This window comes from Argopecten irradians, chromosome 8 (genome assembly GCF_041381155.1).
Source record: "Argopecten irradians isolate NY chromosome 8, Ai_NY, whole genome shotgun sequence".
NCBI classification, from domain to species: Eukaryota; Metazoa; Mollusca; class Bivalvia; order Pectinida; family Pectinidae; genus Argopecten; species Argopecten irradians.
Window position 1 is genome coordinate 31,916,308 of NC_091141.1, and position 72,089 is coordinate 31,988,396.

At 35.5% G+C, this 72,089-nt stretch overlaps 1 long non-coding RNA gene across 1 annotated transcript; it reads left to right on the forward strand.

The window, feature by feature from the left end:
* Positions 1 to 6,568: 6,568 nt before the first annotated feature.
* Positions 6,569 to 29,635, forward strand: LOC138330104 (uncharacterized). Its single transcript, XR_011209529.1, has 5 exons — positions 6,569 to 6,669; positions 8,145 to 8,170; positions 23,595 to 23,719; positions 25,648 to 25,806; positions 29,266 to 29,635. It is a non-coding gene; the product is annotated as an uncharacterized lncRNA (long non-coding RNA).
* The last annotated feature ends 42,454 nt before the right edge of the window (positions 29,636 to 72,089 follow it).

Here is a 72,089-nt window from a genome sequence, read left to right on the forward strand (position 1 = left end):
GTACTCTGTTTGTCCCCATGCTCAAAATTTACACCATGCCCGCTGCACTAGTAGCGCTATCAGAAACGTCTTATTTGTCCATTTTCATTATTCAGGTCTAGCTTTAATGATTTCCTTTACACTGTCAACAGTTTTTGAGTGGTACATTTACAACCGTTATTTTATTTTTTCCTGAAGTTCCATCCGGATAACATACTGTTCAATTTCTCCACATTTTTTGGATGGCTCGGGCAAAAAAATTATATGTCTTTGAAATTGTTTTTGTTCTAACAGTTAACTTTGATGTGATGAAATAAAACAGATCATCCATCGGCAATGTACTTTTATATTTCTTAGTAAACAGTTTTAATATTTTCTCGGTCTGGTTTTTCCAATAATCATCAATAAAATTTTCATAACAAAATTCTTTCTAATCCTTTCCTCGCTGCTTCATTTGCAGTCGCGTCTGTTATTAACAGTATTGGACATTCTATCAGAGATCTCACTTCTTCTCTAGCCTTACTGTACCAAACTACGGAGACTGGCTTCTTCTGTTATCTAGTCTTTCCTCCCCTAAAAATATAAAAATGGAGTTATCTTAATTATCTACGGCTTTATAAATTATTAGTAGTAGGTTATCAAATAAAAACAAAAAACAAAAATAAAATCAGCTGGAAATCAAACTTCATTTCCTGTCATCGATCTTATACCCTTTAATGCTACTAATAACACCAAGAATCGAATGTCATGAAATAAAACCTTTAACTTTCCACTGTAAGACGGTTATGTGCTGTCATCGACGACGAGAACAAATTAAATTATTTTTTATCGTGAGTGTAAAAGCAATATTGTCTTCGCCATTTGTGGAAATAGAGTGAATCGATTTATGGAGATGGAAACAGAATACAGGGATTTTCCTGCCAAAATAGTCATTAATCTTCCTCGACGGTGTCCTTACAATTTGTAAAGTGGCCAGATAGCCACGAGATTCTAAATAGTCGCTCTTTTCTTTTCATTATTGTAAACAATTGGCGTTGAATATAACAAACACTGCAAAACCCAATGTTGAATCTCCGTCTTTCTTTTCCGTACATAAATGGTTGAAAGGCCTGATTAGCACAGGGATCTTACCACACCTGTCATTCAACGACAGATATAAAACATCTTTTCCTTCAAGAAAGCTACAAAACTTCTTCTTTTGAAATTCTTTTTTCGTTCAGGAATGGCAAAACCGTTCCAATACACTCGAAAACGGAAAGGGCGACGCCTCTTTATTTCTTGTATAACCTATTCGGTATTGATAAGTCTAACGTGATCTTAGTCAAATTCATCCGAGGGCTTGTGCAGTGACGGAACCATTGAAAGAATGCCTCAATTAATTTATTCAGGAGTTCGTGATGAAGGTCGCGGTTTGCTCCCAGGGGATATTTACGTTAGCTGAATTATTATAGGCACCTAGGGTTACCGCAGGATGGATAACCTTGGCACAGAGTCGCACACGTAAGTGTACATGTCAATGAATGAGAATACTAATGAAGGAACAAAAATTACGCCTTGATGGGCATCGTAGGACAAAATTTTGATTGTTTAGAATTTTTGGTTGGCTTGCTTGTTTGATTTGGGGTCCTGGATAACAATCAAGGACCTTGACCGGTATCGGACACCCTGTATGAAAAGTAGTATACGTGAAAGTTTGTATATTTTTGGAGAGGCTGCGGTACGGAAGATCTTTTTGTCTCTTTACAATGGTAGATAAAACACTCTTGTCCATTTGTCCACTTGTCGACAGCCGGGAAATGGGCGACGGTCAGACATATAATATTAGGGACCCGAAACGATGGCAAATTTCTTCTGATCTGTGTGCTGCTTGTGTTTAGTGTTTTCATTTCTTCACTTAAGTAAACATAATAATCGAAAACCCGAGAGAAACAATTCCGGAAAAATGGAGATTGTAAAATTAGAACCAAACATCAACATTTTTATATTCGAGATTCGAGTTGCATACACTTTTGAAATGACATGTCAAAGAAAATACTAATAAATACGGTTCAAAAACCATAGTTCAGGAATGCAAGTCATATATGTGTAATATTATACAGAAATAGAGTGATATCTGAATTTTAACATTTTTGCATATTATCAAAATGCACCAAACTATCACAAACTTCATCTTAAACAAAGGAGCACTCTAAATTAACCAGGAGAATATTGGAAACATCCTCAAATGTGACACATTTAACAAAGTGCAAGTAAGAGGAAAACAGAAAAAAGTGTTTATGAACCCTCAGAGTAATATCGTAAAAAAACATGACCTTGTCTGGTTACAAGATCTGCTAGCATGACTAAACCATGCCTACTGTTACAATAATACATTTGGAACAAACAAGATTTCCATTTAAAAAGTAATACATAACATGCACAAGAGAGTTTCTGGCCTGTATAATGTAACATGACACATAGCATTTCCTATTACATAGAACTAACTTTGCTTAAAATTTGGTTTTGAGTTCTAGGTTTTGTAAGGAAATTTTCCAGAAAATAAGAATAGAATAAGTTGTAATAACAACAGCGAAAAATACAGATATTTTGACTAGTATTAGGACATTGGCACACTGAAAATCTATTTCGCAAACAAGTAATATTGCAATACCTTTACAATAAAACAAAATCTCTGAACAATAAATGCATAAACATAACATGAACATATTTGAGTATGCATGGTCAATTATCAAACATCCACAACAAGTATGCATGGTCAATTATCAAAAATCCACAACATTTCAATGCAATAGCTATACAAGGGAGCTAATCATTTCACCATACATTGGAGAAATCCATATTAATGTCAAAGTTTAAATTCATATAATGAATATCATTGTAATATCCATTCCATTATCAGAATATATCAATTTATGATTATTGCATGCCAAATATCAAACTCAATCTAAAATTTTTCATATGCAAACCCATTCATGAAATACATACAATACAAAACTGTTGGGAAAATATATCATTCACATGAGAATAAGTTCACATATTATCTTTAATTCAGTGCATTTAATTATCAATAGTATATGTATTCATCATTTTGACTAGAATTTAAAAAGAGATATTTGGTCAAGGACTCTTTTATGTTGCATCAATAAATTTCCGATCAAGATGTCAACTTATCAAACATGGGGAAAGGCAAAAAATATACAAACAGATATAGAACATGAATTTTCTCAATCAGAGATCAACATTATGAAAATATCTATAGCATCAATACATCATTTGGAATATCGAGAAGTGGCACACTTCCAACATAGCAACTGTCTAATACATCATTGTATTCATTTGATTAAAAAAATCTCAAAAAAGGTGAGAAATGTTATGTTGTAAGGAAATCATCAATTCAAAATCAATCATAAAATATGAAAACCATACAAAAACACGAATGTCATCATTTTACAATACATTCCTTCAGTATAAAAACATCTAACTATGGCAAAAAGTACCAGCCTCATCTTAAACATCAAATAATGAAAACACTCAATACACTGCATTACATATGGATAATTGGATTTCATAAAATCAGTATTTGAGTCATTAATTCTATACAAAAAGTCAATAGAACAACAAGTACTGAACCTGTGCATAAGACAACAATTATGCACCCCTACATATAATACATTCTCTATACCACAGTTTTAGGTGGCTTCAAAAGGCATGTTTTCCGAGCATGAGTATTCAAGTCCTGTGGTTTCAGCCACATGGCATTTTGTGATGGTTCTCGGAATTGGACAAGATATTCAAGCGTTGCTCCAGATCCTCTTTGAGCCAGGACACGTTTGATTTTATATTATTTAACTTGTTTAGTTGACGAAGACATGTCGGAATCAGCTGTAAAGCTAGAATCACGGTTAGCGCACTGGCTTTTTTTTATTGTTTTCGTTTAGGTCTTTGAGGTAACACAGGTAATGGAGTAGATGATAATAAGAGGAATCACGTCATCGACTGACTCAGAAAACAACAGAATTAACAATATATTTACAGTATAACATGTCAAAAACGGCCCTTATTTGATCCTGATCCCTGTGTGTAAAGGCTTACTTGTATATGTTTAATCTGTACCAAAAACCTCTGTATAATACGAAAACCTGACTATACCGGTCAAATATGCTGGTCCCCATGACATCCTATTTAGACAGGTTGCACCGTACGATATGACAAACAGTAATGTGGTGTACTTACAAACACATCGAATGATTGAATTATATATTTTTATTCCAAGATTCAATACAGTGACGTGACATTTTTCATTTAACCAAAAAGAATTTCGATAATAGAATAATCAATGGATGTGTTACAATGACATTGTCACATATATCCAGCACAGTGTATATTTGTTAAAGATGCTCCACCGCTGACAAATAGTATTTTTTCACTATTAAAAACTGGAGCAAACGATTTAGTATTTTTCTTCAATTACAAAAGTTACTTGCTTTACACCATTACCACAATTGAAAATTTTGAGCTTCTAATTTTACTTTAAGTTTAAAATATAAAAAAAACTAATTGCATCCCGAAAAATACTAATTGCGCATGCACCAAAAGTAAAATAATATATATTTTTATATATTTTTTGTGTTAATTAGACATATACATACACGATTAAACACTAATTATTGTTCAAATGATGAAGATCATTTATGCTCTGTCGGCTGTGGAGCATCTTTAAATAAAATTACACCACATTATGTTATTTCAGGCTTTGTTTGACATCACAGGGATGATACATCATATATTACTGATTACCGAAATATTGACATTTATGGAAGTGCCAGTTTAAGTTCACAGGAGTTGTTCCTCTTCAGAAAGTATATTTAAGTTAGTTTTCTTAGAGTTATCTCGCCTGGCATAGGAAAGCTTTGTATGCAGTCATCGACAGGTCACCATGCTAATGGCCATTCGGCTGGAGATATCAGTCTCTCTTGTAGAGTTTCAGCTATATATGCTTATTATAGGTAATTGCAACATGTGAAACTGAACATTAGCACTCAGCGATCCAGCCTTTTTATCAGCTAGACCTGTTTTTAAGGTACCAGTATTTGATGTGGAAGTGAGTAGGAGTAGGAGTACCGTTACATAAATCACTGACCTACCCCAAACAGGTTCCACACTCACTACCAAGATACAACCTGCTGCAGGCGCATAGAGTAATTTGAGAATGCGTTTGGCTAAGAAATGTGAATAGGATGACAGAGTACACAGTGAATAAACCACCAACCAACGGTCCCAGTACACAGCAACTGTCCATATGGGATTCGAAGTTGAGACCCAGAGGTGGATATGTCGGGACATCTTAACCAAACCACTCGGTCTCTATCACCATGCCACACAACGGAGGTGGTATGTGATTAGCGGAATATTCATTAAACAAAAGAAACATTCCAGTTTACTTCTGGTGTTACACTGCTAATTGAAAAAATACACAATGTATCAATAAAATAAATAGTATTTCAATCAACAATTAAAAGACTTTGCAAAAATCGAATAAACCGCATGAAGCATGAATTATGATCAAACTACATTATATAATGGAGGAATGGTTCATAAAAATAATAACAAACCTGGATGGAATCAATTTTATTTGAAATAAACATTTTGTCAGCCATAAATCAAACAGGCATTGTGCCACACATAGATTTATAGTTTGCATTGTTTATGCTTAGGCATTGAATATGTGTACCTGTGTGTACGAGCACGGGGCGTGGTTAGATACCGTCTGGTGATCAGTCAATTTTATTGCTACGCCGCTTGATTGCTACACCGCTTGAGTCGTAGCAGTTAGTATCATAAGCAAATCACGCCATCTTGCATTTTAGTGCAGGATAGTCATATCGCAAGAACGCTTGGATCAGAAGCTTGATCCGTGTGTTACAAACATTGCCTGTTGAACTAATATTAAAACGAAATGCGGAAAACAGACTTGAATATGTCCGGATTCGGACGCCATCTTCCTGATAAGTGACGGTCACACAGCCCTTGCATCCGTTGAGATTACGTGTAGAACAAACATTCGTGGTGAAACTATTCTGAATTAGGATTTTCTAGAAATCAACAGCATTTTCAATGATATCTGTTTTCATTTACAGGTGGAACAATTATATCTGTAGTAGTATACTGTACCACATTAGAAAAACATTATTGTTATGCTATAAACACAAGGTTGCAAATTATAAAATGACTTCCAACAAAAACATTTGAAAATGCTAAGCAATATCATCATAACATTGTTTAACTTTCCATATTATTTCAAACAAATTTTTAAGCTTTCGCGCCCCCCCCCCCCCCCCCCCCCCACCCCCCAGCTTATTGGCAAACCAATACTTGTCCAGATTTAGATGCATACGTATCGATAAACTAGTTATACTTTCATATTACTTTTCTGTACATACTTTAACATACATTCGTAACATTTATATTTCATACAAATAAATATATATGGAGGACAAAGGACAACACTGAAATTTTAACTCTATAACGTAAATTCCGATCATCTGTGTTTGTTAAGAATCATAAGCGGCGTCTCTTGATTTACCGAAATTGACCGAGGATTGCCGAATATCATTCATCGTTAGGTCACGGAGACAGTCACACCGTTCTATATCACCCGACATGAAGTTGAAGTTTTGGCCAATATTGACGGTAAGTTATGTTAGATAAGTTTATGATATAACTCTTCAACATTATCTCACTTACATAACTCGATATATAAGGTTTGTGTTAACAACAAAAACGTAAATTTCATTTTATATCCTATAATAGGTCTGTTATTGTGGTTATATTATGGCTGTGTTAGATATATACAAACCGAAAGAGGATGTAATACACAGTGCTGATATTTATCGGGTAGGCCTATAATTACAATGCACACTGTCCTATATTCTGACACAGTTTATGTCTTTGTCAACATTGACGGTAAACGCTTAAATTACCGGGTAGACTGATTAAGTATGTGTTAATGCTTGCATAATGGAACGGGGAAGATGAATTAGATGAATTCATGTGTCAGCATTGTAGTAAACTTATTAATTAAAGGGGAGCTATAGACCTTACATTTATAAATTTTGAGTCCCCTTAACTGCATTTGAATATGATATAATATGTTATAAGATTCTCTGTTGATTAATGGTGGTCACTGTAAATGTGTGATCCAGTGTTAATTACGCATGAAATCGTACCACACATTATATTATCGTTTCGTATTTATTATTCCTTTTAAATATCCGAGAAAAGCAATTAATCATCAATAGTTATCAGTTAAAGATGCTCCACCGCCGACAGAGCATAAATGATGTTCATCATTAGAACAATAATTGGGGTTTAATCGTGTATATATATGACTAATTAACACAAAATATAAGATAAAATAATTTATTTTGCCTTCTTTTGCCTTCTGTGCATGCGCAATCATTACTTCATTCCATATAAGATATAGTGCTAAGGAATTTTTTCGGGATGCAATTAATTATTTTTCATATTTTTAACTTGAAGTAAAATTATAAGCTCAACCTTTTCAATGGTAGTAATGGTGCAAAGTAAGTAACTTGTGTAACTGGAGAAAAATACTAAATCGTCTGCTCCTGTTTTTGATAGTGAAAAAATACCATTTGTCAGCGGTGGAGCATTTTTAAGGTAGTTGTTATTTCAAACTTATCACTTTGAAATGACAAAACTTTTTTGAGTTAGGATCGGCCCATTCATGACGGCGGTAGCCGACTACTCATCCTCAGTCTCTGGGTCGTGGGTTTGAATCCCATGTGAGGCAGTTGTCAGGTACTGTCCATAGGCCGGTGTTTATCCCCCTGGTACTCTGGATAGGTTTACTTCATCTATAAACCTGACATATCCTTAGATGGCGCTTCATGTTTTGCTTGGAAGTTTGTCACCCATCTATCAAACAGGCATGATACCACACATATACTTTATACTTTACATTGTGTATACTCCAATATTGAATAGGTGCTCTTGTGTTAAAAGCACGGGACGGGGATATATCAAGAATTAGATGCATAGAATTGAATCAGATAAACTATATGAAATATGCATTGTCCTTTTATATAACTTAACATACCTTAACCCCCATTGAAACTGTATTCATAACATTTATATATACACAGACAAAGGACAACATTTAGAATCCCAGGTGGCATCTATTGATCACCTGACATGAAGTTGAAGTTTTGGCCTATTGACGGTAAGTTATGTTAGATAAGTTATTAGGATACAACTCTTCAACAACATCTCATTGACATACCTCGATATATAAGGTTTTTGTTAACACCAAAAATGTACATATCATTTAAAATCCTGTAATCGTAGGTCGGTTGTATTATGGCTGTGTTAGATATATGCAAACCGAAAGTGGATATAATACAAAGCGCTTATAAGGCACGCCGTCCTTGTGTATCCTGACATGAAGTTTACGTCCTTGTTAATACTGACAATAAGCTATTTTATTACTGGGTAGGTATACAATTATAATAGGATTGATTACTTCCTCAATGCCTGCATTTCGCGCTTCGCTTAACGTGTTGGTTATACACTGAATGTAGTACTTGAAAACGTTTTTTATTAATAGGGTAGCAATGACATGTCTATTTAGAAATAATAATTTATGTTTGTATCTAGATATATGTTGACTACCACAGACGCTTGACATTCTCTATGTATAAAGATATATCACCTATATATGCTATATACAAACACCACAAACAAAATGCACCGGTAGCCAAATTTGTATATACATGTAGTTAATAGATATTTGGAATATAGGAAATATTTAATATATATAGTTATGCTATACTATTGACAGATTGTCAAGCTTCTGTGATGTTATAAAGATCTTCTGTCAGACAGGAAACCTTATCTCCACGTGACTACCACTGTTTGTTTATTTAGGTCTGTGCTATAGACTTGTTTTTATTGATTTATAAAAAAACATATTCGGTAAGACAGGAGGTTATTTAGTTTATTACTGTCGTAATTTGTAGTTGGGAACTCGAACATCCATCGAGTTGTGGTCTTTGCTTCTTTCCGCCTACCGTCATTTTTCTCTTGCACAAAATACACTTCCTCAACAAACACAATAATCAGATATGTAGTTTGAAATTATCGGTAAAGTTCTACCAAGTCTACTCAAATCACAGGGCCATGTCAAATGTATTATATAAATTATAATAATACACAGATATATATATTTGACGATGGTTGGAAAATGCCAAGTCCCAGTTGTTAAATGAAAAAAAGTTCTTTTCGCCTACCGTCATTTTTCTCTTGCACAAAATACATTTCCTCAACAAACACAATAATCAGATATGTAGTTTGAAATTATCGGTAAAGTTCTACCAAGTCTACTCAAATCACAGGGCCATGTCAAATATATTATATATAAATTATAATAATACACAGATATATATATTTGACGATGGTTGGAAAATGCCAAGTCCCAGTTGTTAAATGAAAAAAAGTTCTTTTCGCCTAACGTCATTTTTCTCTTGCACAAAATACATTTCCTCAACAAACACAATAATCAGATATGTAGTTTGAAATTATCGGTAAAAGTTCTACCAAGTACTACTACAAATCACAGGGCCATGTCAAATATATTATATAAATTATAATAATACACACAGATATATATATTTGACGATGGTTGGAAAATGCCAAGTCACCAGTCTTGTTACAATGAAAAAAAAAAAGATCAAGCAGAATCAAAGTAACAATTATATAAGTATGTGGTGGCTCTAGGCATCCACACCTATGTACGAGCCAACACAAAGTTAACGTTATATGGTCTATTATTTATGCTGTGTACTCGAGTTGATTATTGTCCATGATGCGTCCTTATATTAAAGGTCATAATGCTTGTATATACAAACAACATAAATACACATAAAGCCAGTTACCACGCATAAAGTCATGCCGTCAATGATTAGTTAGTGTTGTGTTGAAAGCATCTTGTTTTAAAGGGTTTTAAAAGACGCGGTTGGTCGACTGCTAACAAAGTGAAGTTTCTTTACTTCCCCTCTTCCACTCATTTAAGAATCTTGATAGTAGTGTCTCCCATCAGAGAAATACACAAATATGTTAATTTTTCTGGTGTGTTATTTGATCTCGTCCTGTACTCCTGACGCTGTCCGCCGTCCGTCACTGAAAAGACATCTACATTGTATCTTCAAAAATAGAAGAACACTAGCATTTTCCTGGGGCCAGCAATTATAAATATTACTAATATGTGTACATTTATAATTTAAACAAGTATTTAGTTTGAAGTATTTAACCATATACCTAAAGTATCACTTAAAGATAGTGGATATTTCCCAAAATTTACACTCTAAGGCCTATAGCAAATCACGATAATGTTTAGGTTTTGGCAAAAGTCTAAAGTGAACCATCAGGAACCGATTGATTCTAGCTCAACAGGAAAAAATACAAGTGTATTTCAATGCTCCTATTCATGACAAGAACATTTGAGTTAATCCAATATTGTACTGCCTATCCTGAATTAGGATTTGTTCCATCCATGGCCGCGATGGGTGAATGGTTCAGATGTCTCGACATCATTTACCACAAATCGTCTGAGTATCGAGATTGTTTATTTTCCCGGTACTCCGGTTTTCCTCTACCTACATAACCGGTACGTCCTTTAATGATCCTGTCCTGTTAATTTGACGCTTATTACACAAACCACACTAATCAAATCATGCATGTAACAGTTGTCCAGTTAAAACATGTAATTTCCCCGTTGCTTCCAATCACACTGGTACTGGGCTAGCGACAAGCGGAACCACAAGAACATTAATTATCTATCTTATTAGAGTAAGAAAGCAGTATATTTCACACAAAGACCACAACGTATGAAAATAAAAAAAGTTTGATATAATTCCTATCGGTATCCCTTTGAATTTCCGATTGTTTATATATCGGCCAGTAGATCAAATATATGATTAAAGTCTTGATAAATGTTTCATTCATAGTTCATCAAAGTAAAGTTAGAAAAGGATAATAGTGTACTTGTATGGTTGTCACGGAGTATTGGACAACCACACACGCGCAATCTCTTACTATAATGGGACGGTCTAGTCATTGATTTTAGAAGAAGTTAACAATGGCACTTCAGGGGTGGCTGATGGAGTGTCCTTCATTCTAACCATCCTCTTTACTACCACCCACCTCCAACCCAGTAACATTAATCTTAACATGCAAGCAGCGATTTGCGTTATATAAACTTCAAACAGTACTCTGTACAAGGACTCGTAATAAACTGGAATTCCCATGATATTCATAATATTGTACATGACTCAATCTCTAACTCGCGAGATCAAATTACACATTGCATAAAGTTATTATGGTCTTAAATATATAATGTCTATATATATAACAACAGTTACGTACAAAAAGAACCGTACCGCCAATCAGTATATGTTGAAATGAAACCCGATAATGACTATCATATGAACACAACTTATATATAAATCGACATTGTTACAGAGGACAAAATAATATCAAATTTGACAATACCAAATACTTCATGAGTTATTGTGTTATATAGCTACATCATCAAATAAAGAATATATTTTATGTACCAAAACGTAAAAAGCTGTATCGTTGTTTTCAGAATACATGATCATCGACTGAAAAAGTCATGGCAGAAGGTGGTCCTGATCAGGTCCCTAAAGATAGGTACTCAGTCGGACTCACACCTCCTGGAGTGTCCGATCTGTCTGGAACAGCTTCACCAGCCAAGATGTCTACCATGTCACCATTCTCTTTGTCAGAAATGTCTGAATACTTACATCACCGGTGAGGTGTCGGGGAAGAGGGATACGGCGACTACCTTTACTTGTCCGGTATGTAGAACACTTACTCACCCTATTGATAAGGACTGAGGATAAGGACAAATGGGCCGAGCATTTTCCTGTAGACAAAGTTGTCATGGAGTTGATACAAATAAAGATCGGTTCAACAGATAGTCACTACTGTATGTTTTGCGAAAAAAACTAAAGCCAAGAAAGTTCTGGCTCAGTTCTGGTGTAAACATACCCAGTGTTTGTTTTGCGAGTCTTGTAAACTAAATTACCATGACATCATACATACCAACTGTGATGGTATAGATATAAGAACTTCTGCTGGTAAACTCCTACCAAGAACAGAAACACTGACCAAGAATTGCGACAAACACAATGAGAAGATCTTCTACTTTTGCGTCGACCACAAAGTTTTTGGCTGCAGCAAATGTATAATTGTAGGTCACAGGAAAACTGAAGACTACTGTAGTGCATTGGACAGAAACTCAACACTCAAAGATACGACTACCTATCTACAAAGAGGCTACTGACTCCCTGGAATCGGCGGTAAAGAGCTTCCAGCAATACTTACAGAGCATTACAGACGACAAGGAGTCGGCATTACAGAGCATCGACGATATGGAAGAACGGTTTATTCAACGAATGAAAGAAATGAAGAAAGAAATCACAGATGATTTGATGGCTAAGTACAAAGTGGAGAGTGACAATCTCAATGCGACAAGTCAAACGTGTGAACGACTGAAGATCGCGATGCAGAATACAATGGAATCGACTGCTGTATAGCCAGGCAGCAGAACGACCACATGGGTACGATTCTATTGTACCAGAGAGGACAAACAGAGCTGGATGCTTGGAAAGATTTAGTCAAAGAGATGAGGATGACGAGCTCTATTGTCAGTCTTAAGCACGAAACGGAATTTGATGGAACAAGTCTGAACTTTGGTAAAATTGTCGTCCAGAAGTCGCGAGAGACAATTTACACATGCCCCAAGCCTAACCAAACCTTTATCAGAATGTGAACTAAAGGAGGTAAATAAAGTGAACATAAAATTGAAATCAGATCAGTCCGATTGTATTGCTCGTGGAGTTGTTTATCACTCCTGACGACAGTATTGTTGTAGGAGATGAAAGCAATCAGAAGTTGAAATTAATCAACACTGACGGAGATGTTGTGGATGAGTTGAAGTTAGATGGAAACCTTGGGATTTGTGTTTGGTAGACAACACTACTGTTGCAGCTGTGGTAGGTTATGGTATACATGTGGTGAAAGTTACATCCTCTAAACTTACATTATCGAATGTAATAAACATTGGGAAAACATGTCGCGGTATAACGTACAGAAATGAAGAGTTTGTCGTGAGTTTAGATACAGGAGTGTACCGGGTGACAAAGGACGGTAGGACACAGATGCTACACAGTGGTGCTAGCACTATATACACGTTAACCCAGGACCACCGTACCGGGACTCTCTTCATTCCTTATTACAACTACACTGATGGCAGTACGGCCATCGGTAGTCTGTCTACTGACAATCTACAGAAGGACGTGATGAAGGTCGGAGTAGTAAGAGACGCGTATATGGAGTGGACATGGACGGGGAGGGGTAACGTCTATGTATGTGGACATGGATCACACAACGTGGTACAGGTGTCTGGGGACGGAACAAACGTCAGAGAACTTGTTAACGGCAGCGGACGGTATCGAACAACCAGAAGCTATATCCGTGTATGGTGATAAACTTGTTTTGACTCGATTAGGTCCTGATTGCAATTCTATTCGCTTATTTCAGTTTATTTGATCGCTTTAATATAACAACTTTTGTGATGACAGTTTCCCTTTGTAGTTACATATCACCGTCAGGACTGTTAGAGGTTTATACCTTTCTTTGGATCAAAAATGTAATTCCATCAGGATAAAACAATCTATCTTACAAGAAGCATCAAGATAAACTTTTATAATATTTTCAGTGGAGTTGAGTTCAGCAACGTTTCGTTAAGACATATTCCTTTATTTATTAATTTGTGTTTTTGCTGAAGGTTTGTACCGTCCTTTTATTACAGGAAACTGTGAATGTATTGACTTTAGCTTTGATTTCATTTTCATCGATGTAACATAGTAATGAATTGCTTAAGTGAAAGCGGATATAACATAATATCAGGACTAAGGTGGATATCCAATGTATGACAATTTAACAAAATATCCATTATTTTCTTTTTTTAAGTTAAATGTAGAACAGAAACTCCTTGTCTTACAACACATTTAGAGATTACATATAACTGATCCCCGTTGTTACACACAAGTTGCAAAATGATTGTTTTGAAAGCTTTTTGATATGTTATAAAAAAGTCAAATTTAAAAACATTTTAATTAGATTAATCTTAATCAAAACATATAACTTAATTAAATCCTTCTCTGTTTTTTTTATATATTATGATTTATCGTAATATATGCAAATATAGTGTTAGTACTCTCTCATTAATGATATCAACAGGTGTCTGTTCCTTCACATGATTTCCAACCCCAAAAGACCGCTACCGATGCAACATGTTTAGAGTTCATAGAAGAAGTCGTTTATTTGCAAATAGCAAAATTGACCCCTTTTGACCCTGCTCCTCAGCCCTCAGAGGGTCAGTCCGACGTTTTGTATAATTTTGAGTCATAAGGATGAGACAGTGAAATTTTGTAAATTTCCGACCTGCGGTTTCGATGAAGTCGATTATTGACGAACGGACGATTGGAAGACGGACACCGGACCCCATGGTATCGATCGCATAAACTCCTCTTGGTCTTTTGTCTTGAATGAGGGGGCTAGATATTACCTAAATGATATAGAGTAATTTACCATAAATCCACATGTTTTACTTTAAATGTATTATCTAAACAACTTCTTTCAAAAACTATCTTTTTTATGTTCAGCCGAGCGATCACGAAGCTCACCAATTTACGTAGCGGAGGGAGGGTCCTTTTAATTCAGCAATTTATATTACGCTATTGTAATAAATGTACATTTTAATCACGATAATTTGTCTGTTATATTGTACATACAAGAATGTTACTATGTATAATGATTTGATTCACTCTATGTTATAAACCTGGAAGCGATTTGTCATTGGCTGTGTCGAGCAGATCCATTATGACGTCATTGACAGTAGCTTATGGACGTAAGAGAGATTTCGAGGACGGCCGTGAGAAAAAATGCGTGCTTCAAGGCATAATGAACTCTCTAATGATGAGATAAGTACCTTAACAGATTGTGTTTCAATTTCATATAATAATTTAATGAAAACACAGTCACGAAAGGTTATCTAATTTTTAGAGCGTCGCCAAGGCTTTGTAAATATCTTAAGACTCATTTCATAAAACTTCAAATGAAATGAACTGCTCATGTTAAGATTATTAGATATATTTTCATTGTATATATTGTATTTCATTTAAGGATTGATTGTCAATTTTGTTGCTTGCATTGACTGATGAAGAAAGTTAATCTCGTGCAAATGAAGTGAACTGCGAAGCAGTTCATGTAACATTTGCACGAGATTAACTTTCTTCATCAGTCAATGCAAGCAACAAAATTGATAATCAATCCTTATATTTACATTAACCAATTTTAAAATTTCCGCTGTTGAAAAAAATCAAATTATATGTGTTAGGTATAAGATTATTATACAATTTTGCAACATTGTACCAGTTATCGTACATGTATGTACAGCTACGGAACAGCCGCCAGTCAGTTCTTCTCGTCACCAAGGCAAACACAAAATGTAGTTCCGAAAATAACTTCATTCTTTGTGCGTTGTTACGATAAAAAAAACGGCGATTTTAGTAATATTCTGTTTTTATATTCAAGAATTAATGTGCTTAAAATTTTATCATAAAACATTATAGCGATGTAGCTCTCAAATACAAAAATTGCTGCGCAATACTAGCAGTGCAGTCAATGTGTAATCCGGTCGCTCGATTGAGCAGGGGTCCCGGTTTCGAAAGAAAAACGACGATTTGTGGTGGAAAATGCTGAATAGTTGGTATCTAACATAATCTATAATGCAAACCTTTTTAAAACTCAATTATATTTGTTATGGAAAATTTACAGAATGCTCGTATTCCCGGTCTGAAAATTATTTTGTAGCTGACATTGAATATGTATATATTTAACATTTTCACTTCGCACCGCCTCTCAATGTAACTAGTAAACTCCGATCATCACTCTCATTTCCCAATGAAGATGCTTGGTCACGCGCTGACCTCTGACTCGGCGTGAGAATACTTTTTGGACATAGTTACTACATTTTGGGGGGGGATCCTAAAAAACATTCGTAGTTTTTCACGCCGCTTTCAGTTATTTGAACATTCTGCGATGATGGCCTAACGTTGTACATAAGAAGAACACACAGACAGGATTGCTTGATTAAAGTGTGAGTTATTATAAATTGTCAGTAATATAATAAGTAATTAGCCGCCAAGATGATAGTGTTAACACTTATTTTTGATGAAACGACTGAATTACGGTCAAGCCCATGGTAAAAAAAAATGCAGAGATAGCCTGGAACCGGGGATGCTACAAATTCAAGCACTCTATTTATTAGGCCAATACATATAGTGCAACTTGCAGACAAGTAAAACACAGCATGAAAATAAAACTAAAAGCATCTAATTTTGTTTAATTGTTGAGAGAAATATCTTAATTCTCAAGCATCACGTAAGAAAAATTTTAACAATGTTATCTTCAAAAAGTGTAATTTGGGTTAGCGTCACGTTAGGACCGAACGCAGTGAGGTCCACCACTCATCGCATAGCCTAGTACAGCATAATCGAACGCACCAAATAGTTCTAATGTGTTACTAATATATGTGAAACGGTGCTCATGTCTTCACGAAAGCTTAGAAACGATAGATTCCATGAAAATACTGCCTCAAAACAGCAAACCGGCCCTAATTTCAGTGACCATTAAACGAAACGGATTCTGTGAGTGTCAAAATCCACGGCAATTGGAGGGTCGTTGGAAAACCAGCCAACATTTCAATCGATGTTTTTCTCTACTTACTTTAAACCGAAATTTTAGAATCCCCAACACATCACAGTAAGACATGAGAGAAGATTATCACATACATCATTCAAGAATTGAACACAGAAAAGAAGTCTTCCAGTGATCTGCGACTAAAGTCCCACATTTTAACGGACTGTATTATATTCAGCCCCGGAAGCATGGTTTTATTAGGACTGCATTCACATACCAATATACAACAGGGGTTGGATTTCACAAACGCGATATAGTTAATACTAAATTTAAATTGTCAGCTAGCAAATTAATTAATCAGACGGGAATACTGCATTACTGTTAATTCCATAACAATTAATAATTGAGTTTTAAAAGGTATTGATTATGTATTAGATACCAAACTAAATCAGCAATTTTCACCACATATCGTCATTTTCTTCGAAAACCGGAACCCTGCTCAAATCGAAGCGACCGGATTACACATTGACTGCACTGCTAGTTAAATGCGCAGCAATTTTTTGTATTTGAAGCTACATAATAATGTTTTATGATAAAATTTAAGCCTCTTAATTCTTGAATATAAAAACAATATTTCAAAATCGCCGTTTATTTATCGTAACAACGCACAAAGAATGAATTTATTTTCGGAACTCCACATTTTGTGTTGCCTTGGTGAACGAGAAGAAGTGACTGGCGGCTGTTCCGTAGCTGTACATACATGTACGATAACTGGTACAAATGTTGCAAAAATTGTATAATAAATCTTATACCTAACACATATAATTTGATTTTTTTTTTCAACAGCGGAAATTTTAATTGGTTAATGTAAATATAAGGATTGATTATCAATTTTGTTGCTTGCATTGACTGATGACAGAAAGTTAATCTCGTGCAAATGTTACATGAACTGCTTCGCAGTTCACTTCATTTGCACGAGATTAACTTTCTTCATCAGTCAATGCAAGCAACAAAATTGACAATCAATCCTTAATTAACTATATCTGTTGTGAAATCCAACCCTGTGTCTATGGTATGTGATGCAGTCCAATAACCATGCTTCCGGGCTGAATAAAACGTGTTAAATAAAATGTGGGACTTAGTCGCAGATCACTGGAAGACTTCTGTGTTATTCTTGAAATGTGATAACTTCTCTGTCTACTGGAGTTTGGGGATTAAAATTCGGGTATAAAGTAAGTAGAGAAACATCGATTTGAAATGTTGGCGGTTTTCCAACGACCCTCCAATGCCGTGGATTTTGACAGTCACAGAATCGTTTTCGTCAGGGCTTAATGTCACTGAAACTTAGCCTGTTTGCTGGTTTTGAGCGTATTTTCATGGGAATCTAATCGTTTTCTAAAGCTTTTCGTGTATGACACCGTTTCACATATATTGTACACATTATTTAAACTATTTGCGTTCGATTATGCCTACTGAGGCTATGCGATTAGTGGGTGAACCTCACTGCGTTCGGTCCTAACGTGATCCGCGTAAACCCAAATTACACTTTTTGAAGATAACATTGTTAAAATTTTCTTACGTGTGCTTGAATTAAGATATTCCTCTAAAACATTAAAACAATAGATGCTTTTAGTTTTGTAATTCTCATGCTTTGTTTACTTGTCAGCAGTGCATATATTTACTGCCTAATAAAAAACGCAGTAGTGCTTTGCTCATCATTTTTTTGTACCTGGGCCTTGAGCCACAATCAGTTGTTTCATCTAAATTACGTGTAAAATTTCTTTCTGAGGCGGCTATAATATAAAATTACTGACACATTACCAATATCAACAATTTTTATCACACATTCCAGTCAGTGTATACATAACGTAGGGTCCCAACCGATAGAGCCACATCGTCGAGAAAGTTCAAAAACTGAAGCGGCGGTAAAACCAACAAATGTAAGGTCAAAATGTAAACAAGTGCAGTCAAAATTGACTTCTCTCACTCACTCCGGGCTGGAGGTCAGGACGCTGGTCACGTGGACCCAAGCATCATTCATTTGGCGCAAATGACAGAGGCATCGCGCAGCGACTTTAACAAGATTACCATTGAGGCGGAGCGAAGTAAAATTGTAAAAATGTAGAAAAAATAAATTGAAATATTAAAAAATAATAAAGATGCATGGACGGATATTTGTAGTTCGGTAACACCACACTTCCCCGTCTCAAGGTTTTGACCACAGGACACACCCAACGAAGACGCTTCTGCTCACCTTTTAGAGATGCAGTATTTTAATGCGCTACAAGCTTAGAATATTTCTAGCAAACTAACACCTAACAGATTACCTTTTGCAATCCCATATCCTTTTATCTGGCTGGTCGATTGGCTGGTCAATGGTTCAGATGTTTTCCGCTGAGTCGCCTTCAATTTTATCTTGTGATGATGAGTCCACGGTTATAGAGATCTTATGTGAATCGGAATCACCTGGAGTCTCGAGGAAGGGTATAATCGGATGAAAGATAAATAATATTAAAATTTGGGCCAGAACACAGACTCATTCGAGACACATACATCCGTCAGGAATACTTGTATCTCTATTGTTACGTGAACAAAGAAATGTAAATATTCATTGATTGGAAAGATACTTAATGTGAAATTTGATATTTGACAAAGATTGAAAACGCAGAGAAAAAATCGTCATCGACTGACTCAGAAAAACCTCCAGAATTATCAATATATTTACAGTATAACATGTCAAAAAACGGCCCTTATTTGATCCTGATCCCTGTGTGTAAAGGCTTACTTGTATATGTTTAATCTGTACCAAAAACCTCTGTATAATACGAAAACCTGACTATACCGGTCAAATATGCTGGTCCCCATGATATCCTATTTAGACAGGTTGCACCGTACGATATATGACACAAACAGTAATGTGGTGTACTTACAAACACATCGAATGATTGAATTATATATTTTTATTCCAAGATTCAATACAGTGACGTGACATTTTTCATTTAACCAAAAAGAATTTCGATAATAAAATAATCAATGGATGCGTTACAATGACATTGTCACATATATCCAGCACAGTGTATATTTGTTAAAGATGCTCCACCGCTGACAAATAATATTTTTTCACTATTAAAAACTGGAGCACACGATTAGGTATTTTTCTTCAGTTACAAAAATTACTTACTTTACACCATTACCACAATTGAAAATCTTGAGCTTCTATTTTTTTTAAGTTAAAGATATAAAAAAACTAATTGCATCCCGAAAAATACTAATTGCGCATGCACCAAAAGCAAAATAATATATATTTTTTTAATATTTTTTGTTTTAATTAGACATATACATACACGATTAAACACTAATTATTGTTCAAATGATGAAGATCATTTATGCTCTGTCGGCGGTGGAGCATCTTTAAATGAAAAAAAATACACCACATTATGTTATTTCAGGCTTTGTTTGACATCACAGGGATGATACATCATATGTTACTGATTACCGAAATATTGACATTTATGGAAGTATAATATGTGCCAGTTTAAGTTCACAGGAGTTGTTCCTCTTCAGAAAGTATATTTAAGTAAGTTTTCTTAGAGTTATCTCGCCTGGCATAGGAAAGCTTTGTAATGGCCATCCGGCTGGAGATATCAAGTCTCTTGTAGAGTTTCAGGTATATATGCTTATTAAAGGTAATTGCAACATGTGAAACTGAACATTAGCACTCAGCGATCCAGCCTTTTTATCAGCTAGACCTGTTTAAGGTGCCAGTATTTGATGGTGGAAGTGAGTAGGAGTATGAGTACTTTTAGATAAATCACCAACCTACCCCAAACAGGTTCCACACTCACTACCAAGTTACAACCTGCTGCAGGCGCATAGAATAATTTGAAGATGCGTTTGGCTAAGAATGTGAATGAATGACAGAGTACACAGTGAATAAACCACACAACCAGCGGTCAGTACACAGCAACTGTTCCATATGGGATTCGAAGTTGAGGACCCAGAGGTGGATATGTCGGGACATCTTAACCACTCGGTCTCAATCACCATGACACAACGGAGGTGGTATGTGATTGGTGGAATATTAATTAAACAAAAGAAACATTCCAGTTACGTCTGATGTTACATTGCTTATTGAAAAAAAGACACAATGTATCAATAAATAAATAGTATCTCAATCAAGAATTAAAAGATAACAAACCTGGATGGAATCAATTTTATTTTAAATAAGCATTTTGTCAGCCATAAATCAAACAGGCATTGTGCCACACATAGATATATAGTTTGCAATGTTTATGTTTAGGCATTGAATATGTGTACCTCTGTGTAGAGCACGGGGCGTGGTTAGATACCGTCTGGTGATCAGTCAATTATATTGCTAGTAACTACGCCGCTTGATTGCTACACCGCTTGAGGCGTAGCAGTTAGTATCATAAGCAAATCACGCCATCTTGCATTTTAGTGCAGGATAGTCATATAGCAAGAACGCTTGGATCAGAAGCTTGATCCGTGTGTTACAAGCATTGCCTGTTGAACTAATATTAAAACGAAATGCGGAAAACAGACTTGAATATGTCCGGATTCCGACGCCATCATCCTGATAAATCACGGTTACACAGCTCTTGCATCCGTTGAGATTACGTGTAGAACAAGCATTCGTGGTGAAACTATTCTGAATTAGGATTTTCTAGAAATCAATCAGGCATTTTCAATGATATCTGTTTTCATTTACAGGTGGAACAATTATATCTGTAGTAGTATACTGTACCACCTTAGAAACATTATTGTTGTGCTAATATTGACGGAACACGGAACGCATACTATAATACGGAATACGTAATAACAGAACATACTAAAAGTGGAAAAAAAAACATTGGTAAAACAGAAACATATGAGATAATCTTCAATATTTTTTCTGAGTCTTTTTTTCTTTGCATAAAATCCTATTTATTTTGTTGGTATAATTAAAACTGTTCAATGACACAAGCTTGCAAATTATAAAATGACTTCCAACAAAACATTTGAAAATGCTAAGCAATATCATCATATCATTGTTTATTTTCCATATGCTCTCCGGACAAATGCTTAAGCTTCCTTCCGCGTATCCCCCTTAGCTTTTTAGGAAACCAATACTTGTCAAGACTAAGATGCATAATTATCGATAAACTAGTTATACTTTCATATTACTTTTCTTTACATACATTCGTAACATTTATATTACATACAAATAAATATACATGGCGAAAAAGGACAACACTGAAATTTTAACTCTATATATCAATTATTAAAACATGGCTATGATGTCATCTTTTGTTACCCCAGTACTTTATTTCGACTATTGTTCAAGTACTTGTTCTGTCTGTAGATTAGTACACCTTTCACTGTATATTAGTTTACCTGTGTCTAATCTACTGTCTGTAGATTAGTTTCAACTAATCTACAGTTCCAGGCAAACTAATGTACAATGAAAGGTAGAGAGTGACACTACATGCAGCATTGTAAAATTTGACAGATAAATAATAAATAAATGTAATCAAATTCAACATAAATGTAATAGAAAACTTCAATAATACATATTATTACATATTTTCTGTTTTATATATTGATTCGTGGACATCGGCTTAAATCAAATCACATCAACCACAAAGCATAAAATTACTCCTTGTGTTGAAAATCAAGACTCTTTAGTATTTCGACAGCACAGGCATTCCTACAATGATGTTTTAATTTTAGATAGATATGTGTACTTTCTTTCTTTGAAAATTGAATGAATAATTTCGGTATATTTCCCAATAATTTCACTGTCAATTGCTTCATTTCTTGAATACATACACGTAACACATAAATCCACGTTTCCCAAATTGAATAATTTCGGTATAATTCCTTATCCAAGAAATCACACAAAGCCTACTGAACAAATTTGAAATTTTAAGCTTTCTTTTCATCACTTTTCCGTTTTCACTGAATTTCAATGTAGTTTCCTTTAGAATCCACTAAATCTTGATATTATGTTTTAGGACCAATCATATTCTTCATTTCATAACGTAGAGCGGTATATCCAAAATTAATCCGTTTCCATGGTAATCCTCCATATCTTGTGAATTTCCGACAAGTTATATCCAAGTGAATGGTCTGCCTCTGACATAAAGAGCAGTTAAATATACATATCACAAAATAAACTCTGTTATTGGAAATTTGATAATCATTTTAGATTAGACTTCGTAAAGATCTAATCTGTACTGTCTGCAATGTTGCCTCTTGTACTGCTCCACTCAGAATGAAGAGAACTCAAACTCACAAAAAAATCTCTGGTAATAACATTGGTATGGAATTTCATGAAAAATTCATGCAATGCATGCACGACCAGAGTAGACATATTACAACAATTACTTTGCTGACATGTTCAGTGTCAATGATGGTTGAAGGCCTTACGTGTAGCTGTAGATTAGTTACACAATAGCCATAGTTAGCATTGTACATCAGAGTGCCATGTTTTAAGTAAGAGAAACACCTCAAACTGTAGATTAGTTACACAATAGCCATAGTTAGCATTGTGCATCAGAGTGCCATGTTTTAAGTAAGAGAAACACCTCAAACTGTAGATTAGTTACACAATAGCCATAGTTAGCATTGTACATCAGAGTGCCATGTTTTAAGTAAGAGAAACACCTCAAACTGTAGATTAGTCAAGATAATGAACAATGCTCGGCCCTTCGGGCCTCGCATTGTCCATTATCTTGACTAATCTACAGTTTTCGGTGTTTCTCCTATACGTAAATTCCGATCTTCCGTGTTTGTTAGAATCATAGGTGGCGTCTATTGATTACCGGAATTGACCGAGGATTGCCGAATATCACTCAACTTTAGGTCACGGAGACAGACACACCGTTCTATATCACCTGACACGAAGTTGAAGTTTTGGCCAATATTGACGGTAAGTTATGTTAGATAAGTTAATGATATAACTATTCAACATCACCTCACTTACATACCTCGATATATAAGGTTTGTGTTGACAACAAAAACGTAAATTTCATTTTATATCCTATAATAGGTCTGTTATTGTTATTATATTATGGCTGTGCTAGATATATACAAACCGAAAGAGGATGTAATACACAGCGCTTATATCTATCAGGTAGGTCTATAATTACAATGTACACCGTCCTATATTCTGACACAGTTTATGTCTTTGATAACATTGACGGTAAACGCTTAAATTACCGGGTAGACTGATTAAGTATGTGTAAATGCTTGCATAATGGAGCGGGGAAGATGAAATAGATGAATTCATGTGTCAGCATTGTAGTAAACCTATTAATTAAAGGGGAGCTATAGACCTTACATTAACAAATTTTGAGTCCCTTTAAAGCTGTCAATGCAAGTTAAAAATTATCAAAATGATTTTTTTTTATAAATAAGTATACTTGTATTTCAAGAATAGTTTATGAGATATTTCCCTGTTGGGGACAGCCATTTTTGTTTTACATTCTGACGACTCAATGACCCCTATATAAAGCGCGTGAATCAACACACGTGCGCTCAATCATCTACATATACACTTAGCAGTCCGCTGTATATCACCTACAAATAGGTAAACAAAGCCAAGTTACCTGTAAAACTGTATGGGGCTTGTTTTAACTAGAAAACTTGTCAACTCCTCTTAGCTGTCATTTCGATGTTTGTCGAAATAAAATTTCAACCCAATTAAAGTGAATAGAAATGCAAACGATAATCCGTCCACATATCTCTATGTATATCATCGTACTCGTCCCGAACGAGCGACAACTTTCACGGCCACACACGTGTCGATGTACGTGTAAAACCTAGTGTATATTGAAGTGTTTTATTAGTTCGTATGGGACATATTTTGGGATACAGCTGACAACATATTCATGTATTACTTCAATGAAACCTTGTCAGGTGAGTGCAGTATTTATTTTCAATTTGACATTGTTATTTACAATATCGGGACATGTGTATCTGAGACAAGATATGTTTATAATGACGCACGTGTGTCAGGTTCCGTGCTTTATATAGGGGGTTGGCCAGTGAAGGTTACTAAGCAGAGCAAAAGAAAAATGGCTGCCACTTCCTTGGATACTACACTGTCATAACTAGGGGATGTCTCAGAAACAATTTTCATTTTTTTTTTTTTTTTTAATTTCAAATGCATGTTTTTTTAACTTGCATTGTCAGCTTTAACTGCATTGGAATGTGATATAATATGTTATAAGATTCTCTGTTGGTTAATGGTGGTCACTGTAAATGTGTGATCCGGTGTTCATTTCGCATAAAATCGTACCACACATTATATTATCGTTTCGTATTTATTATTCCTTTCAAATATCCGAGAAAAGCAATTAATCATCAATAGTTATCAGTTAAGGTAGTTGTTATTTCAAAGTACTTTGAAATCAAAAAACCTTTTTGAGGTAGGATTGGCCCATCCATGGCCTCGTTAGCCGACTACTCACCCTCAGTCTCTGGGTCGTGGGTTTGAATCACATGTGAGGCAGTTGCCAGGTACTGTCCATAGGCCGGTGTTTATCCCCCTGGTACTCTAGATAGGTTTACCCCACCTATAAACCCGACATGTCCTTAGATGGCGCTTCATGTTTTGCTTGGAAGTTTGTCACCCATCTATCAAACATGCATGATACCACACATATACTTTATACTTTACATTGTGTATACTCCAATATTGAATAGGTGTTCTTGTGTTAAAAGCACGGGACGGGGATAGATCAAGAATTAGATGCATAGAATTGAATCAGATAAACTATATGAAATATGCATTATACAACTTAACATACCTTAACCCCCATTGAAACTGTATTCGTAACATTTATATATACACAGACAAAGGATAACATTTAGAATCCCAGGTGGCATCTATTGATTACCGGAATTGACCGAGGATTGCCGAATATCACTCAACTTTAGGTCACGGAGACAGACACACCGTTCTACATGTATATATCACCTGACATGAAGTTGAAGTTTTGGCCAATATTGACGGTAAGTTATGTTAGATAAGTTAGGATACAACTCTTCAACAACATCTCATTGACATACCTTGATATATAAGGTTTTTGTTAACACCAAAAATGTACTATCATTTAAAATCCTGTAATCGTAGATCGGTTGTATTATGGCTGTGTTAGATATATGCAAACCGAAAGTGGATATAATGCAAAGCGCTTATAAGGCACGCCTTCCTTTATCCTGACATGAAGTTTACGTCCTTGTTAATACTGACAATAAGCTATTTTATTACTGGGTAGGTATACAATTATATTAGGATTGATTACTTCCTCAATGCCTGCATTTCGCGCTTCGCTTAACATGTTGGTTATACACTGAATGTAGTACTTGAAAGCGTTGTTTATTAATAGGGTAGCAATGATATGTCTATTTAGAAATTATAATTTATGTTTGTATCTAGATATATGTTGAATACCACAGACGCTTGACATTCTGTATATATAAAGACATATCACCTATATATACTATATACAAACACCACAAAGAAAATGCATCGGTAGCCAAATTTGTATACACATGTAGTTAATAGATATTTGGAATAAAGGAAACATTTAATATATAGTTATGCTATACTATTGACAGATTGTCAAGCTTCTGTGATGTTATAAAGATCTTCTGTCAGACAGGAAACCTTATCTCCACGTGACTACCACTGTTTGTTTATTTAGGTCTGTGCTATAGACTTGTTTTTATTGATTTATAAAAAAACATATTCGGTAAGACAGGAGGTTATTTAGTTTATTAATGTCGTAATTTGTAGTTGGGAACTCGAACATCCATCGAGTTGTGGTCTTTGCTTCTTTCCGCCTACCGTCATTTTTCTCTTGCACAAAATACACTTCCTCAACAAACACAATAATCAGATATGTAGTTCGAAATTATCTACTAAGTTCTACCAAGTCTACTAAAATCATAGGGCCGTGGCACGAATTACCAATCAACGGTCAATACATTTAATGTCAAATGTATTATATAAGTTATAATTATACACCGATATAAATATTTGACGATGGTTGGAAAATGTCAAGTCCCAGTTGTTAAATGAAAAAACAAAGTTCTAGCAGAATCGATGAACAATTATATAAGTATGTGGTGTTAGGCTTCCACCTTGTAGACTACACAAAGTTTACTAAAATGGACTAATCATATATCTGGGTATTGTCCCTGATGTCTTGATTTAATTTCATAATGCTGTCTATCAAACAACATAAATACATAAAGCAGAGACCCGATAAAGTCTTAGGATGATTAGTTAATTCAAGCGTAACGCGTTTTAAAGGGTTCAAACGGGTGTCGATGCTACAAGTGAGTTCTGTACTCCCCTCTTCCCCTCCATTAAGAAATACATGTTTTGTATATTGTCTCCTATCAGAAAACGACAAAACATGTTAATTTTCTGGTGTGTTATTTGATCTCGTCTGTCTCCTGACCTGTCGCCGTCACCCCTGAACGTTATCTACATACATGTATTTTTCAAAAATAGAAGAACACAGCATTTCCCTGGCCAGCAATTTTAAGATATTACTAATATGTGTACTTTATAATTTAACAAGTATTTAGTTTTAAGTTTTTAACCATATACTAAAGTATCACTTAAAGCTAGTGGATATTTAAAATTTACCTCTAGGCCTACGAAATCACATAATGTTAAGTTTTGGCAAAAGTCTAAAGTGAACCGTCAGGAACCGATGATTCTAGCTCAACAGGAAAATACAAGTGTATTTCAATACTCCATTCATGACAGGAACATTTGAGTAATCCAATATTGTACTGCCTATCTGAATTAGGATTGTTCCATCCATGGCCGCGATGGGTGAATGGTTCAGATGTCTCGACATCTTACCACAAATCGTCTGAGTATCGAGATTGTTTATTTTCCCGGTACTCCGGTTTTCCTCTACCTACATAACCGGTACGTCCTTTAATGACCCTGTCTATTAATTTGACGTCCACACAAACCACACTAATCAAATCATCCATGACAGTTGTCATATTAAAACATGTAATTCCCCGTTGCTTCCTTTCACACTGGTACTGCGCTAGCGACAGCGGAACCACAAGAACATTTATTTCTATCTATCTTATTAGAGTAAGAAAGCAGTATATTTAAAACAGAGACCACAACGTATGAAATAAAAAAAAAAAGTTTAATATATTCCTATCGGCATCCCTTTTAATTTCGATTGTTTTATATATCGGGCAGTAGATCAAATATATGATTAAAGTCTTGATAAATAGTTCATTCATAAAGTTACCAAGTATCCTATGAATAGCATAATGTAGACTTCAATGTTCACATACTATTGGACTAATTCACCCCTGAACTTTCATAATGGACTGGTCTAGTCTTTTATTTAGAAGAGTCTAAATACAACTTCAGGGGTGGATGAGTTAACCATCCTCATTCTTACAATCCTCTCTCCTACCACCACGCTCCATTTATTGTCATGCAGAACAGATGATCACCGATATCGGCCATTTTTGTCTGTCGTCTCCGATATTATACAAGCTCTCTGATTGACTCCTAGGAGCGAGTGGACCAATCAGATAGCTTATAACAAATCGGAGACGACAGACACAAAATGACCGAGATCGGTGATCATCTGTTCTGCATGACAATAAATGGAGCGTGGGGATCGCTAAGGGATATTATGTGCAATATTTTTAAGTAAGTGAGTTTATATTGAGGATCTGCACTTCAGGGATGCATTCGTTGAATAGATGGCGATTTTATTCGGTCTGCGCTCATTAGGGAATCGTGACCTGGGGATGTAGCGTGTACTTTTCCGACTAACGATTTTTACACGAATCCTCGTAATTCAACTTTCGATATGAAATAAAATTCGCCCATAATCCCATCATATCAGATAGCCAGTGACCAGTAAGGAATTGTCTTCAATGTAAGCTAAAAATATTCAGATCGGATGATTTTTGTGGTGTTTCAGAGCATTTTAGAATTAATTACCCCAGTTTCTGGAATGAGTTAACCATCCTTATTCTAAAAAATCTCGTAGTCCTTTACCACCTCAACTTAGTATCATTTATTATTATCAGATTTGTTATTTAACTCAACCGTCTCTGGACAAGGACTCGTAATTATTGACATTCCATGATATTCAGAATATGTACATGTACAATTATCGGAGAATCAAATTTCACATTGCATGAAGTTATTATGTCTTAAATATTAAGTCTTAATATCGACAATTACGTACAACCGTAGCGCCATTCAGTATCTGTTGAAATGAAACCCGATAATAACTATCATATGAAACACAACTTCTATATATAAATCGACATTATTACAGAGGACAATAATATCAAATACAATACCAAAACACTTCATGTCTTATTGTGTTCTATATAGCTACATCATCAAATAAAGAATATATTTTATGTACCGAAACGTAAAAAGCTGTATCGTTGTTTCAGAATACCTGATCATCAACTGAAAAAGTCATGGCAGAAGGTGGTCCCAATCAGGTCCTAAAAACGATACACAGTCGAACTCCCACCTCCTGGAGTGTCCGATCTGTCTTGAACAGCTTCACCAGCCAAGATGTCTACCATGTCACCATTCTCTTTGTCAAGAATGTCTGAGTACTTACATAACCAGTGAGGTGTCGGGGAAGAGGGATACGGCGACTAGCTTTACTTGTCCGGTATGTAGAACACTTACTCACCCTATTGATAAGACTGAGGATAAGGACAAATGGGCCGAGCAGTTTCCTGTAGACAAAGTTGTCATGGAGTTGATACAAATGAAGAGAGGTACAACAGACATCCACTACTGTATGTTTTGCGAAAAAAAACTAAAGACAAAGAAGGTTTCTGGCTCAGTTCTGGTGTAAACATACCCAATGTTTGTTTTGCGAGTCTTGTAAACTAAATTACCATGACATCATACACACCAACTGTGATGGTATAGATATACGAACTTCCGCTGGTAAATTCCTACCAAGAACAGAAACACGGACCAAGAATTGCGACAAACACAATAAGAAAATGCGACTACTTTTGCGTCGACCACAAAGTTTTTGGCTGCAGCAAATGTATAATTGTCGGTCACAGGAAATGCAACGATGTAGCAACCACTGAAGATTACTGTAGTACATTGGACAGGAACTCAACAATCAAAGAAACGACGACCTTTCTACAAGAGGCTACTGACTCCCTGGAATCGGCAGTAAAGAACCTCCAGCAATATTTACAGTGTATTACAGACGACAAGGAGTCGGCATTTCAGAGCATCGACGATATGGAAGAACGGTTTCATTCAACGAATGAAAGAATTTGAAGAAGGAAATCACAGATGATGACCTGATAGCTAAGTACAAAGTGGAAAGTGACAATCTGAAGGCGACAAGTCAAACGTAGTCGTGAACGACTGAAGATCGCGATGCAGAATACAATTCAAGTCAACTGCTACAGCCCGGCAGAGGAACGACCAACATGGGAACAATTCTATTGTACCAGAGAGGACAAACAGAGCTGAATGCTTGGAAAGATTTAGTCAAAGATATGAAAATTACGAGCTCTACCGTCAGTCTTAAGCACGAAGCGGAATTTGATGGAACAAGTCTGAACTTTGGTAAAATCGTCGCCAGAAGCAACAAGAGACACAATTTACAGATGTCCAAGCCTTAACCAAACCTTTATCAGAATGTGAACTAAAGGAGGTAAATAAAGTGAACATAAAAATGAAATCAGATCAGTCCGATTGCGTATGCTCATGGAGTTGTTATCACTCCTGACGGCAGTATTGTTGTAGGAGATAATAGCAATAAGAAGCTGAAATTAATCAACACTGACGGAGATGTTGTGGTTGAGTTGAAGGTGAATGGAGAAAACCTTGGGATTTGTGTTTGGTAGACAACACTACTGTTGCAGCTGCGATTGGTAATGGTATACATGTGGTGACAGTTACATCCTCTAAACTTACATTATCGAATGTAATAAACATTGGGAAAACATGTCGCGGTATAACGTACAGGAATGGAGAGTTCATTGTGAGTACAGGTTACAGAAGTGTACCGGGTTACAAAGGACGGTAAGACACAGATGTTACACAGAAGGTACTAACACTATATACACGTTATCCCAGGACCACCGTACCGGGACTCTCTTCATCCCCTACTACATCAAGAGTGCTGGTAGTACGGCTATCGGTAGTCTGTCTACTGACAAACTACACAAGACGATGTGATGAAGGTCGGTTTGTAGTAAGTGAGGCGAATGGAGTGTGGACGTGGACGGGGAGGGTAACGTCTATGTCTGTGGATATACGTCACACAACGTGGTACAGATGTCTGGGGACGGGAAAAACGTCAGGGAACTGTTAACGGCAGCGGACGGTATCGAACAACCAGAAGCTATATCCGTGTATGGTGATAAGCTTGTTGTGACTCGATTAGGTCCAGATTTGCAATTCTATTCGCTTATTTCAGTTTATTTGATCGCTTTAATATAACAACTTTGTGATGACATTTTCCCTATGTAGTTACATATCAAAATGTAATTTTATCAGGATAAAACAATCCTATCTTACAAGAAGCATCAAGATAAACTTTTAAAAATTTTTCAGTAGAGTTGAGTTCAGCAACGTTCGTAAAGGCAAATTCCTTTTATTTATTAATTTGTGTTTTTTGCTGAGGTTTGTACCGTCCATTTATTACTTTGGTTTGTTTTATTTTTGTTACGTCCTATTAACAGCCAGGGTCATGTAAGGACGTCTGCCAGGTTTGTTGGTGGAGGAAAGATAAAAAAGTACACCGGAGAACCCGGAGAAAAACCACCGGCCAACGGTCAGTACCTGGCAACTGCCCCACATGGATTCGAACCCGCTTCACCAGATGGTGGAGGGCGCTATCATTGTGGTAATATGTCGGGACTTCTTAACAATCCACGGCACCGCGCCACCGCGCGGCCCCCCATTTTTTAACAGAGAAACTGTGTGAACAGTGATTGACTTTAGCTTTTGATTTCATTTTCATCGATGTCAACATAGATAGAAATTAATTGGTTTAAGGTGAAACGGGCCCATATATTTCTTATAATCAGGACCTTTAGGTGAATATCTCCAAGTCTTTGACTATTTTAAACTATAATATTCAATATAATATCATTTGACCCATATTCTGAGTCAATTGTAGAACTGTAGTGTTAGAATTTAGAACAGACATAAAATCTTGTCTTACAAGAAAACTTTTAGAGATTACATAAACTGATCCCCGTATATTACACCACAAGTTGACGCATAATGATTGTTTTTTGAGGAAAGCTTTTTAGATATGTTATAAAAAGTTTCTTATTTACAATTATTTTAAATTAGAATTATCATTTTATTCTTAAAACATAGTACTTAATTAATTCTATTCCCTGGGTTTTTTTAATATTATCGCTTTACCCTTAGGTATGCAATTAAAACGAGTTAGTACTCAATCAATATCGATTATTGTAAAACGGATTTGCATGTATATCCATTCAACAATCGGTTTGCAAAGAAGGGGATTGGGGGGGGGAGACCATGGGAAAATGCTCCTCCGTATTTGTTTGCTCCTGTATTTTTGAAACGAACCGTAGAAACGCTTTTTTATTGAATATAAAATATAAATCGTTCAATTGGTTGTCAATTAAACTGTGTCACGGACCAATATTTGATATTCGTAATTGTTAAGCTGGTTATATTATTCTATACGCTGAACGACCGACACTGTTTTAATGTCCGAAACAGCGACTGGTTTACAAAATATGTTAAATATGTTTGAAGAATATTGTAAAAATGGAATTCTTGAGGTTAACACAAGAAAGAAAACAAAAATTGTAATTTTGCAAAACGAAAACCTACAGGAAGAAACCGATTTTTGGTGTTCAAAAAGCAACTAGATATTCAAGATACTTTCTCAAACTTAGGTGTACTATTTAACTACAATGGAAGCTTCACAGCTGCCAAAACAATTGAGTATTTAAGTTATTCGATTCATTAGTTTCTCCAATATTATTATATTCATGGTGAAATATGGGGGTACGAAAATACAAGTATGTTTGAAAAAAATACATCTACAGTTCTGTAAAAGAATTCCTTTGGGTCTACGGACACAAATACTTCTAATTTTAAGTATGTTACGGAGAAAAACGCGAAAGTAGAAAGTATAAAAGGTAGGAGAGGAGGTGAGGGAGGAGAAGCCAAGGAATACTGCAGGTATCCTTATTACTGTAATTATTAAAATCTAATAATAATAAAATTTTGGTTTTACGCTTCGCGAATCAAAGTTTATGATGAGCACAACATTTTTGTGGTTTATCTGCATTTAAAAATTTATGTACCCTTATCATATTCTGGAAGTAATAAAAGACAATCTCCATTACTAAAATTCATGGTATCAGATTCATTACGCCGTCATTAAATCGAAGAAAAATGTTAAAACATATTTTTAGGACAGTATAATGTTGTGCAAATTGATTATACTCATTTTATCCAATGTATGGCTAAACTCAGTTTTTTTGTTTCAAATTGTGTTACCCATGTTAATATTAAATATCTACATTCAATTATTACTCTAACTAAAACTATGCAAGACCAATTTATACACAAACATGGCTTTTTTTAACCAATTAGAAATAAACACGCCGAGAGGGACGGGACATTACTCTATATTTAAATACCCATTTTGGATATATTCTCTTTGAAGATTATCTCAATGCAGGTTTATTTTAAAATGTTAAAAGACAGGGGGAGGAAAAACAATATGTAAATTTGGAACTCAAATATAAAATGTCCCGGTTGGTTGATGAAACTGGGGAAGATAGGAAGATGGGATATGGGAAATACAACGTCAAGATTAGTATGTTCCCCCTTTGTTAGCGAGAGAATACTGGAGACGAGTTCCATTTTTTTTTATTGTGTGTGTAAACAACCATATGCTAGGCCCATTTTAAGTTTCAGCTAAATCGCACTGGTAGAAGAAGTTCAAAATGTGAAAAGTTAACGCACGGCGCACGGCGGACGGTGCATGGCGCACGGCGGACGAAACATGACGACTATAGGTCATCCGGGTCAGATGACCTAAAAAGTCTAAATTACCGGTATTCAGATATCAGTTGGCCTAAAACATATTTGATGAAGCGCTCTTTCAAGGCCATATTGGTGAAATATCTGAAACTTACAACTTCTAGTAAATATTTCATCTTCTTTGATAACTTACTAGTTATTAATTAAAATGAATAACTTCTAAGTATTTCATCTTCTTTGATTTGGTCAACAAATTACTAGTTATCTCCCTTTGCATATAAATATACTATGACATCCTGCTTTAGATATCAGCAATAATAGAGTCTAATAGACTTAATGTCACTAGATCAAGAACTTTAGTTATTGTCAAATGTGTTAACAATGAATAGAGTTTGTATCACACACGATATCTGTAAATCATATAAATATCATGGGCCTGTATGTCTACGCCCTCATTATAATTTTTAAATTCTACAAGGACGATATAACACCATATTAACCGAAACAAAGTTCCTTAATTTTTATATTAGATATGACGTTTCTTTATCAAATGTCAAAAGCAATTTCTAATGTGGATATTAATTACAATAAAAGCATTGGTCAAAGAACGCCACACTGAAGAATGCAGCGTTTGGGCAATGATGTTTGCAAAGAAATATTGACTCGTTGTTTCTAAAAATGGAAACACCGAGTCAAAATACTATATATTGATTGTCACGTGACCAGGTATTACCAATGAATATAGGGGAAATCAGAGCATGTTAGATATGTGGTGATTATTGTACATTACAAACAGATAACCAATTTTGTATATAAATCAAGATTAAATTTATAATTTTTAGAAGAAATATGCATTTACATAGGTAAACATCTTATGGTTATTAAAACTACACTGTAATATCACGTCACTGGGACATTTTGATTATACCAAAAATTCAGAATTCACTAGTTTGAGGTGGAGGGGGTAAATATTACTTAAATTTGTGATGATAAAAATTACTGTCTTACACTTCATCCGTCATTATAGCACAATCGAAAGGGGTGATAACTGATTAACTGTGTTGCTACGAACATATGAACACGATGGAATTGCGTAACTTACTTAAGCACAGAACTACCTCTCATTACGGAACTAACGTGTCTGTCATGGTTACGGAACAATTGATGGTTAATTATGACGTCATAGTTAGTTGTTTGTATATAATATCAATGATGGCCCAAGTAATGGTGGATAATGTAGGAGATAGAACTGAAAAAACGACTCTGTTGGCTAACGAAGTATTAGCTTTATTCCAGAACGGTAACAAAACATCGCCAACTTCGTCCTATAGGTTGCAACTATTAGAATCTTAAATGGGTCTGCCAAATGGGCAGGGATATCTCTACCCGAGTGAAATATTTTGGCTTGTCAACCCGAGGCTTGCCGAGGGAATGAAGAGCCAAAATCATTCATTCGGGTTGAGATATTCCTGCCCACTTGACAGATCCATATTTGATTCTTTCTCTTCAATACTGATTACAAAAAAAAGCCATTTCAGTGGCTTTCCAGTTTTATCATCGCGCCATTATCACACGAACGTCGTATATGTGTCAAAATTGATGACGTCATGGACAGTGCACGACACGGTTACACAGCATGTATTGATGACGTCACGTTATTGTATAGTGCGTATGAGATGCTTTACACCACTGTGTAAGATGAGTTTTCACTGATTTGTCATCGGTTTTAGCATGACTTCATGCGGTGTAAAGGTGGCGTACATTGTTGATGACGTCATCAATATTTACGTGCATTTGACGGAACCATGTTCATGTCGCGGTGAAAATGCTTGTTGTTTGGCTATTATCTCATCTTTTTCTTTTGTATATGGGAGAAAGCGAATCAATCTCTACCTATGAGGGTGTGGCAATGAAATCACAACTCTCAGTCTGGAATAATGGCAAATATTTCTCCCATACTTCATATAGCAGACGAAACCACTCCATTCCCAGCAGGGTATGAATTCCACCCCATTGCCGACAGTGTTGCAAGCCCCGATGTGATCCACATCGGACACTTTGATACGGAGGCTGATAAAAATATATTTTTCGGATAATATTCATACGTAACTGTATTGTTCTGACAACTATGATCAATATTCAATTCACAACTATTAGTGGTAAAATCCATGGCAAACAAAACACACATATAATTCTGTTCAAATATGCCGCCATGTTTGATTTACCGGAAACCGTGACGAAATGAAACGCTCAACAGGTAAAATGTTTTGAAGTTTTGAAAAAAAAAGTTTTAAAAAAAAGTTTGATATAGTAGAATATAACAAATTTACATGACACACGTGAAATGTAACATTTTCACCGCTGGATGTTTTGCAACACTATGGTCAATGGGACGGAATCGTAGCTCTGACGACGACCATCTGTCAGAAATCGTCCGTCCATCGTTCAGAGCTACGTCATCGCAGCTAACCGCGCCCGCTCTGTACTGACACAACATGCTAACTACATGTGTGTACATGTATGTACCAAGCTGAAAGTCCCATAACATGAGAGTCGACTGGTCAGCCGTTTTTTTTATCGGACATTATTTTACGGCTGATTTTGTCAAAAAACTTGTTGATTTATGAAAAAGAGGTAGGTATTTGACATTGATGACGATTTAAATATGATTTAAACGTTTTATATTGTCACAATCCAAACTTTGAAAATGTTACCCTCAGCATCGGGTAAATGGCCTATCGGAAGTTAGAGGTTAGACACGACGTAATGTTCCAAAAGTGTCTCGTCGTGCTATACCTCTAACATTGTTGGAGTAGTATGTACCAAGCTGAAAGTCGGCCATGTGCCAAAAATACCTACTGACAGGACCCAAGATATTGATTGTGCAGCTGCTGTTGATTGTCATTCATTATCCAATTGTAATGCCTTGTTGGCGTACCTCGGTTAGTTTACCCACAGGGCCTCGTTACTAATGATTATAGAGAGCGCAGCGAACGGGCCGAAGGCCCGTTCGCGAAGCGAACTCTTGTGATAGAGGTGTCTCCCTAACGTTATTCTATGTAAATCATCCAATATATGTAGAGTTGGAAAACTTTCTCACCAACCGGAAACAGGAAGTCAACACAAGATCCAGCATCGCGCAAGACAGTATCCAAAGTCACACTCTCGCGTGATTACAAAATCACACTCTCGTGTGATTACAAACAAGTAACGCTTGGAAAAATTCAAAATGAAAAGATTATTGAAAGATAAACCTTCCAATTTATTCTTACCTGAATTCTATATAATTTACATTTTGTCCTGAGTCTTAACTTAAAAGCCGTTTTACGTGACAGCAGTTGCTTCGGAATTTTCCGCCTGGCAACGGAGAATGACGTTGAGATATAATTTGCAGCCGCAGTCACGTATTTTTGCAGAAAGTGGAAAGTAGAAGTAAATCTATGTTCAATATTGTTTTTCTTGTTATAAACTCAATGCCCAGTAATTCAACAAAGCTATTATTCCAATAATTAATAATTCTATAAATGGTTTCTAGCAGTACAGTTATTCAGCGCACCCAATAAGCTATAAAAACAAAAACACATGTCAACATCGATAAGACTGATGGGTCAGGGGAGACTACTCTTTCGCCGTTGGAAATCCTTTATTTACATGTCAACGAAAGAATGGATTAACTGCTGCGCTCTCAGATAGGCTTTGCCTAAAATTATATTATATATAAGATAGGTCACGTCTATTTACATACATTACTGTATGTAAATAGACGTGACCTATCTTATATATATATAATCATTAGTAACGAGGCCCTGTGGTTTACCTGTGTTCTCGGGCAGCGACTCACCTGTCAAGGCCTCCATTTTTCGGGTGCATTCGATTGCAAATTTTCGGGTGCGTTCGATTAAGAAGTCCCAAAAATTGTGGGATTTCGCCACTGAAATCGGGACGCGTTCACGGACGCAAACTAGTTATAAAATGACGCGTCCTTACGCGTCCCGTAAATTGCTACCTGTCAATTAGAAACAAAAATAATTGGAAGGCAGATGGACATTGATGGAACAATGCTCTAAATATTCTCTTACCACGAAAGGGTCCTTTATTCCGGAATGCAGAATGCATACTTTGATGTAAAAGGAGAAGACCAGAAGTCTATAAAAAGGATTCCACAAAGAAGTTTACTTTCCTGTTGAAAAATGGAAAATGTTAATCCTGGTTGCATTGATCATGAGTGGTGATGAGAAATTTGTCTACGAGTACCTTGCACGACAAACTGCCGAAAGCAAACAAAACTGTTGTTTTTTTTTTCTACAAAGCCTTCTGTTATGCAGAAGATTTGCAGCTGAAATAGAGAAAAGTTTCGTCGAAATAGGCTCTCCGTTATTCATATATTCATATTTATTTATATATAAATACTATTGCTTAGAAATTCATGCCAGGTCCCTGTGGACAGTAGTGTCCGGCAGAAATAGATTATCCTAGGATTCAATAATAATCCTACATTGAAATGACCACCCATGTCAAATACTCCAACATTGTTAGAGGTTGATATAGTTCGACGAGGGACACTTTTGATCATTACGCCGTGTTAAACTGTCCTTCAGAAGTTTTCTAAATATCCGACGTCCTTAATATTATTGCATTACACAGTTGACATGTAAAGAAAGTATGCTCTTTTAGGCATATTATTTGCTATATTTGGTAGGCTAGGTCAGCACGTCCAATTTTAACTTCATGTCACTGAATAAACTGCTATATATTTTCACCATACATGCTTTGAAAACTGCTTAGTTTAAATCTGTAATACCAATTGTTACCTGCAAGTGTTCAGTAATGTTTACTGCTGAGTATATTAACATAACGTAGATTGAATTTGAACTGTTTGTCATGTGACAGGACAAGATCTTATTTATTTATCCAGAGCAGTGCACATATCCAAATTTTTATTTTTATAAAAATACTTAGTTCAACTTCATGTACCTTCATTTTTTTCAGTTTGACAAAACGACGACTGTTTTAAAATTTGATGTCTGTTCATTCGATGTAATCAGTCGTCTGCTTTTGCGTGCTAGATGTGATCCGAAACTCAGTATACGAGCACTCGGAACTCCTCGGATGTAACAAAGGGCGTGCTCGTTTCACCCGTTTATGCCGATTCTGTACATCAATTTAACGATTTACTTATAAACGGCCACTACCTTTCCGGAACGGCTTTTAATGTTAACAAATGGGAACGTAAAACGAGATCGATAATTTTGTAGAGTTGCAAAAGTTATTAATTTACCGTTAATACTACATGTATCATCACCTTCTGAACAATTTGATTTGAATACATAAAATGTTAATTTTCATAACGCGGGTCGCCAAGTATGTTTCCCGCCGTCTATGCTAAATACCGCGCAGTAGTTGACTATCACTGCGCCAGGCGGCAAAACAGTGTAATGACTTTCCACTGTTATCATATATTACGAAGGAAAATCTAGCATATGTTTGGTGTTGTAACCTCAGCTTAGGTCATCGGTAAATATTTTCTGGTGTTTATTAATTTTTTAAGAAACATTTATGTTTTGCTCCGGAAAGCTAGCGGGCCTTTAAATAGATCGTTTATGTTATGGAGATTTAAACACAGAAATATAAGTGTAAACTAAATAAATCGCAAAACGGCTTATGGTGAGAGTACACTCAGATTTTTTAAATGAATGCATCAAATTCAATTTAACTAATTTAAAAAAAGATAATCGAAATTCCAAATTCATTTTGGGACTATTTTGCCAATGAAATTGTTACTCCATTGTCACCGTGTTTTTTTTTTTTTTTTTTTTTTTTTCGTTATGACGTGATGAAGTATTTTTTGAAGCCAATGAACATGCTTGCCACAAGCAAAAATGAATGATTTGGGCTGGTGTCGTCTTCCGTACGGTCATCATGCATTTGAAGTTTTCCTCTATTCATTTCGACCTACATGTACCTCCTGTTCTATTCCTTTCTTTGAGGTTCAGAGGTCTTACAACTTCCTTATATTTCCTCTTTATGAAACTAATATCCGTTTTGAATGTCTGATTTGCGAAAAACCAGGTAAAATGCTGATTTTCATGCTTTCAAAAATCATATTAAATCATATTAAGCGTTACAATTGGTCATATCAAACCATGATATAATGTTTAAAATTTGTGTTAATCCAGAAGTAACACAATAAAATTATACACTTAAAATTACATGTAGTTAGCTAAGTGAACCGGATGTCTCTCTGTCTGTCAACAAAGACAAAGAAGGAGTTTCCATTCTCTATATATATATATTTCTGATATTGAATACTGGTATTTTGTATGATTACATAATTGCCACTTACCTATCATGTTGATCTCACAGTTGTCTTTAAATGTTCGGTTAGTTAGACCTCAACGTCGATGCTTCAATCAAGCACCATCTATATTATTATTGTCAGTATTCATAGTTGTAAAGATCTCAGGTTCGATTTATATAACACAGCACGTTTTGGTGACCTTACAGTTTCATAAAAATGTCAGTTTAGATCTAACGCTGGGTACCAAAAGTCATTATTCACAGGTTGTAGAGATCCCAGGTTCGATTTACATATATATATATGATACACAGGTAGATGTAGGTAACTTTACACAGGTAACTGTTATATGACATACAAGACCTTTCTCCGACACAGGTAAAGTACGTCTAACTTACTTTCATGTACATGTAGCTGTATACACTGGAACTATGGAGACAGCGGGAATTTCCAGTGACGTACTGCTTTAAAAATAGGAACAGCTAATCAATATCCACGTGACACATCTTCTCAAATCATTCAATTAACTTGTACATGCTCGTATACATATGTTTTGTTGTACTGCCGTTATATGTAACTCTACAGTGAATTCGTGACGAAATATTTCAAAGGACACATAGCATATAAAGCATTGAATATAAATCATTGAAGGGGTGATTGTAAACGGTATGCATGGTAAATCGACAAAAGATTTACAATAAGCTACAGATATTTTCTAACGGAACCTTTAAAACTTGATTGTACATGTATATACTTAGTTAGATCAATCAACCAATTTCCAAAATATTTTTTTTTTAAATCAATATCATAAGACATTCTATATATGGGATCTAGATGAAGTTACAAAACCTAAGATAAAGGTCTTTCTATACACAGACAGCTGTGGTCAATGTACACAGGTTTCTGTTTGTAGAACACAGGTCTTTCTATACACAGACAGCTGTAGTCAATGTACACAGGTTACTGTTTGTTTGACACAGGTCTTTCTATACACAGACAGCTGTGGTCAATGTACACAGGTTACTGTTTGTAAGACACAGGTCTTTCTATACACAGACAGCTGTGGTGAATGTACACAGGTTACTGTTTGTAGGACACAGGTCTTTCTATACACAGACAGCTGTGGTCAATGTACACAGGTTACTGTTTGTAAGACATATGTCTTTCTATACACAGGCAGCTGTGGTCAATGTACACAGGTTACTGTTTGAAGGACACAGGTCTTTCTATACACAGGCAGCTGTGGTCAATGTACACAGGTTACTGTTTGTAAGACATATGTCTTTCTATACACAGGCAAATGTGGTCAATGTACACAGGTTACTGTTTGTAAGACATATGTCTTTCTATACACAGACAGCTGTGGTCAATGTACACAGGTTACTGTTTGTAGGACACAGGTCTTTCTATACACAGACAGCTGTGGTCAATGTACACATGTTACTGTTTGTAAGACGCAGGTCTTTCTATACTCAGGCAGCTGTGGTCAATGTACAAAGGTTACTGTTTGTAAGACACAGGTCTTTCTATACACAGGCAGCTGTGGTCAATGCACACAGGTTACTGTTTGTAGGACACAGGTCTTTCTATACACAGGCAGCTGTGGTGAATGCACACAGGTTACTGTTTGTAAGACACAGGTCTTTCTATACACAGGCAGCTGTGGTCAATGTACACAGGTTGCTGTTTGTAGGACACAGGTCTTTCTATACACAGACAGATGTGGTCAATGTTACACATGTGACTGTTTGTAAGACACAGGTCTTTCTAAGGTGACCTTCTAGCGCGTGGTTACTTGTGGATTCTGAATTGAAGGACAGTTGGGCTTTCCTATCTTTATTTTGTAACACATTTGACATGACAAACGAGGACACTTTCATTCTTCACATACACACACACCTTATACTATCAAATATACACACAGAGAGACGAAAAACAAAAAAAACAAAAAACAGAAAAGAAAAACAAAGAGAAAGGAAAGAGAAGAGAGAGAGAGAGAGAGAGAGAGAGAGAGAGAGAGAGAGAGAGAGAGAGAGAGAGAGAGAGAGAGAGAGAGAGAGAGAGAGAGAGAGAGAGAGAAAAGAGATAAAGGGGAGGGGTAGACAGAGAGATGGTATTTAGAGTGGCATGTACAGTAAGCGAAGATCGAAGAAATGAGAAGTTATATCGGCAAAAACAAAAAAATGATAATAATGAATAAATAAATAATAATAATAATAATAATAAAAAATCTAAATATATATATAAAAAAATTGTATACACTTAAGATTATCATATTGCGAATACTTCAGGGTGAAGTGTACGAATAAAAGGTTAAAGTTTAGCTATTTTTTTCCCATTTTTCCAGTCTTTCTCAAATTTAATTTTTGCTCTTTCTCCTTGTCTGTAAGCTATATATTTCTGAGTATTATAATAATCTTTTAAAGAATTGACAAGACCATTAGTACTGAGAGACTTATGGAGACATCTCATTCTATAAATATACTGTTTTTATAACTAGCAGAATATCATTGTCAGCTTTGAAGGAAATGGAGTTGGAGGAATGTAGACCAAAAATAAAAGTTTATTTATTGAAACCAAAAGGAATGAATAAAACATCAAGTAGAGCTGTGAAACAATCTAAAAGATTTTGTACTTCTTTACACTCCCATAAAAATATGAGTTATTGTTTCATTTTCGGAATTACATATATAACAATAAGGAGAAACAGAAAGATGTGCTTTAAAAAGAAAAGTGTTTGTTGTTAAGATGTGGTGATTTATAGCCACTGTAACTTTGTGTTCTTAGTAATATGGAATGGAATTTTGTAAATTTGAGACCAAGTTGCATCATCAGGATCAAAGTCTTTGTTCCACTTAACTTTACCAGAAGGCACAGCTTCGTTATGTATTGAAATATTGTAAAAATCTTTAGTACCTTTTCTTTCCTTTAGAAAAATATTCAACGCTAATTGGTACATATGGATACGGAAGTTTTGATTGAGGAATTACAGCCGATGATAAGAACTTTTTAACAGCCGATATTATACTATGATAATGAAGAAAGTTGGTATTTGCATTGTACCTGTGAAGAAACTCATTGAAAGTGTAAAAACTCTTTGTAGTACTGTCTCTTAATAGATCATTGATTGTAATAACATTTTTTTTCAAAAAGATTTTTATCATAAATTTACTTCTTATCAACAGTTATATTTTTATTAAACCAAATAGGGCTTTCCTATCTTAGCTTTTGGTAATAAATCATGAATATGTTTACGCCAAGCTGATTTGTGTTTACAAGTAAACATCGGAGCTATGGAGACAGCTAAAATTTCCACTGACGTAATGACTTAAAATTAGGAACAACCAGCAAATGTTCACGTGGCAAATCTATTCAATACATTCAAATTATGTTGTACAGGCAGGTATATTTACTTTTTGTGGCTAAACTCCAAACTGTCATTATAAGTAACTCGATACTGTAATAGCTCATTTTAAACGAACAAATATCAGACGATCACGGTAAATACAAAAGTAGTGCCTGGTCACTGACAATTAAAAGATGGGCTCGTTTTTACACACAATGCATTAATTGTATATAATGATAATATTATACACATGTACAACACTATATCATAACCATCCTTCTTACGAGGACTTGATAACTTGTTTTCATTACCGTAATAAGTTCAATAATGAAATCACATATGCTTTATCACAGTGAACAGTATAACACATCGTATAATGACAGCCACACAAAAAAGTACTCCACGCATTTGACAAACAATGTGTGATCGGATCATACATTTTATTATGTTGAATACTTTGAATTATCTGTGTCCGTCTTAATTCCTTAACCGTTCATTAAGAATCGTGAAAAGACTAAAGTAAGAATAAGAGCGTTGGTAAATCCGGGTAAGCATCCCGAACCAATATAAAACATATATCGTTAGCTGTGTACCTCATTGCAAACACAAAAGTGATTTATTGGGACGCCCTGCCCTAAGAATAGAACCAGCCAGCAAAACGTGCGAGACAAATCCTTTTAAATACATTATTTACCGCCGCTCTGATTTACACACCTTGATTATTTTATCAACGTTGTGTATATAAGGTTATATTGCAGGCATGACATTGTTAGCCACATTGTTTATCGTATTTCCTGCTCCCTTCATGCAAAAAATATTTTCCACAAGAGGCCTAAGGGTACACATAATTCTTATAATATTTAAATATATCATTGCAGTAGTGGTAATATCATGTTATATGATGTTATCAATGTATTATATCGTGTTATATGATGTTATCAATGTATTATATCGTGTTACATGTTGTTAACAAAGTGTTATAACATGTCACATGATGTTATCAATGTGTTATATCATGTCACATGTTGTTATCAAGTGTTGTGTTATATCGTGTTACATGTTGTTATTAATGTTGTTATTTATGTCATGTTATATGTTATTGATGTTATCAAAGTGTTATAACATGTTACATGTTGTTATCAATGTGTTATATCGTGTTATATGATGTTATCAATGTGTTTATATCGTGTTATATGTTGTTATAAATGTGTTATATCGTGTTATATGATGTTATCAATGTGTTATATCGTGTTTCAAAATGTTATCAATGTGTTACATCGTGTAACATGGTGTTAATCATGTGTTATATCATGTTATATGATGTTATCAAAGTGTTATAATATGTCACATGATGTTATCAATGTGTTATATCGTGTTATATGTGTTATCAAATGTTGTTAAATCAATGATGTTTCAATGTGTTATATCGTGTTATATGTTGTTATCAATGTGTTATATCGTGTTTAGTTGATGTTATCAATGTGTTATATCGTGTTAGTTGTTGTTATCAATGTGTTTTATATCGTGTAATATGATGTTATCAATGTGTTATATCGTGTCACATGATGTTTTCAATGTGTTTATATCGTGTTATATGATGTTATCAATGTGTTATATCGTGTTATAGGATGTTAACAATGTGTTATATCGTGTTATATATGTTGTTATCAATGTGTTATATGATGTAATCAATGTGTTATATCATGTCACATGATGTTATCAATGTGTTATATCGTGTTTCAAAATGTCATCAATGTATTATATCGTGTTACATGTTGTTATTAATGTGTTATATCATGTTATATGATGTTATCAAAGTGTTATAACATGTCACATGATGTTATCAATGTGTTATATCGTGTTATATGATGTTATCAAAGTGTTATAACATGTCACATGATGTTATCAATGTATTATATCGTGTTACATGTTGTTATATCAATGTGTTACATGTTATATGATGTTATCAATGTGTTATATCATGTTATATGATGTTATCAATGTGTTATATCGTCTTACATGATGTTATCAATGTGTTATATCGTGATACATGATGTTATCAATGTGTTATATCATGTTATATGATGTTATGAATGTGTTATATCGTGTTATATGATGTTATCACATGTGTTATATCGTCTTACATGATGTTATCAATGTGTTATATCGTGATACATGATATTATCAATGTGTTATATCGTGTTATATGATGTTATGAATGTGTTATATCGTGTTTATGATGTTATCAATGTATTATATCGTCTTACATGTGTTATATCAATGTGTTATATCATCTTACAATGATATTATCAATGTGTTATATCTGATGTTATATGATGTTATCGTGTTATAAGTGTGTTATAACATGTCACATGATGTTATCAATGTGTTATATCGTGTTACATGTTGTTATCAATGTGTTATATCATGTTATATGATGTTATCAATGTGTTATATCGTCTTACATGTTGTTATCAATGTGTTATATCGTGTTACATGATGTTATCAATGTGTTATATCGTCTTACATGATGTTATCAATGTGTTATATCGTCTTACATGATGTTATCAATGTGTTATATCGTTTATGATGTTATCAATGTGTTATATCGTCTTACATGATGTTATCAATGTGTTATATCATGTCACATGATGTTATCAATGTGTTATATCGTGTTATATGTTGTTATCAATGTGTTATATATCGTGATACATGATGTTATGAATGTGTTATATCATGTTATATGATGTTATCAATGTGTTATATCGTCTTACATGATGTTATCAATGTGTTATATCGTGATACATGATGTTATCAATGTGTTATATCATGTTATATGATGTTATGAATGTGTTGTATCATGTTATATGATGTTATCAATGTGTTATATCGTGTTACATGTTGTTATCAATGTGTTATATCATGTTATATGATGTTATGAATGTGTTATATCATGTTATATGATGTTATCAATGTGTTATATCGTCTTACATGTTGTTATCAATGTGTTATATCATGTTATGCTAATGTTATTCAATGTGTTATGTTTTTTACTTATACAGTTTACAACTTGTTCTTAAATCTGTCAATGGTACGTTCGTGTCACCTATATTTGTGATCGTTGAAAAATGTTATTTTCTAAATTCTTGTTGGAAGAAAGATCATAGTAAGGCATTGTATTGTACATATTTAAGTTTTTAGTGAAATACTTTTTAGACATGGACGCCAAAAGGTATAGATTCAAGCATGAAACTTCTTTTTAATTTAATACCGTATTTGCCCTAATAAGAGACCATAAGGCTTTATTTCCACTCATCGAATTATATTTCGATGCATTGCGGACAAAGTAAGGTATAACGCAATGCCTATTTCTTGAGCTTCATTTGAATGGCGCTAGTGGGGGGTGGGCTGGCAGGTGTCAATGATGCAAGGATTAACTTTGATATTAAACCTAGTCATGAAAACATTGGTGCTTTTATTAGCACTAATACGGTACCTTGTGATGAGACATTCTATATTAAGGAATTGTAATGACTGCTGATTTTTATTGCATTAATTAGTTGAAAATTTTTTAATGTTTTTAGTGTCCCTCGCCACAGTCAGCGCGAAAGGCAATACCTAGATTTTACTTTTTCATCGTTTAGTTCTCTCAATTTCTGACAAACACTTAGAGCTAGACCAAGCTCTCTGAACAATGAAATTTAAAACATACTACGTTTGGACTTAGAAAATAAATTGATTGTTAAAACCAAACATCGGTCAATATGGTATTTTGGCTATGAATGATTGAGTGTATTGCGCATAACTGTAGTTATTTCCGGTTTTTTTTTCAAAACAGAATTTATCAACAAATCGGAATAGGTGACATCTAATTAATACGCGTAATTCTTTGGTTAAGTAATTGTACCATTTTTATTTGCAAGACCTTTTTTAACGAACTTGGAGTCGTCAGTGTAAATTTACTTTTGAATAATGATTTCTTTGATTGTTTTAATCTGTTTTTGACTTTATTTGGTATTAAATATGATATGACCCAACAATACTTCCAAGTTGACCCTACCCAGTCCATTAAACAAAAGTGCCTTCCAGAAAGGAAATATCATTTTCTTGAACAGTACTTAAAAGTTCTCTCCTAACAGATTTATAATGCATGTTTTCATATTGCCACATATTTTTACATAGTATTTGTTTATTATTTGCATGTTATGTTATGAGTGAGGTAATGAGGTGACTTACGATATTTAGCATTCATGTAGTCTCTACGACACATGGTTATATAATACTCAATTCCACATATTATAAATTATCCTTGGTATATTCATAATTTTCATCATAACCTACTATATGTGAGTTGTTGATACGATTTTTATCTTTCTCTTATATCCTGCCTTGATTTTATCAGTACCTATCACATTTGCAATAATCCATACTATTGAGTGTTGTTGGTTTATATTATATGCTGTCGTTTATTCCTATTTTTTGGGTTGGTTTTTTATATTACTGAATACATATATTCTTTCAGAATTATGATTGTTGTCAAATTTACGAAGGGAGGTGGTTGGGTGGGGTGGGGGGGTGGGGTGCGGGTTAGTGTTCTAAACAAAGGCTATAACTATGAATTTTTCCTGTTTTTCTGCTCTTTCTGTTGCATATTGATATCTACATTCCATATACATGTTCATGTCGTCAAGAAGCATGTATTGTATATATGAGCAGAACAAACATTTCTGAAGTGATTAAAAATGTTGACTTTGGAGCCTATGTCCAAATGTTCTTTACATTCAGAAAATCATATGTCGGATTTTTATACATCGGATAGGTTTTAGTACTTCATTATGCAGGTAGAAGGGACAATATTTTATGTTTTCCACATTGCGAAGTATGCTTTTGAGATAACAGAGCAAGTTGCCTGTCATAAATATGTTTTGGTTCAATTCTCACTCCCTAAACAATATCAACACAAAATATGTTCCCTTCTACCTGCATACAATTATGTACTAAACCTTATGCAATGAATAAATATGTGAAATTTTAACATGCATGTCCATGTTTACCCTATTGAAAAATACATCAAACGACAAGGTCACCATTGCTAAAACTAAAACATCGTATCGTGTCAATTGCTCTAGCATCCATATTTATTACCAGATCTTGATCAAACTTGACATGCATGTCCACATTGGTCATAGCTCGAACCCTATTGTACATCGGCATCGTCGGTCAATATTTTGTTTTAACATAATTATGCAAAGTTGGTCATAATCAAACAAAGAGTTATGTGACCAACGGCCAAGGTCATAGGGTCAAAGATCACTGATACTAAAAATAGGATTTACCAAATATTGCTTCCGGTCAATATTTTGTTACAACATAATGAAGCAAAGAATCAAACAAGGAGTTATGTGACAAAAGGTCAAGGTTATAGGGTCAAAGGTCACTGTTACTAAAATAGATTTTCATTAAATATTGCTCCTGGTGAATATTTTGTTATAACATTATGAAGCAAAGTTGGTCAGAATCAAACAAGAGGTCATGTGATGAAAGGTCAAGGTCATAGAGTCAAAGCTCACTGATACTACAAATCGGCTTTTACTAACTATTGCTTCCGGTCAATACTTTTTATAACATCATAAAGCAAAGCTTTTAAGAATAAAAAAGAGGTCATGTGACAAAAGGTCATGGTCACTGTTATTAAAACAAGATAGTCTATAGTTCATCTGAAATTCATGCCTTTTAGGTCATTATAGCCGAGATATTCAAACATCTATCATATATCGAAGGTCAAGACCACGCCTTACTTTGATGGTCAACTATAAGTTAGCCAATCAATGAGTCTCCTCCACAATCCTTGAGTTAATATAGGAAAATCCAATGATGACGCCTATTGAAATTATATACGTTAAAGGTCAAGGTTAAAATTATGAGCAAATTATTGTTTTACAATACATTCAGCTTAACATATCTACTATCCATTTTTAACATGTGAAATGGAATAAATGTGCTTTTTAATCGCTTAAAGTGAAGTGGAGTGCAGTGGGTTATGTGACCGAGATAATATTACTAAGATATAGTACAATCTTTATTAAAACAAAAATGCGTGCGCCTTTACAGACTAATGCCCGGGTCCATTTTGTTGATATGATAGGAATCTGTCTGTCAGACCCGATAGCCCTGCCCCCATGATAATCGTTTACAATGGTCGGTATTACAACTTTCCATAGCATCTTCACATTCATACTTTTCAGACAATATTGAAAAGTGTGAGAATAAGTTAATTGTTAACAAAATATTTATCATAGAAATGGATCAATTCGCATTCCGTTTCGGTTTGTCCGCCTTCATCTACCCGAGAAAGCGCATCCGGTGTATTAATCGATTTTCATTGAAATACACAGTCACTCTGTTTAATAATTAAAGTCATCTTAAAAGCTGTTCAAAGGGTATCTCCTTTGATGAAAATACAAACAGCAGACGTTGATAAGAACAACGATTTGAAACATTGATTAATAAAGACTGTTGTGATTTGAGCCCTTAATCACACGAACAAGTGTTAACTCTTTGAATCCATTTATTGAACTAACCACATGTTACACAACTTCCGGTACTTGACACGCGCACGCGTATAATACTTAACCTGAGCTAAGCGAACCGAACCAATATTATAACATCTCCCCCTTTTCAAGGAAACAAAGTTACCAATAAACTCTTGAAAACACTAAAACTTTACACATAGTAAACATTTAACCATGTCCATATTAATCAATTAGCCATGTCCATATTGATCAATCGACATATGTAACCAGCTATGCCTTAGCTAGAACTAAACAAAATCATCGAAACGCTTGGGTTTCACAACACATCTACCCGAGCGCGTAGTAATAGACTTGGTTATTGAATTGTCACTGCGCGCAAGATCACGATCACGATCAGAGTCTAGCTCTGATGAACGCTCATTGTCACAGTCTGAAATGTTCCTGTCCTTCAAAACATCCGCCGTGTTCCCAGGTGGGACATAAGGTTGGACTACTGGGTCTCGAATCACTTTGGACATTGGCTTGTCCAAAAGCACAGGGTTTCCAGCTCCCTGCATTACTTCGGAATCATCGACGAGCTTAGATCCGCGTCTGGTCAACAATAAGTGTCTTCGGTTCCTCCAGTAAACACCTTGTGATGTTCTGACCTGATAAGTTCGTCGTCTACGATTGGTCCTCTCGACGATCCCTTGTGAACTCCACAGTTTCTTCTGGTTGTCAAGCTTGAGCTTAACTGTGTCTCCAGGCTCGAGTTCAGGTAATGTACGTACTGCATTGTGACGATCATATTGAGCCTTGTACCGCTCCTTGTAACTTTTGTCATGCTGATCAATACGTTTCTTACTTGGCCATTTTGGGTTCAGTGTTTTGGGAACAACTGGTACCGGGGTCCTTATCTGTCGTCCCATAATCAATTGACTTGGACTTGCCCCCATCGAGGCGATAGGTGTCGCCCTGTATGCCATGAGCGCCAAGAAGATATCGTCTTGTGCCAGAATCCGTTTGGCAATCTTCACTCCGCTCTCCGCTTCCCCGTTTGCCTGAGGGTAGTGAGGACTAGTAAAAGTCTGAACGAAGTTATACTTCTCAGCAAATGTGCTGAATTCTTTCGCAGTAAACTGTCGACCATTATCAGACACTAGTTCCTCGGGAACTCCGAATCGCGCAAATATGTTCTTTAATTTGCCGATAACTTGGCCACTGGTTATATTTGATAGGTGGGCAATCTCGAGGAATCGTGAATAGTAGTCCATGACCACTAGGTAGCTTTCATTTCTGAAATCACAGAGATCTGCGGAGATCTTCTGCCAAGGTCTCTCTGGTAGAGCGGTAACCTTCAACGGTTCTTTCCTTTGGGTAGGGCTATGCTCCTGACAGAATGTACACTTTTCCACTATTTCCTTGAGATCCTTACCGATGTTGGGCCACCACACGCACGTTGCTGCACGTTCGCGACACTTGGTAATACCAAGGTGGCCTTCATGAAGTGTTTCCAGAATTTCTTTCTGTAAACAGCCAGGTATAACGATCCTCTGTCTGTAAAGTAGCAATCCGTTTGAGACGGACAGTTCATTCCGCACTGCAAAATAGCCTTCCATATCCTGTATAGAGTTTTCGCGATCCGGCCATCCAGTTTTAGTAAGGCTCAACGCTTTCGCAAGCTGTGGATCTTCTACTGTAGCTTGTCGTATCCGAGTCAGTTTGCGGTCTGAAATCGGCCATGTTGATTCAACCGAGTCTACAAACATTTCCACCTCATCATCTGATGGAACCTCAGATATCTCGAGAGGGCTCCTCGACAAAGTATCCGGAACAACCAGGAGCTTCCCTGGTACATGTTCTGCTATCGGAGTAAATCTCCTCAGACGCATGAGGAGTCGTTGACATCTCAGAGGTGTCCTGTCTAGGTCCTGATTGTTGATAAGTGGCACTAGAGGTTTGTGATCAGTGAACAATTTGAAAGACTCTAGTCCTATCAAATAACGCTCGAATTTCTCGCAGGCCCACACAGACGCTAAACACTCTTTTTCAATCTGCGCATACCGTGACTCAGCAGGAGTTAGGGTGCGAGAGCAGAATGCTACTGGCTTGAGCTCATCTCCATCCTTTTGGAATAGTGCACCACCCAGGCCATAACTGCTGGCGTCAGCACTGACAAACGTTGGTTTGTCTGGACCATAAAATGTCAATGTCGGAGTACTGGTCAGCTTTCTCTTTATCTCCTCGAATGCTCCTTGCTGATTAGGAGTCCACTGCCATACAACATCAGACTTCAAGAGGTCTGTCATGGGGCGTAGTATTGTCGACAGGTCTGGAATAAACCGTCCTAGGTAATTTATCATACCAATGACTCTCCGTAGCTCAGTAAGGTCTTTTGGTGGTTCAAGTCCCCTAATAGCTTCAACGCGACTGGGGTTAACGCTGATCCCATCTCCACTGACCACGTGGCCAAAATATTCCAGTTTTGACCTCCCAAACTCACATTTTTCCTTGTTAAGCTTAAGGCCCGATTCTCTTATCCTGTCCAAAACTTTGGCTAGACGTTCATCGTGTTCCTCTTGTGAGCTTCCATAGATTAACGTATCGTCGATGATTGCCTCGACTCCCTCCAGACCAGTCAACATTTCTGACATCTTGCGCTGGAAGATCTCAGGTGCCGATGTAATGCCGAAGGGGACACGACGAAACGCGAACCGTCCAAAAGGAGTTATAAAGGTAGTGAGCCGACTACTTCCAATATCCAAGGGGACTTGATAAAATCCACTGCTGGCATCTAACTTAGAGAATATTTTAGCTCCAGCTAGCTTAGGAGCTATATCTTCTAGAGTTGGTAGCATGAAGTGTTCTCGCATCACAGCTTCATTAAGTTTTTTGAGATCCACGCATATTCGGATCTTCCCAGACTTTTTCACCACGGGAACCATGGGGGCACACCAGTCTGTTGGTTCTGTCACCCTTTCTATGATACCATCTTTTTCCATGCGACTAAGTTCAGTTTTCACCTTTTCCAGTAATGGGAATGGTATACGCCTTGAGGCACTGACGCAATAGGGAACAGCATGGTCCTTGAGTTTAATACTCACTGGTTCACATGCCAGTAATCCTGTTGTTCCAAACAAGTCGTCCGTTATTGCCTCCACTCTCACCACTAGCCCCATTTGATGCGCGACATTCCGTCCGAGTAAATTGCTAGAACTTGATCCCTCCAACACGCAGACTGGAAACTTGAATTGTCTCCCCTTCAATTTAACTACACAGTCAAATTTCCCTTCTGAGGGAAGTATCTTTCCTCCTGGACCCTGGAGAATTGAGCCAGTGGGGGACAACTTTGGTCTAGGGTAAAGTTTATTATATGTCGCTTGAGATATTACGCTGGTGTCTGCTCCAGTGTCTATCTTAAATGTTGTTGGGGTGTTTCCTACCTTGAGGGTAACTTCCCATGCCTTTTCATGACTGTAGCATGATGTTATGGCTCCCAGAAAGAACTCGTCCCTCTCTGTCACTTCCTTTACGTCCTTTTTAGTCCGACAACAACACGCGAAGTGATCCATTTTGTTACAAGCTCTACATCGCCTTCCTATAGCTGGACATTTATTCTGTCCGTGCGTACGAGCACAGCGCGAGCAGGTACCCCTATCATTGTGAGAATGTTTATTGTATTGGTGACCTTGGGCCTGTTGATGGGTACTTGGGTTGTTTTTCTTTTTAGATGGTCTCCCCTTTTTCACCTCTTCAACATGCTTATGACCCCCTTGATCTCGAATCTGTGACTTTACCAATTCTGCTTGCCTAGCAGTTTGAATGGCAGTCTCCAAAGTCAAATCTGCTTTCATCTGTAGTTTTTCAGAAATATTCCGGTCAGAAAGTCCGATTACTACCCTATCCCTCACAAACTCATCCTGATCTGAGAAGTTACAATGTTCGGCAATTTCATACAATGCCCTAACAAATTCCTCGACAGATTCCCCAGGTGCCTGTGACCGCTGATGAAAACGTGCTCGTTCGTGGATTATGTTTCGTTTTGGAATGAAATAATTGTGAAATTTCTCGATCACTTTGTCATATTTATCCTCGTCACCCGCGACATCGAATACCAATGTCTTAAATACATGCTCGGCCTGACTGCCCATAGCGTAAATTAATGCACTTATCTGTACTGCATCCTCATCCTTGTGTAGTTTGGTTGCGGTCCTGTAGCGCGCGAACCTTGTGCTCCAATCTTGCCACCCGCTTGGACGGCTAAAATCGAACTTTTCTGGGGCCTGGAACTTTGCCATCTGGACTGATCGATGTTGTAGTTCCTATTATATCACCAGAAAGTCACCACACTTGTTCATTCTGACACCATGTTGTGATTTGAGCCCTTAATCACACGAACAAGTGTTAACTCTTTGAATCCATTTATTGAACTAACCACATGTTACACAACTTCCGGTACTTGACGCGTATAATACTTAACCTGAGCTAAGCGAACCGAACCAATATTATAACAAAGTCTATAAATCTGTAGTCCACCAAGCACATTGGCCGCTGTGATACTATACAAAGGGGGATAACTCGTATTTATTTGCTAACTTGAAATTTACTGATGCGGAATGCGGATAAGTTTTAGACACATGTATTTACTAAATTGCAGTTAATTGACGCCTCTCAATGTTTTGTTATACTGTACGTTGTACATAGCAGTATCAGCACACATTGCATAGGTAGATGTGTGAACATATATTCCTTTCATACCTACGGGTGTAATACTGGCTGGTCTAGGGCAATACACTCATGTCGCCTGAGACTGTATTGCATATGGCTACCCATGCAATAAAGCGTCGTGACGTCACGGCGTCAACAAAATTTATATTTCCTGCGTAAAAATTTTACCATTTTTTCACAAAATTGACTGGTTTTACTATAAAAGATGCAAACAATGGAATTTTTGTTGAAAATATCACGTAATTTTTCATGTATGAAAAATTGACTTTCAGCCGTGGATTTCTTCGAATTTATTTCAAAATGGCGGGATATTATAGTTGGAAAATTGCAATAAAACGTCGAGGTATGAAAGAAAAATACTCTTTCATAAGTGGATATGAAGGATAGAGATATTCTACCCTCGGGATCACAAAATGTTGCAAAACCCTGGGCAAGCCTCGGGTTTTACTACATTTTGTGACCCTCGGTCTTATAAAATTGACATTTTCACTGCAGTCCCAATATGTAACCTTACCAAGCAAAGTTTGCATTCATATAAACCATGATCTTCAAGCGCTTATTATGACGTCCTTATCATTATGACGTCACAGCAATCACGGAAAACGGCTGTTAAAATGACTGTTACATCCTTGGCGATAACGAATGATAAATTCATTATAAATGCAAAATACCTTGGGACTTAACCATAAAATCGTTATCAAATATAAATATAAGCATTGAACATCTTTCAGTAGGCATTTATAGCCAATATGAATGCCAACTGGACAGATGAATATTGAACAATTTGCCTTTGTCCAGCTATGAACGCCAACTGAAAGACGTTCAACGCTTAAAGAAATGTAAATTTTATTTCCAAACATATTTCTTTTCTAATAAAACCAAAATCAACATTATTAAAGCATTCCAATATTGAATAAAAAACATACAATTTTATTTTTTATATAATTTTTTCGACGCAATTGTCTTGCTTGGGATTCTATCGATCTGATTAAATGTGATATTTTAGATTTGTAAGGCTGTCAAAATATCTACATTTAACTGGATGATGCACAAAATGATGGATTGAAGTAAGAACATAAATGATTATGTAGATGACATTATCGGACATAAGTAAACATGGAACGAACACATGGGACTTATCAGGGAATAAGGGATATGGTGAAAAAAATAGCAGCCCCGTTTCAAAAAAATGAAAAATAAATGAAATAAAATAACACGCAAATCTTCTCTATGAAGTAATGGAGTAAAAATACTGAACAAATTGTTTTGGTACACATAATCTGCAGTCACAGGGATCTGAGAATTAATTACAGTTTAGACGTTTAGTTATATAACCATCAAACTAAAATTGGTCAATGGGCAATCAGGTGTAAAGCAATAGCATACTTTACATTCATATACAACAATTTCTTTCAAGACAGTGTAGAGTTTATGTCAACTTTGATACCTTACATCAAAGATATAGACAGTGATCCTAGTGTGATTTGTCAGTTTTTGTGAATGTTTGAAAGTTTTGACTTAAACTTTACTCTACGAGTGTATTCACGGTATCATGCATGCTCGAAAAAAACTACACTTCGAAGAATTTTTTTGCATGGAATATAGATAATGCTATTGCGGGTACGATTCACTAAACTGCAAAATAAACGATGCAGTAAAACGTTCATTACATTTTGTTATATGAAGCGGTTCTGAAGTTTGCCTTGTACGTTACATTTAGATCACATGATCCCCCACCGTGACATTTGGTTCGTTTAGATCTACATCCTCTTAAAGGCCCACTACCTTTCCTCTGATTGGTCAAATCCAATATTTCTCAATTCTGATTGGCTCTCAACGTCGCGCTGCTTTTCATTGCGCATTTTCCTTTTAGATAGCATTGGATTTACTGTTTAATAGGCAGTTGCTTATTCAAAGTTTTAAAAAAAAAAAAATTGGCTCTCTATTTAGGCACTATATTTCATGGCGGAAATATATTACTACATATTGTATCGTGGTAAGTTTTCCTGAATGAAGACGAGAAAATGGCCACAACGGTATAAATATAGAGTTAAAGTTATGGAATAAATAGGTTCCCCAACGCGTGACTGTTGTTTATCATGTTTATCTAAACTCTCGTCAGTTAATTTTCGAAATTTTAAAAGGCACTCGCTATAGCTCGTGTCCGTTCAAAATTTGAAAATTAACTAACTCGAGTTTACAACAGTCACTAGTTGGGGAGCCTCTATATATATATCCCCATCTTCATAATTAATGGGTAAAATTACAAAACGGGAACATTTGTTTTTATTTTCACAAAAAAAAACCCAATAGGCATATAAAAAATAAAGTTTTCCTTTCACAGAAGGATTCTCGCACCAATTTCCATATTCTAAAGTGATTATTCTTATTTTGCACACAACCTTTCAGCACTTGCACATAATTTCAGATATATTCATCATTTACTCGTTGTTACATATCATCCGTTCATATGCTTTCAAAATAAATTGATACATAATTACTTTAAAGAGTGTATTTAACTAAATTTTCAGTAAATATGTTAGGGGAGACAACTCTCATTTAAAATAAGTAAAATGGAGGCTACTCAGTTCCACACGTTCTAATTTTTCAGTATACATGTATTTCCCTTTCGCAGAAGGGCTCTCATTCCATATGGGACTGTATGGTTTTCGCTTCACTTATGAAATAGTTTTTGTATATATTATGACCTATAATTGTCAAAAGTCGGTTGATGTCTGAGTATTTTGAATATGAGATTTTGTATCATATCACAAGATTTGTTAAATGAAGCATATATTGATCATTTCCTAATTCGAAAAAGATTGTATTTTTAACTGTTTTGAAATATGTAAGATAAGGACAAGTTATGAAAAAATGTTGATAATACTCAATCGTATTAGGACATAGATTGCAGAATGGGTCAGGATTTAATTTACATTGGAAGAGAATTTGTTTTGTTGGCAGAATCTTGTTTATTAATTTCCTTCGGTATTCCTTTAGCTTATTATACTCGATGTCATGGAATATAAATTCACAAGCACATGTTAAGTGGTCTGTAGTTATTTGCAGATAATTAAACCAGTATAAATGACCAGAGGGTTTATCCGAAACTATATTTATTAATTATTTATATATCATTTGGTTATTAGTTTTAGTTATGTTTATCGTATACCGTCTTTGTATCTTGATTGTGATACACTGTATCTTTTTTATCTGAATATTTTCCTTTTTGATTTCTTCATCCTTTATTTTATTTCCGCATGTAATTGGAATTGCATTTTTCAATTTATTTACTTCACTTATCCAGTTGTGATTTGTTTTAAGCTTTTCTAATATGATATGTTCATATATAATTCCCATTTTTTTCCAGAGTATCAAATAATCTTATTAAACTTGAGTCTATCCAGTTTTTTATAGCATAGGCATTTTCAGTTGAATTTGATAAATCTTCTTCCCCATATTATTTGTGACATAACGTCATTATAATTTTTCGGTTCTTGACTGTTGGAGTTTATCATCGTATTTATCTAATTTATCTAGTCGTAGCTGGGGTATTGTTTTCCAAAGTGTATCATCTGATTTCCTTTACCCAACTTATTCGTATGATATTGATATGTGCCCTTATGTCAATATTTTTTATTCCTCCTTTGTATGTCCGTATCATAGTTTTTCGTTTAATTGTCTCTCTCTCTCTTCCCTTCCCAAATATAAGCATATAGTGTTTTCTCAATCTAATTAATTACGTGTACAGGAGTTTAACTTACAGAGATGAGGTAGGTTATCTTTGGTATAAGCAATGCTTTTACTATTTGTATTCTTCCAATTATCGATAGTTTTCTTCGTTTCCAGTTCTTTACAGTCTTTTAATTTTTTTTTTTCTATTTTTCTTGCCAATTTTTTCTAACATTTGTTTTATTTGAAGTCCGAAGTAAATTCCTAGTGCCTTGATTGATGTTTCTATCATAGCGAAATTTCGTACGTTTATTTTTCTTACATAATTGTTTGTAATTTACCTGTGAATGTTTTGATAGTTAATTATTCTGATCTTCAGATCTACCATATATCCTTATCTTTGTGGAATTACCGCCAATTAATATGACGCTCAATCTTCACTTATCAATCAAAGTGTTTATACTGTCGATATCTCTACCTGAGGCGATGGTGTCATAGTCTTTTTATATCAAAGCGCACACTCTATTGTCAAATCTTTTAATTGTTATGTTATTAACCTTACATCCGGAGTTACCTGCCAAACTGGACAGTAGTCACTTCATAAAAAACGCCTTTTGGATATTTGGAGGCAGTTGACTCCCAACGGTCAAGCGGACAAGACGGTCCACTATATCGGACTTTTATTACATATTTTCAAAGGTTGGATTTCCAAATAGAGAACAAGTGTGAAACAGTGAACTTATTGATGGATTGCCATCTACGGACATAATATACAGTGTCTACATTGGATTACCAATATCAGTGAACTTTAAATTTACCTTCTAAGAAATGTGCCACTATTTTGTTTATTTATGAAATGAAAACCAATTCAAATTACCAATATAAGAAACGAGTACAAGCCAGTCGAACTCTTTGTTTTGTGTCCTGCTAATTCAATTAATACCAACGGTCCGAAAACAACCACAATCAATCAGCATCATCAACATATACACAAAAAAAAATCTTATGATAAATTGGTGTGAGAATTCGGAGTAACTTGCCTAATTAAGTTTTGTAAGTCGAGTTACGCACAAGATCCCGGGAACCTCATCGAACCCTATCCTTGGAAGACCAAGATCATCGCCACAAATGCTCTTGAAGACATCAGAAATGTTTACCACATGCCAAAACAACACTGCGTACCAGACAACATTCCCCGTATCCAAACGAAGCATGTACCTTCCTTATTTAACGGCCAACCGGAGATGGACATTTGCACCCAACGACGCTTGCCAAACAATGGTTACAAAGCACCAGGGACACTCGATGTCATCCATCAGGCCACAATCCTCGCAGTCATTGCCCCGAAACCAGTGTTATAGATGTGGTAAGTGGATATTACATTGTTTTCAAGAGCACGTTAATATCACTTGTGAGGCAAAATCAGCCCAGTGCTTCAAATGTGGCAAATTCGGACATTTTTCACGGGCCTGTTTTTCAAAGCGCCCAATTTCGGACCAATCAAATCCAAAACCTAAATCGAAAAGTACGTTTCATAAAAGCAGGGACGCAAAACGAATGGCAGAATTTATCTCGCGGAAATCAATCGCATGTTCATTTCCATTTTCGGAACTTTCAGACTCAGAATTCACCAAAATAAACTAAAGAAATCCAAATCAAGTACAAATTGTAACAGCAATCAAAATCAATCATGGCACGAATGAAAACGAGCTGGAAATGAAAGAGTTCAAAACATCTTATTCAAATCTTGAAGCAGAAAATGAACATTTGCGATCAGAAATAAGTGAAAATCAAGCTTATACAAATAGACCCAAAGCAAGCTTTGCAAACACGTTCAATTTGTACCAGAATGAAAATAAACGTTTGAAACTTGAAAAAGAGTTTTTCGAAACAAGAAGCAATGAGAACTCTGAAAAAATAGCTCGTCTCGAAAAAGAAATCACAAATTTCAAGAAAATAGTTGCTGATATTGAAAGCAAATTTCAAATTTCTGAAAGAGAAAATTGTTTTGTAAACTTTCAAACTCCTCAACAAAATTACCAAAATTATGCACCTCCTAATTATAACCAACCATTTCGGCCAAATCAATTCGGCTACTATTAATACCTTTTTAGTAGTTTTGCGAAACCCGTGGTTAGACTATAATTGTTCTAAATATTAAGAAGTTATTAAATGACAGTCTCTTGAGAACAACAATATCCACTTTTATGACATATGTGTTTATTTGAAGGACAATTATTGAATGAACATTATTCATTTTCACAAACTTAACTTGTTTGACAATTTCATTTAGACTCTGGGACAGAGTCTAACGGAGCGCGGAGGAAGTTATCATAGCGAAATTTCGTACGTTTAGTGTTCTTACATAATTGTTTGTAATTTACCTGTGAATGTTTTGATAGTTAATTATTCTGATCTTCAGATCTACCATATTCCTTATCTTTGTGGAATTACCGCCAATTAATATGACGCTCAATTCTTCACTTATCAATCAAAGTGTTTATACTGTCGATATCTCTACCTGAGGCGATGGTGTCATAGTCTTTTTATATCAAAGCGCACACTCTATTGTCAAATCTTTTAATTGTTATGTTATTAACCTTACATCCGGAGTTACCTGCCAAACTGGACAGTAGTCACTTCATAAATAACGCCTTTTGGATATTTGGAGGCAGTTGGATCCCAACGGTCAAGCGGACAAGACGGTCCACTATATCGGACTTTTATTACATATTTTCAAAGGTTGGATTTCCAAATAGAGAACAAGTGTGAAACAGTGAACTTATTGATGGATTGCCATCTACGGACATAATATACAGTGTCTACATTGGATTACCAATATCAGTGAACTTTAAATTTACCTTCTAATGCAATGTGGGCCACTATTTTGTTTATTTATGAAATGAAAACCAATTCAAATTACCAATACAAGAAACGAGTATAAGCCAGTCGAACTCTTTGTTTTGTGTCCTGCTAATTCAACCAATACCAACGGTCCGAAAACAACCAACAATGAATCAACAATCATACACTGCATAATAATTCTCATGATATTTCGCACCAACCCAATATTTTCAAAGTTGTTGTCTATTATTATTTGTCTTAAGCCTTTAGATTTTTCCTTGTTTAATATGAATTCTGAGTATGTGACAAATGTTTCAATTTCTTTATATCGTTTTTTGTTCTTAAGAAAAGTGTAGTGTCATCCGCTAATTGTGATATTTTGTGTGTGTTTTTTTTTTCTTTTTTGTTTATTACTTCTTCTAATTCCTTGTATCTCTCTTTGCTGTCTTATGCTAGATGCCATTACTTCTACCGTAAATACAAATATTAATGCAGATGCCGGGCAACCTTGTCGTATTCCGCGGCTTATACGGATTCGTTCTGAAATTAAACCATTGTTACATTCTGAGCAAGTTATATCTTTATATATTTACACTTGCTAGGCTTGTTCACTATACGCAATTACTAGCCGATTTTGTTTACCATAACTGCATGGTAACATTGAACTTTGAACTTGCGTATGAAAATGTTCTATGCAACGTAAAGGGGCTACTTTTTTAAAAGAAACACATGGCTTTGTTTACATTTTGACACAACATTATGTTTATATTGTTGTTTTTCATAGAATTTTGGGGAAATGTAAACAATACATATATATGTTTTATATTTATATATGATACCAACATTTTTTGAATTAACAATTGTATAAAGAAACGGGGAAAATACCCGACCGGGGCGACGTGCAGTGCTGTCAAATGTAAACATTACCTCTGTGTCTGTGTTCATCCTACGATCGCGTCTTTGGGGTGGACGGGCGTGAGCCCCTCTGACAGATGTCAGTTATAAACATATCCTCTTGTCTTTGTTCTTTGAGAATTAAATCATGTGTATTATAAAACATGCACCGCTAATAATCCACGTATTGACAGTTGCGCGTCACCACAAATACATTGTACCCATCGAACACAAGTGAAAATGTTCCGTCTGTAGATGGCGATGGATCTAAGCGTAGATTATATAATCACATGGCTCCCAAGGATGTAAATATCGTCAAGTCAGACGACAATCTCAAACACGTTGAGCTACTTGAATATCGGTGTTTTGACAACTGCGTCAGGTTCGCCTCGCTGCACAAAAACGGTCACCGAGTTCACACATGTGGCCGAGTACAAATTATTTATGTTATTACGCTATATATTAACTTTTAGCAAAATTTAATATATATTTAAAGTTCTGATCTGATGAAATAAAATTTTCTCTGAAATTTACTTTGTTTGTCATGTTTATTTTACAATGAAATATTGAACTTTATTGTCGTCGCGGATGAATAATTCTACCTTACGTGAAGAGTCATCTTTCGCTGTTCAATTGAGTAAGCTCCTCCCACTTTTGACCGACTTTTATTGAATAATTACGTCAAATTCAAATGACGATTTTATAGCATAAAATATAAATAAAAAAAGTCGTATGAGTGTAAATATAGGGATTGGATTTCGCTTTTATGTTAACCATGCTTGTATGGAGCAATTCCTCTAAGAATATATTCAATATGGGGCCATAGAATATATTCTTAGAGGAATTGCTCCATACCAGCATGGTTAACATAAAAGCGCAATCCAATCCCTATATAATAGCTTAATCCAATCAAAGAATAATTTTTCAAAAAACATTTTTTTCTAAAGGGTGATCAATTAAATTACATTCAATTGTGTCGAAGGCTTTTTCAATCTAAAAATTGGGTTTGCAACGTCACTGTTTAACTTCTCTACATAATATGTCATTACCGTTGATATATTGAATCTGTCTAATGTTGTAACCAATGTATATATTTTTGATAAAACCATTTTGATCGCTGTTGATGAATTTTGGCAACGCCCTTTGTAGTCTTTCTACTTGTAAACATCTTGTAAATATTTAAGCAATAAAAAGTTACCAAATTGTAGTATATAGTCAATAGGAATACAATTTGGATGACAGATACATTGATTGGTAACTGTTTATTGCTTATATTAACATTCAACTATTTTTTGAAGAAACCTCGCAAATAATGCGTTTAAATTTGGCGCTCGTCACATCGCTGACGTTAGCAGGTACAAATACCGGAACAGCGGATATTTTCTAGATATTATATAGTTCCTCAGATTATCATAAATAAACTAATCAAAAATACATTTTATACCACATCAAACTTTATTTTAGCAATAATACCTATAAATCCACAAAATAACATGCACTTTCAAAATATTTAAACATTATATCTCTTGATGTGACAGTGGAGATCGCGCAATGTACATACCCTTCAATAGTAGTGATGCGGTTCCGAATCAGCGCTTGGGGAAGGACGCTGGGGTGATTTAGCTGATGATGGAATTCTATCCCGCGAGAGATAAGAGAACAAAATTATTATTTAAACCACACATTTTGACGTAGGATAATGGGATTTTTTTTTGTGCCACTAGAAAGGTAAGATGCAATCTTATTTTAACCTGACTTTTCTATGATAGTTTTGTAGGATTGAGTGTGCCTGATTTCGCTTTTTTAAACTCTGTAGATATGCCTAACATAGACCTGTTTTATTAGTCTGTCAGACAACAGTCGATAACCCCCACTAATGTTAATCAAATAGTTATTGTGATAAGGTTGTTTCTCATTAGCACTGTCGTCTTTTTCTTCGGTCTACCTTCACCGAGCTTCTCCGCCATGTCGTTCGCAGTGATGTAGAATCTAAGGGTTATTCCCCTTTAATCATTAATTCACAACACTACTGTATGATTCAGTTTCTGTTCTCGGAAGATACAGTCGCTCCGGAATCTATATATTGCTGAGTACATGTTTATGCTGTTTAAAGCTCAAACGATGTGATTGTTCTTAAATCAAGTTGAACCTGCCATTAGTTTAAGCTGAGTTTATCTCGAAATTACACGACGTAATTCTACTTCAAAAGCTTACCAGGTACCTTGAAAAACTTAAAAGCCCCATGCTGTATTTTTCCTTGTATTGCCCGACTGCCTCTGTCTAGCTCCAACCAAAGTAGTTTTAATTTCCTTCTGTGCTCCAGACACAATATCAGACGACACTCTAAGACGCCGGACGACGTTTTTATGATGTTAGATTTTAATTCTTTTCGTATTTGGAAAGCGTCCACATATTACTGTTAATTACTGCAATATTAAATGTTCTCGTCTTGATTTTCATTTTATTTTCATTAATGCCAACATTTTTAATTTAAAGTTCAATTATTTCAAATACAAATCCTATGTGACGATAGCTTTGTTTATTGTTTACTGTCGGCCATGTTTGTTTACATTGCTTGTATTCCTACACAGAGACCTCATCACTGTAAATTGCAGACATACTCTCATATACTGATCATGACCAGGTGAGCTAAGTATTAGAGAACGATGAACAATACCGTATAAGGTCACATTAGTCCATCTGACCAGGTGAGCTAAGTATTAGAAAACGATAAACATTACCATATAATGTCATGTTGGTCCATCTGACCTGGTGAGCTAAGTATTAGAGAACGATAAACACTGCAGTATAAGGTCATGTTGGTCCATCTGACCAGGTGAGCTAAATGTTAGAGAACGATAAACAATACCATATAAGGTCACATTGGTCCAACTGACCAGGTGAGCGAAGTATTTGAGAACGATAAGCAATGCAGTATAAAGTCACGTTGGTCCATCTGTCCAGGTTGACATTAACGATGTCTACTACTTGATATGTATGGTATATACACCAAGTTTGTGTTTGACTATCCAGGTAATGATAAAAATTCATAACGGCAACAACAGATGATATATATCAATATGGATTTCATATATATATCACATTAAAATGATCAATATAAAATCACATGCAAAATTAATGTAAATAATATCTCATTCATCTCCTCGTTTGTAACATACAAATGCACATCTTTTAAAATGGATTTCTGAAGAAAAGACTTATACTTATAATACAAACATCAAAAACCATATCTTTTGTTAAAGCGCCCAAGACCTAAACATTTCCATCTCCTATACTGATTAGCGAGTTTACGATAAGAACTTTAAACCTGCATTTGATGTTAGAGTTTATATGAGTTACCTCCCTTGTATTACAGAAAACTGATTACGTAAACTTGTTCACAGGGACTTGGCATGCATTTCTAACTAACGATCAATATATATTTTGTTTGATTAGAAATTCCCGCCAAATTCCTGTGTCCTGTCCATTTTCTAGTATAAAAAACTAATCTGTCTCTGTTCGCAAAGCTATAACTCAGCAAATATACATGCTGCTGTTAAAGCTCATGTTCTTTTTTACTGGCTGCTGCTGAAGCTACGTTATTAGTGGAGCGGCTAAGGTCGATTTTTCGGCAAAATCGTTCAAAGTTTGAAGAAAGCATGAAACTTTGCATATGGCTTCTATGGGACATAAGGTTTCAGGAAAAAAATGGACCCCAAAAAATCATGACCCCTAGCGGCCGCCATATTGGTTTTCAAAATGGTCACCAATAACCAAATTCGGTGATCCATAACTCACGTTCTATACAAGCTAAACCCAAACTTTAAACGTCTACACCCATATTATTGATACTTTTGAACATTCCCGTAGTGTTAAACTTCACGTAGAAAGACCGCCATTTTGTATTTTAAGATGGCCGTCAACTTTGCGAGTTATATCTTTAAATATATAATGCATTTAAATGGATAAGCTGAATTTAAAGTGTACACGGAATGGTTTGGTATATAAGGAAAAAATTATAGCTGCGTAAAGCCAAATATGAAAAATTTGCTAAAAAATTATCATTTTTGAGCTTAAAATCTTATTTTTTTTCATTTCCTGCGTAGAAATCACTACATATATTGGATTATATGGTCCCGATATGAATTTGATGTTCTATTATGATCATTTTGATACCTCATTTGTCTACTTCGGTTGAAAAATGTTAATGCTATGACTATTTTTCAATTGTTAGTGAAATTCGAGATGGCGGCCATCTTGATGACGTCATAACCGGAGCTTATACAATGTTAACATTGTTTTTTTGTTGGTGTTGTTTTTACTGATTGATAAGAGGTCAAATAACTGATTAGAAATAATAGTTTGCTGTTGACAAACATTTTTGCTGCGTCAAGCCAAATATGAAAAATTTGCTAAAAAATTACCATTTTTGAGCTTAAAATCCGATTTTTTCATTTCCTGCGTAGAAATAACTACATATATTGGACTATATGGTCCTGATATGTATTTGTTGTTCTATTGTGGTCATTTTGATGCCTCATTTGTCTTCTTCGGTTGAAAAATGTCAATGTTATGACTATTTTTCAATCTTTAGTGAAATACGAGATGGCGGCCATCTTGATGACGTCATAACCGGAAGTTCATCCCAGTTTATACAATGTTACCTCTCGATTTCGTTATCAGTGGGTCATAAGGCTTCAGAAAAACCTTGGTTCGTTAAGTTGTGGGGGGGTGCACGTAGACCCCCCCTAGATCCCGGCCTATTTACAAGGAAGAGGGACTCGTTACAGCTATAAATGAATGATACATTTTAAATTCAATTTCTCAAGTGTTTTTTAGTCCCCCTCCGAATTTATGTCTGTGACATCTACGTGTATTGAACTATGAAATACATTTTTAGACATTTGCTAGTCGTTATGTTGGTTCGGCTGCAATCTCATTGGCCGGCTATACAAAGTCTCTCTTCTCAGGACGTTGTACATTGACATATAAAGTTCGCCGTTACTATTCAAACATTTACATATGTGGACTTTTTATAGCCGGCCAATGAGATTGCAGCCGAAGCCTCGCTTATGCATATTATATCAGCGTTTTCGATGTTACGATGTGTTGTCGGTATACCGTCACGGCACACCTCTGTCCTTGATTTATCGTTGACCAGCGTCGATTTCAGAATATTCAAATCGCTCTAATTACTTCATTTTTGCACCAATCTTCATAAAACTTGGTAGAAATGTTTATTTATGTACTAAATAACATATCTTGTGTTGTCACTAACTTGTCTGTGTATTTAACGTGTTGTCGTTTGTTGTCGTTATGAAGGGTGACCGCATGTTTACAATATATGAAGTTTCATTGCCCAATAAGCTTAAAGGAAATTAGCACAGGCTTGTAAGGGTTGGACGAAACACATTTGGACATTCGCTATAATCCGACAATATTTGATGATCATGGTGAAGCCGGGCCCTAGGCCTACTTAAAGATAAATATTACATAAAGTAAAGAAAATCACTGATATTAAAAGGCATTTTGCAGGCACACTTTATCTTTCGCAAATTGATTAAATTTAAACGACCATCAAGGATATATTTTGTACGTAACCTTACACCAGTATGTTTGTGAAGCATATTGTATCGGTACTGAGAGCTGGAGCCATATTAGAACGAATAATCATACCCTGCCTCCACTCCGTCCCCGGCAGGGTATGAATTCCACCCCATTGCCGATAGTGTTGCAAGCCCCGATGTGATCCACATCGGGCACTTTGAGGCTGACTAAAATATATTTTTCGGGTAATATTCATATGTAACTGTATTGTTCCGACAAAAATGATCAATTTTCAATTCACAAACCTTTCGATTATAATGTTTCATCAACTATTAGTGGTAAAATCCAAGGCAAACACAACACACACATAATTCTGTTCAAATACGCCGCCATGTTTGATTTACCGGAAACTGTGACGAAATGAAACACTCAACAGGTAAAATGTTTTGAAGTTTTAAAAAAGCCAACAAACTAAGAATAAAACTTGTGAAACTGAACAAATGTAAGTATTATTTGGAATTTAGCGAAAAAGAACGTTTAAAATTCATGTTAAAAACTCTTTGACATTATAATTCTTTCGTAGTGAAAATTTGTAGGTCATTCCATCTATGGTACTTGGTACCATATTTGGAGTGCGAGACTTTCTAATGAGAAGCATCATGGCGGCCAAGTGAACCGTGTCGGAGATGCGAGCCATTCAAATGTGCTTAAAAACATAATTTAGACATGGAGGTGGGTAAATAAATAATCATTTTATGTTAAAAATGTTTGATGTAGTTGAATTTAATTACAAATTTACATGACACACGTGAAATGTAACATTTTCACCGCTGGATGTTTTGCAACACTACGGTCAATGGGATGGAATCGTAGCTCTGACGACGACCATCTGTCAGAAATCGTCCGTCCATCGTTCAGAGCTACGTCATCGCAGCTAACCGCGCGCGCGCTGTACTGACACAACATGCTAACTACATGTATGTACCAAGCTGAAAGTCGGCCATGTGGCAAAAATACCTACTGACAGGACCGAAGATATTGATTGTGTAGCTGCTAGAGGTGTTAGTTAATTGTTGATTGCCATTCATGATCCAATAGACCTTTCTCAAATTATATGCATGCCTGACATTCCTAATTCAGATTGAGGCTTAGTGAGCACCGTAGCAACGTATATACAATTAATGCAATATATCTTACAAAACAAACCACATTGCTGTTCATAGTCCGCTAAAACTGACCATAATCGCAGGCTCAAAATTCTGACTGATCGCCTGTTTATGGTCAGCTACCTACTGCTCTTGACTATGCTGTTCAATGTTATAAAAATAGGATTAATAGCTCATTTTCATCATTCTTAATACTGAAGTATCATACTGAAGTGTAAAAGAAGGTTGATTATCAACATAGGCAGAGAAAAAGTCCATAATGTTGAAGAACATTGTAGATTTATCTGTATAACATTACATTATATATTTTTACCATCAGTTATTTATTTGTTTACATGTGTAGTTTGTTTCCACACATTTAAGTACAAGAGTGGAGAATTTCATACAAGTGTTTACATAAATGGAACAAATATCAAATTAATTGTTTAGTTCTTAGGTCTATTGTCATGCCTTGTTGGCGTTTTGCGTCCGTACCTCGGTTAGTTTTACCTGTGTTCTCGGCCAGCCGACTCACCTGTCAAGGCCGCCATTTTTCGGGTGCGTTCGATTGCAAATTTTCGGGTGCGTTCGATTAAGAAGTCTCAAAAAATTGTGGGACTTCGCCACTGAAATCGGGACGCGTTAACGGTCGAAAACTAGTTATAAAATGATGCGTCCCAACTGAAATGGACGCGTCCTTACGCGTCCCGTAAATTGCTGCCTGTTAATTAGAAAAAAATAATTGGAAGGCAGATGGACATTGATGGAACAATGCTCTATTCTCTTACCACGGAAGGGTCCTTTATTCCGGAATGCAGAATGCATACTTTGATGTAAAAGGAGAAGACCAGAAGTCTATAAATGGATTCCACAAAAAATTCTACTTTTCTGTTGAAAAATGGAAAATATTGATCCTGGTTGCATTGATTGGTGATGAGAAATTGTACCTTGCACGACAAACTGCCGAAAGCAAACAAAACTGGTATTTTTTCTACAAAGCCTTCTGTTATGCAGAAGATTGCAGCTGAAATAGAGAAAGTTTCGTCGAAATAGCCTCTCCGCTATTCATATTAATATATATACAAATACTGTTGCTTAGAAATTCATGCCAGGTCCCTGTGAACAATAGTGTCTGGCAGAAATAGATTACTCAAGGATTCAAAAATGATCCAACATGAAATGACCACCCATGTCAAATACTCCAACAATAGCACGACGAGACACTTTTGATCATTAAGTCGTGTCTAACTGCCCATCAGAAGTTTATATATATATATATGAATATCGACGTCAAAGTGAAAGAATGCTAATATATGCAATTATTAGCAATATTAAGTAGGCTAGTTCTCAGTAGTCCGATTTGAACTTCAGTCACTGAAAACTGCTAATATTTCACCATACAAGCTTTGAAACTGCTTGTTGAACAGTACATTTTATTGCAGTGTTCAGTCAGTGACTGCTTATTAATTAATATAGATTGAAACTGCTTGTCAGTGATAGCTCAGACCTTATAAATTTAACAGAGCAACTGCATTTACCTCCATTTTCTCAGTTTGACAAAACGACGACTGTTTTAAATTTGATGTCTGTTCATCGATGAAATCAAATTCGGTCGTCTGCTTTTGCGTGCTAGATGTAATCCGAAACTCAGTAACGAGCACTCGGAACTCCTCGGATGTACCAATCTCTCCCAGAGTGCATTGCGGTTACCCTTCATTTATGAAGGGTAACCGCAATGCACTCTGGGAGAGATTGCAGATGTACATGTAACAAAAGGTCGTGCTCGTTTCACCCTCCCGTTTATGCCGATTCTGTACAACAATTTAACGATTTACTGAAATAGATCTCTTATGTTATGGAGATTTAACACAAAAATATAAGTGTACACTAGATAAATCTCTATACAGTTTATGGTGAGAGTACACTCAGTGTATATCTAAATAACATGAAAAAAATATTTAAATGAAGGCATAAAATTCAATTTAACTAATTTAAAAAAAGTTAATCAAAATTACAAATTCATTTTGGGACTATTTTGCCAATGAAATTGTTACTCCACTGTCACGGTTTTTTCGTTATGACCTGATGAAGTATTTGTTGAAACCAATGAACATGCTCGTTACAAGTAAAAATTAATAATTAAGGCTGGTGTCGTCTTCCGTACGGTCATATAGAAGTTTTCCTCTATTCATTACGACCTACATGTACCTCATGTTCTATTCCTTTCTTTTAGGTTCAGAGGTCTTACAACTTCCCTATATTTCCTCGTTATGAAACTAATATCCGTTCAAAGGACAATTAAGGTGTTACAAACTATAGCGTATTGACAGAGACATATATGTTACAGAGATTGGCAACTCCGCCATTTTTACGAGCGGCAGATGTACTTCTGTATGTGCTTTAGGGGCTTATAGATAAACTATTAAATAGTCAAATACAGCAGAATAATTTTGATGTGTTACAAAAGTTAAGTAATTTTCAGATGGTTTGAGTACGATTTTGGAAAGAAAACATAATATTTTAACTAAAATAATAATAAAACAAAATGCACTTCCGGTTTTGAATGTCTAGACCAGGTAAAAATGCTGATTTTCATGCTTTTAAATCATTTTAAGCGTGACAATTGGTCATATCAAATCAAGATAAAATGTTAAAAAATTGTATTAATGCAGAAATAATACAATGAAATAATACACTAAAATAGTTAGCCAAGGGAACCGGATGTCCCTCTGTCTGTCAACAAAGACAAAGAAGGAGTTTCCAATCTCTATGTATATATGTTTCTGGTATTGTATTATGATTGTATAATTGCCACTTACCTATTTTGTTGATCTTACAGTTGTCTTTAAAATGTCCGGTCAGTTAGACCTTAACGTCGATGCTTCAATCAAGCACCATTTATATATGTAGTTGTCGTTATTCACAGTTGTAGATATCTCAGGTTCGATTTAGATACACAGCCCAGTGGGCACATAACATCGGGAAAACGTTTTGGCGATGTTACAGATTGACCTTACAGTCTTTTTCAAAATGTCAGTTTAGAGACCTAACGCTGATCCGATCAAGTGTAACATCACATGTTGTAGAGATCTCTGGTTCGATTTACATACACAGGTAGATGTAGGTAACTTTAACTGCTATATGACATACAAGACCTTTCTCCGACACAGGTAAAGATACATCGGAGCTATGGAGACAGTGGGAATTTCCAGTGACACACTGCTTTAAAAATAGGAACAGCTAAAAAATGTTCACGTGACAC